A 71,581-nucleotide genomic window follows, 5' to 3' on the forward strand; every position below is an offset into this window, starting at 1 on the left:
CCAGGCCTCCCTAAGACGCACGAGGAGGTCCGCCCGATTGTTGATTAATTTCTTATAAATCAAGGAAATCGTACTATTGGGCAGATGACCATCAAGTATACGGTCCTCGAGTGGTGAAGATGCAGGGACTGTGGTACCAGCCTCGAAGACCGACAGCAAAGCGTGGCGGACCTGTGCATATCTGAAGAACTCCCTCTCACTCAACTCATACTCACTCTGAAGCACCGCAAAGGATTTGACCGCACCTTTCACCCAGAGATCACCCACTCTGTTAATGCCAATCATATCCCAGTTATCACAACCTTTCGTTGTCCAGAGGCATCCCAATCTGTCCGATGCAAACAAGGGGGTCGCTCATGTCAGGCGATCATTCCATCCCACAGCCACATTGGCATCCTTCCACACACGTACTGCAATCTTAGTGGGTCCCGTTAGGTTCCTCCCCGCCGTCCGAGAGTAGAGCGCTCTGTTGAAGTTGCCACCAGGCAGCTGATATTTATCCATCTCAAAAGCCGGATTCGGACCGGGTGCATACATAGCATGGTTGATGGCGGACAACTGGGAGGCCCAATAATACCTCCTGATGTCCGGGAGCGCGATGCCCCCGTCATACCAGGGGACAGTCAGTTTTGCCAGAGCGATACGTGCGCGACCGTCCCAAACAAGTCTCCTCTGTAAACCCTCCACCTCCCGAAAGTAGGCCGCCGGAATAATATCAAAGGACTTCTGGAGCGCGTAGAGAAATCGGGGCAGGGACATCATTTTAAAAAGTGCCGCTCGACCGAGTGGCGACAATGGCAATCTACGCCACCGAGCCACGTCCAACTTCAATCGCCGGAGAGGGGGAAGGAGATTATGCTCGTGGCGGACCGCCGGGTCCAGCGATACGTAGACCCCCAAGTACTTGAAACCGGATTGTGAAATTTGAATGGGAAACCTATTCGGTAAGGGGGGGAGGCCACCGGAGATGACATACACCCACGATTTAGACCAATTAATGATCAAACCGGAGTTTTTACCGAAAGAAGTGAGGACGTCAAATAGGACGTTAAGGGATTCATGCGGGGAGGTGAGGTACAAAAGAATATCGTCGGCATGCAACGAAACCCGGTCTTCAAAGTCAGGGGCCCACTGAATGCCCTTTATCGATGGTTCCCATCAGAGCCAGGCTGCAAGCGGTTCGAGAGCAAGAGCAAAGAGCAGGGGGGACAACGGACACCCCTGCCTAGTACCCCTCCCGAGAGCGAAGGGCTGGGACACCCTACCATTGACAACAACCTGAGCTAGCAGATCCGTATATAGAAGTCTCACCCAACTAATAAACCCCGCACCGAAACCGAACTTCGCCAGAGTGGCCCAAAGATATGGCCATTCTATCGTATCAAAGGCCATCGTGGCGTCCAAGGAAGCCAAGATGGCCGGCTCAGAAAGAAACTCCGCCCTGGCGAGAACGCCATGTAAGCGCCGCAAGTTGAGAGCAGTGTTCCGGTGCGGAATGAAACCAGATTGATCCGGATGAATCAGGTCACAGATGACAGCGAGTAAGCGATTAGCAAGGACCTTGGCGAGAATCTTAGGTTCAGCATTCAATAGGGAAATAGGCCTGTATGAGGCACAACGATCACGAGGCTTGCCCTCCTTAGGAATCACAACTATAGTGGACAGACGCTGGTCACAAGGGAGGGAACCAAGCTCACGCGACTCCAGAAACATATCACGGAGAAACGGTGCAACTTTATCCGGGCGCAATTTGTACAATTCAATAGGCAATCCATTGGGGCCCATAGCTTTGCCAGAACAAAGTGAACGAATCGCGGTAGCAATCTCATTGGCCGACAACGACGCCTCCATGCGCTCTCGATCCTCTTCAGACAAGCAGGGCAGCGCAATGTCCCTCAACAAGAAACGAGAGTCATCCTCATCTCTATCGGACACCGGGGAGTAGACCACACGGAAATAGTCAGCAAAACACTCCACAATCTCGCCAGGGTCAGTCACATGCACACCGTCAGAATTCTGAAGCACAGGGACCACACGGTTCACTCTCTCCTTCTTATCAAGCCATGCAATCAATTTACCCGCCTTATCCCTGACATCATACAGTCTACCTTGCTGTTCCCTGTACATTGTCTTGGCAGCATCCGTAACAAGGGATTTATATTCAAACTGCTTCAAGCTAAGAGCGTGGAGCTTATCCTGGGTGACACCTAAGTCGAGATCAGCCTCCAACTCCAGTATTCCGGCCTCCAGCTTCACGACCTCCGCGTTCCTAGCTTTCTTGGTCTCGACTATTAGGGCCTGTCCACGAATAACAGTTTTGAAGGCTTCCCACAGGGACACTGAAGACAAGACAGACCCCTCGTTCTCCAGGAAGTAGTGGTCAAGCGAATTAATGAGGCTGTTACGAGTCTTGGGGTTGCGCAGATGCCAAGGGTTAATAGGGGCGATCCGCCCCGCGGCTTGCGTCCCCGTGTCGAAAAGAAGCCACACAGGGGAGTGATCCGAAATGCCCCGGGCCAAGTGTCTTACCTCCCCAACATGGGGGGCCTGGGCCGCGGGCATGAGGAAGTAATCAAGCGTAGAAAGACTCCCATGAGCCCCGGAGTGGAAGGTGTATTGACATTGCGTCGGATGCATTAACCTCCAGCAATCCACCAAACCAAAGGTGTCCAAAAACCCACCAAGCCATGATTGGGAAACGGGAAGGGCCCGGGGGGGGTGGCGATCCAGATCGCCGGATAGCACGGAGTTGAAGTCCCCACCCATGAGTAGAAGACTATCGGGGAGTTCCAGCAACATCTGACCAACATCAGAGAAAGTGGAGGTCTGGAGGCCTGGGGGAACATATATCGTGGCTAAAGAAAGAGTCTTACCCTCCCACCTACCGGTTAGGGCGGCATAACGCCCTCTGTCGTCAATGATGACATTATCAATCTCTAGTGGGAGGGAAGACCGGACCAGAATACCAACCCCTCTGGAACCAGTGGTAAACCCGGAGTGTGCGACCAATCGGTACCCCCACCTATTCATAGCATGACACACATTGCCGACCAAATGCGTTTCCTGCAGGAGTACCACATCAGGGGTCAAACGACGCAAATATTGCAATACAACACCCCGTTTAATACGATCCCCCAATCCATTAACGTTCCAAGATATCAACCTCAACCCACTACCCCCCATCCCCACAAGAGTTGCATGAGTCCCCCCACAGAGAGCAGGACACCTGAAGCAGAGAAAGAACCAATATGCCGCCTTGAGAAAAGAAAACACGAACACAAACACCCTCTCCCACCCCCAACCAAAGCCCGTTACAACTTCCCCCTCCCTGCACCCCTGCAGACTAAAAAGCCACCCCAAAATGCAGTGTGCCTGTCGCCCTAACACTCCCATTCTACAAAAAGACCCCGGAGGAGGAGAGAGGCCCGTCTCCACCCGCCACCAGGACGCGAACTACTATAAGGCAAAATATACAGAAAAAGTAGAACCCAACTGAGCAATGTCCGATTGTCAGGGTTAGAGACCAAAAAGTCACTTCTGTGTAGGCTCACCACCCTCGGCACCGCCAGGGTGCCCCGTTCGATCGCCCCGACCGGGCAGGGAATCCAACCAGTCACTCACATTGTCCGGTCGCTCAAAGAAGAAGGTCCGTTCCTCGTATTCCACTCGTAGCCTGGTAGGGAAAAGCATAGCATACTTCAATCCCAGGTCCTGGAGACGTCGCTTAACCCCCTGAAAGCCCATCCTCTGTCTCTGGACAAGTTGAGTGAAGTGCGGGAAAAAATTGACAGAGGAGTTTTCAAATTTCACCGGGCCGTGCACTCTCGAAGCCTGCAAAATCGCATCACAGTCTCTGAAATGAAAAAGTTTTGCGATGATAGGCCGCGGAGGCGCGCCAGGCTTGGGCTTACCGCCCGGAACACGATGTGCACGCTCCACAGCGAAAAACTTGCTCAGTCCAGAAGGGGCAAGATGGGTGAGAATAAGATCTTCGACCAGGAGGTCAACCGAACGAGTCTCGGGATTCTCTGGAACCCCTGTGACGCGAATGTTGTTGCGTCTTGCCCTGTTCTCAAAATCCTCCAGCCAATGGGACATCAGGTCGTTGGCCGATTTCAGAGTGCCAAGGTCTGTGTGAAGTTCCGACACATCAGCCGTGAGGCTGGAAGTCTTCAAATCCAATGACTTCACCTTCTCGTTAGTCTTAGACAGGTTGGCCCTGATTAGAGTGACATCAATGGCGACCGTGTCAATTTTACGAGCTAGAGCCTCATACTGCTGGCCGATGGTCTCCTTCATGCCGGCGATGGCGCCCATAACGTCCTGCAGGGACAAGTCAACAGGGGCAGAAGGGTCGTCTCTGGCGTGCTCCGGGGTACTACTGGAGAGCCTGGGGGATCCTTTGGCTTGAGTGTAACGGTCCATAACATTTGTCTGGAACGGTCCCCCACGAAGAGACGCCTTGGTCTTCCGCTTCTCGGGTTCACCCCTGCCCGTCATGTTGGAAGATGCACCCCGGAGGGGCCCGCAAGACCTGGTGAAAATGGCCGTCGGCCGGTCTGGCACAAAACAGGCCAAGAAGCTGGCTCGCACGGTCCGGAGAAAGTCGCGACTTGACCCAAGAAGCTATCATGAGGAGGCAGCGATGACACTAAATGGAGGCTGGATTGGTCCCCGGCCGAGCGAAACAGTCCCTCAATCAGGCCATGTCAGGATCCGGAAACGAAACCGAAAGTGGGGGTACGGCCACCGATGAGGTCCCACTGCCGTTGTTGTTCAACTACGGCCCGGCTCCACAAGTCACCAAGTCCCCGGCACGGCCTCAAGGTGGGCCTCAAAAGTTCAAAGTGCTGTAATTGTGGTCGCCCAAGTCCGATTCAAATTCTGAAAAGAGTTATGGACTCAGTCGGGGTTCGCCTTCGAGAGTCCGTCCAAGAAATCAGGATGTCATCAGGATAAATTGCGAGGAGTGGCGAGGGTCCGGGGAGCCCTGTGCTCACGCGACCATCTTAGATGCGCGCTAAGCTCCTCCTCATATATATCATTCTTAAACTTTTTAGAAACACTCACAGGATGATATCATCAGTGATGTTATTTGAGATATCATCAGTGATGTCACTGACCATGTCATGAGTGATGTAATATGTGACGTCATCAGCAGTGCACTGCGGGCGCACAAGTTATAGTTAGCTCAGCTAACTATAACGACTTAGGGGCCTATGCATCAACAATGCCATTTGCGATTCCTTATTAGCGAAAAATAAGGAATCGCTAATAAGGAATAGCAAAAGGCTATGCATGTAGGAATCGCTATTCAAATAGCGATTCCTTAATATTCCTTATTACCGAATCGGTAATACCGATTCGGTAATAAGGAATACCTACCCATTCATTCCTATGGGCTTGGAGGCCCATAGGAATGAATGTAAAGCCAGTCTGTATTAGCGATTCGGTATTACCGAATCGCTAATAGCGGGAGCACTTTCAAGGGTGTCAGGGTGTCAAAAGGACACCCTGTTGCACCCCTGAAAATGATATGTGCACATATGTTGCACACACACATGCTCTAAGGCAGGGGTCTTCAAACTGTGGGGCGCGACCCCCAGGGGGGCCGTGGAGTGATGCAAAGGGGGTCGCGCCTCCCAGTCACACTTCTGCCCAGGCCCAAGGGCTTCAGCATCCCCCCACACTTCCCCCCCCCCCCTCCCGTCCTGTGTCTGAGCCCGGGCTGCTGCAGTGAAACTTGAGTTGCTGGGGGCTCAGCTGGGCAGTGTCTGGATTCCTATCTCCGGCACCCCCGTGTTTTTTCACAGGTCTTTAAAGACCATTTAACATGCCTTTGTAAACTGCTTACAGAGGCTTAGGTTTTTTTGCTGGTTCCAGTACCCCCTGGGTCCCCACTGTGCCTATTCCTTACATTTGGATTTTACATTCACTGCCGTAGTGTGAGAATGCATTTCATGGAAAGGAATACAAAGTTGGCTTCCTGGGGGCGCCGTGAAAGTTTATTGTGCTTTTGAAGCACCTGCTGCAGCGTTTCTTTCCCCAGCAATTACCAGGCCTCACATAAATGTCAAGATAACTTGTGTGATTAATTATCTTCCTGGAGAGAGATCAGTGTTTTGTATGCTTGAGGTTTTGACTTAGGTGAAGTTAGTGCAGAGGGTTAATATGCCTGCTGCAAAGAACGTGTACCAAGTAGATTACAGAGTGGTATGATGTGAAGAGATCAGCAGGTTACTGCTTTCAAAAGAGGCATCCTTTTGTTACTTGCAATTTATAACTTAAAGTCCTAATATAGAATAGTGAGCTATTAACTTTCATCCTAGAACAGCATGCACACTACAAAGAGTACATTATTAGACCATTGATTAATGTTGCAAAAAGGGTTAATTTGGCTAGAAATCAATTCTTATTATTAAAGGAAACTCCCAACTATGCTGTTTCTTTTTCGACTCCGAGTTAGTGCTTCTCCACACCAAGCACTCTTGAACTATACTGCCTACCAGTATGGATGACATGTGACTCCTATACTTTTAGTCCTTTGGCTTATGTAACATTTCCTATACACTGATTTACACACTTATGATTGATTGTCTCTGTGTAATGTGTGTGTGATGCAAAGTGCTCGGACACCCTACACTGGTATGAGTGGCACTATATAACTAATTCAATGCATCTGAGAGTGTGGGGTTATGTAGACTTGGTCACTGTTAAAGGGTGCTAGTGAGAGAATCCGTGGTGGGGTGGTTATTGGGGGGGCACCAACAAACATTGTCGCACAGGGCACCACCAGCACTAAAGCCGGCCCTGGGAAATATGCACAGATAAGCGCTGAAAATACCGCTTTAGGTGACTGCTTTTTTTTGTACCGACTGGGCCATCAAAATAATCTGCTGGTAACCCTAACCATAGGACTGGAAGTTTGTTGCAGGATCAGCACATTATTTATTTCCTTCACCCTCGATCCCCGATTAATGCCGCAATAGTTTAACTTAGATCTTAAAGTCTACGCCCCCGTCAATAACATGCTGAGTTACTTCATGGGTCTGGGAATGCACCCTGCATTCAGACAACTCATTCCTCATTCTCGCCCTTTATTGTCACGCTCACCTTGCACTCACAGTGATCACAATGCACTCACACTGATCACCATGCACTTTCACCATTCACCCTCTCACCTTGCACTCACAGTGATCACTCTGCACTCAAAATGCACTTGTCCTGCTCACACTATACCTCAACCTGCAGTCACACGAGTACACTACTCATCCTGCACTCATGTGACACTTCACTCACCTGTCCCCCTCACTACTCAATATGCAACTCACTCAAACAAGCCCATCAGTAATCATACATTCATTCATCCCATTCTGAACTTGCATCCGCACCCAAAATGAGAGAGGACAGCAAGGGAGTGAGAGAATTTGATTGAAGAGGTCAGGGATGAGGAGAAATGTGAATTGCCGAAGAGAAGTGTGGACACGCAAGAAGTGAGTGTGATCCAAAGGTGAGGGCTTCTGTTAGAACAAAGGGGAGATGTGAAAGAGGAATGGGGGGACTGGAGAGGTGTAAGATACAAATAGACAAAAATTTGAATGAAGAGACGAGGTGAATGAGAAGTGCTGAGGGGCACGGGAGGTGACAGGGCCAGAGAGGCCATGAGATAAATGTGAGAGACTGTTAGAGATGAGGGCAGTGAAAGGACAGAATGGCAAGAGGTGATTAAAGGTGAAGTGAGAGGTTGAATGGGGAGAGTTCAGAAGTTGTAAAAAGGGGTGAAACAAAATGACCTGCAAAGTGAGAGAGGGATCCGGGGTTAGGAGAGGAGAGAGGGATGGAAGGGAGGGGGTGAGAGGAAAGCTGCATGGGTAAACGGCTTAACTCTACACAAAACCGCCAGGGTTTTAAGGGACCCCTGCTTCTTCCGGTCAGGGCCAGGTGAGCTTCTAATGTGGCAGCACGTATTGCTGCAGAGTGGAAGGCCCTTCACAAAGGTTGACTTGAAATCTTTCTGATGATAATTGCTGTATTTTGGTTATAAATGGGTACTGATTGGGTGAAATCTTTCCTCAGCGTTACTGTGTGTAACAAATATCAAAATAATGAAGCAATGCTATCCCAAAATACGCGGCATCACATAACCTCATTTACATTTTCATCCCACGCAATTTAGTCAACAGGTTTAGACATTTTTGTCAGGAGGGGGTCCTTACGCCTCAAAATGTTGACAGGGGGGTCTCGGCATCCAAAAGTTTGAAGACCTCTGCTCTAAGGGCATGTGTGTGCGCAACATGAAACTTTGAAAAATGCACAAAAGTGCATTTTTCAAAGTTTTTGCAAATTACCATGCAGTTCATCTTCATGGTAATTTGCTCCCCCTATTAGCGAAATCGCTAATTTTTTTACTTTGATGCATTGCATTTAAGGAATCTCACTTTGGGATTCCTTAAATGCAATCGCTATTTAAGGAATCGGTATTTAAGGAATCCCTATTTCAAGAATCGCTATTTAAGGATTCCTTAAATAGCGATTTCTGCTTTTGGGTTGATGCATTGGGATTGGGTATTTTTTCCTTAATACCGGGAGCTATTACCGAATCGGTATTTTACCGACTGGATTTTGGGTTGATGCATGAGGCTGTTAATTTCTCTTGTTTTGTACAAGTGAAATGTCAGCCTACCTATAATGTCCCTGAAAGCTGGTTTTTTTTCAGTGAATATCTAAGGTTTTTTAAATGCTAATTCCTAACTATACCATCCCTGAAACCTGTGTTTTTTCAGTGTTTTTTTTAAAGGTTTTTAAAATGTTAATACTAACTATAATGTCCCACAAACCTGTGTGTTTTTCCAGTGAAAATATATATATACATTCATATGCACACACACACTCTCTTTCCTCCCTCTCTGACCTTTAGGGGTCAGTATTGCACAAATTGGGCATTTGTTTGCAATCATGCATTTAAAAAAGTAAAAAAAACACAACGGGGGTGTATGTCCATAGGTTAGTAGGTAGTTCTACAGGGTGTAGCTACTGCATTCCAACAATTTATTAGGACCAATGAAAAATACTGAGGATAGTGTATACGCTAAAGTTGTTGGGGACTAGTCCTTAAATAAGCCTTACGAAGCAACCTAGGGCTGCATTCAGTGTGGTATAAGCCATTATTAAATATAACATGACTCATGCCTCATTCCTAGACATTGGTAGGGTTCCTTTAGATTTAGCAGTTGGTTCCTGTGTATTGCTACTGTGAGCACAAACTGTGGTGATCAATATGGAGGAGTTTAGGTGCTTTATAAGCGTTCACGTGTGCTTTTGTTGCACAGGTGGAAAACTCTACGTAATAATGGGACCTTTTTTCTCTCTTGGGGCTCGAGTTGCGTCGGGGTTTGTAGTTAAAACAGGCCTTTACCATTTGTAAATAAACAGGACTTGATAGATCCTAACATCTTACCTTTGGTAAGGGTCTGGGTTTGTGCTCCAAAGTTTGCACACCCCAACCCTGAGCTTGCTTTGAAAACACTGAAGATTGAGCTAAACCCAATACAGACCTGGAATTTTGTGCCTGTGACTCGGCCCATCTGATACCGTATCTGTCTGTTTCCATAAGGTTTGACCATTGTTGGAGACTCTGCAATACTCAGCTTACTTGTGGGTGAGAAAGGTGGCAACATGGTTCCTGTAGGGACTGAATATGCAGGGTCTTCAATCATCCAGGAATCATTTTGTAGGACTAGGCATTTTGGCTTAGGGGTTTTGGAGTCATGCAAGTCAATTTTTTTCATGGTGGAGGGCATGTACAGGGGACAATAAATGTTGGATACATCCATAGGATTTGCTACCTAGGACCCACTGGAACAATAAAAGCAATGAGAATCACATTTACAGCCCCGTGACGGCTCACACCTAACTGCATTTCACAATGTAAGGTCCTGTAGTGCTCAGTCATCTCTATGATCTTTATTTTTTTTAATATCCTGTGTTTTTGACCTGTTACTTCAAATCCAGAAAACTACCATTTGACAAGCTCTTGATTTTCTCTACAACATAGTTCTAATTTCTGTTGAATTTGGAGAACAGCTGAGGTAGGTAATTTGAAAAGGGTATCTTCCGTCCTGGCCTAGCTATACATTGACTTTCATTTGGTTTCTACAATTCACATAATTGAAACATTCTTTTTATCCCCGTGTGAAATATACAGTGTAAGAAATTGGGTTACTGGTTGATTGTGGTGTGATCCCTGGTCAAGCAGCAACCACAATCCTGGTCAGGATAAGGCACAAGCAAACCCCAAATTAACCTGTGCTCAACTCCCTGGTAGCTTGCACAGAGCAGTCAGGTTTAACATAAAGGCAATGTGTAAAGTATTTGTGAAACAATTCAAACAGTGAAAACACTGCACAAAAGATCCCACACCATATTAGAAACATAGAGCTGAATTTAACAAAACAAGCCCAAAATGACAAAAATCTGAAGAACCAGAGTTATGAATTTTTAAAGGATACATTGTAAAATAGAGCCTAAAAGCCGAAGGCACAACATTACGAGACTTGATCAGGAATAAAGAGTAGATTATAGTGGCCCTAGCCAAGCTACAACACCCCTCTGATAGAGGAGGCCTGGGGGCCCTGATATTTGGGCACAGCTCCAATGGCCAACTTGTTGGCTATCCGGCCGCAACCTAGTGGAGGTGTCCAGAAATTGTTCCTTCTGAAATTGGTCTTATCTGTGGCCCCTAATAATTTGCTTCGTGTAGCCCATGGCAGTTACCAAATGGCACTGCGAGCCTCTCTGGATAATTTACGATATGCACCAGAGCTCTATATGAACCTTTAGAATGGCCACAGACTGTGAGATGGTGGAGACCTGGGAGTCCCCAGGAGTGGGCACACTTGTCGAACCTGTTTCAGGAGGACACCCCGGTCCCATTCAATCTACTGTCTGAGCAGACCGGCCTCCTGGTGGGACAGTTCTTGAGGCACAGGCACCTAGTTGCTGAGTTGGAGCGCCTATGGAGGATAGTTGTCTCTGACGTCCCTGCACATCCTTTAACACAAGTTATGTTTACAATGGGAACTGGAAAGAGACTCGTCTCCTGGATTGCTTAAGCTATAGCAGACAGGACTGCGGACCCTTTAGCTATTCTCCGACCGAAGAGGGAACTAGATATAGGACACCTCCTGACCTCAGGGAATGGGATAAGGCACTTTCAGAACCATGTTAGGTCTCTGCAATGCGGAATTCCAATACATAAAGCACATCATCCTACACAGAGCCTATTTAACCCTCTCTAGACTCCACAACATCTACCCCACAGCATTGCCAGATTACCCCCACTGCCATGCTTCCCTGGCGGACGTGCTTCACATGTTTTGGGGCTGCACGATCATGCACACCTTCTGGGACGAAGTCTGCACGATCGTCACGCGGACCACAGGTCGTCAGGACCTGAACCGTGCCGACAGCTGCATACTGGGGTTTCATAAGCACTGTGGGTGGGGACCAACCGCTTAATTGTCTTGGTCCTGCTAATAGGTGCCTAAATGCGATGAAATGGAAAGCCCCATCATTGCCAAAAGCTACACAATGGCACAGCATGGTAGTCCACTGGGCTGTAACAGAGTCTGTGACATTGTATCAAGAGGAAACACTTGGTCTCGAAAGGTGCCCTTTTGCAGCTGCCTGGGATGGTCTGCTTCATACATTCCAAAGTAAAGCTGATGACGACAGCAGGCCTGAGGCTGACTTTTAAAAAAAGTCCCAGTAGACAAAAAAAAGCCCCAGTAGGCTGAAATAAGTGCCGGACCCTACCTGCAACCACAAGATACAAGGATACAAATTAACCACTGCAATCATCCACCATTGTTCTGCCACAGCTGCAAATGTTTACAAGGACGGCAAAACTAATACAGCAGAATGGTGGGGTGGACATCATCATGGCAGCAATTGCAAATACTGCCATTCTAATGTCTCCATTCCTCCTGACAGCACTGCAGAGATACAAGGCAGAACCAAAATTTGGAGGAAACGTGCCAAGCACTGGGGTTTTTACCACCCCAGGAGGCTCCAGGGGTCATAGTAATCCTTATCATTACCTTTATTGGGGTGAGCAATCACCCCAGTGACAAAAGGAAAAGTCCTGGTAATCACTTTTAAGGTTTCGCCTAGACAACACATGAGCTGTCTCTATGAGACACATTGTTTATATACAGCGGGCTTACATCCCACTCATAGCTTACCATTTGTTAGCTTCAGTGTCACTTTCATTTCCTTAGTGTCTGTTTGTCACGGCATGTGCTTCATGTCCTCTTTTTGTGTTTGGCCCTTCCCTGGAGCATGGACCAAGTACTTGTGTCAATTCACTGCTCCGGTTTTTTGGAGCTACTTTTTTCTTTGGGTTCTAACTCTCCATACAAGTGCTTGTGTTTTCAGTTCGTCTCCCGTTTCCCCGTAGCTTCTATTCACTCCCTCCCATCGCCCTTCCATGTTGCTTCCTTTCCCTTTCCCTCACCCAGTACCTCTTTTCTCCATGCCAATTCACTATACACCACTCTATTGTACTCTGCACCCCTGTATGGCACTTTGCTCTTCTCTGCCCCACTCTACGCCACTGCACTTTAGGCCACTACACTCTACTCTGCACCACTCTACTCTACATCACTGTATTATACACTCCACCTCTCTACTCTATGCCACTGGACTTTGACACACTACTCTGCGCCACTCTACTATGCACCACTCTACTATGCGCCACTTTACTATGCGCCACTTTACTCTGTGCCACTGCACTTTACTCCATACCACTAAACTCTAGGCCACTGCCGTCTACGCCACTGCGCTCTGCACCGCCCCACTCTGCGCTACTGCACTCCACACCGCTCTACACTATGCCACTTCTTTCTAGGCAACTGCACCTTACTCTGCAGCACTCTCTGCCATTCTTCTGTACACCACAGGCCTCTACTCTGGACCAACACACTCTACTCTAGAATGCCCCACTGCACTCTGCCTCTCCACTCTACTCTGCACCACTCTACTCTACTGCATTCTACGCCACTCTACCCTACACCACTCATATCCATGCCACTCAAATCTATGCCACTCCACACAGTGCCACTCTACCCAACTCCATTCCACAAAATGCACTCTACTCCATGCCACTCTACATCACCCTATGCCATGCCCATCCACTCTACGCCTCTCTAGTCTACCCCATCCACTCTACTCTATGCCAATTCACTATACTCTATGCCACTCCACTGTATTCCACTCTACTCTACAGCACTCCACATCATGCCACTCCACTCTGCTGTACAACATGGCTAAAAGACATTGACAAAAACAATGGCTTTTGCGTAGGCAAAACATATCAGCTTTGCCAATGCTTGTTGTGAGACCTTACCACCCGGTCAGACCTATGTCGTCTACGTAGTGGGTCGCGACACTGCTCGTCATACTAGCAAATAGCCCCAAAGAATTCTGGATAATGTCGTCTGTTGGAAATTACCATGCTTTGCGTGGTATTCTCCCAGATATTTGCTTTGCCCTATTTTTTTGCTGAAGCCATTTTTTTTGGGCATTAGTACTCTGCTCATTTTACTCTTGCTAACTATTGGTAAAGTGATTCTGCTTTCTCTTCCAAACATGGTAAAATTGGTGTACACCTAATTGGCACATTTAATTTACATATAGCTGTCTAGTAAATTGTACTACATGTACCCAAGGCCTGTAAGTTAAATGCTGCAACACTCATTGTACCACCCACTAATTATCACTGTAAAACATATCTCAAGCCTGCCACTTCAGCCTGTACTGTCATTCTGACCTGGCAAAATAAATCTTTTGCCAGGTCTAAATCTTGCTTTATTTTACTAATAAGTCACCTGTGAGGTAGGTCCTAAAAGCTCAAAGGGCAGGGTGCATGGTATTTACAAATTAGGACATGTGAAATTATGTTTTACATGTTGAGCCAGTGAAAAACCCCAAAGTCTATTTTCACAGCAGCAAACTAGCTCCCCATTCGACTAACACTGGGTTACCTTATAACTTGTAATCAGTGATAACTTCAGCTTGGGAGTAGATAGAGAAATATGTATTCTACTCATTCGAATTGTACTTTCAAATCCTCCTTAATGGTAAAGTTTGATTTTAAATTACTATTCTGAAAATGCCAGTTTTAGAAAGTTATACCAAACAAAGGGGTTGGGCTCTTATAGTCAGTGAGGCCGAGCCAACTAAAAGTTGCACAAACAAACCATGCCAAAACTGACTGATCCTTTTCAACTTCGATTGATTTGTGACCTCTATACACAATAAAAGAGATCACCATTTACTTTTTAAATCATCATACAAATGCTTTTGTTTTTTGTCACACACAGTAAACCAATGCAAAACAAATCATGAATGTTTCTCCCTTCCACCTATATAAAATATACGACAATGGATACATACAAAAAAATTGAACAAACAAATATTTACAACAATGCACAAAAGACAATGATAAAATAAATAGCAGTCTGTGTCTTGAGAACCCCATAAAAGAAGTTGTAGTGTGTTCGGAATGTGTTGACAAGCATCTATACGCCTACCGAACCAAAAAAGATCCAACACTGAAAACCAGGGAATTAACAATTGTTAAAGTTAAAAAAGAATAATAATCAACCTGGCTACAGTCGTCTTGGTTTGTTAGCGGGGCATCAATGAAAAAAGAGTTTATGAATTCATTGAAGTGTCATGCATATTATACTTCTTTTCAGCTCTTGTTCATTGAAAAATAGGAACTGATTTATTATTGTATTTTACCATTATCTTTTGTGCATTGTTGAAAATATTTGTTTGTTCACTTTTTTGTTTGTATCCATTGTTGTGTATTCATTTATCTGAATGGGAGGGAAGAACATTCATGATTTGTTTTGCATTGGTCTTCTGTGTGTGACAAAAAAAGCATTTGTAGGATGATTTAAAAAATAAATGGTGATCACTTTTATTGAGTATAGTGGTCATGAATAAACCAAAATTGAACAGAATCAGTCAGTTTTGGCATTGTGTGTTAGTGCAGTTTTAGAAAGTTTGCATTTTCCTGCCCAAACCAAATGTGCCTTTCTGCCAGTGTTGAGGGTCACAGGACCGTTAATGGCTCTCCTGTGGTGTGATGTTTATTCCTTCAACACAGGGGACAAAAGGGGCTTGGATGTGGGAAGGGGTGTTCCTCGCCTGAGCATGATAGCCTGGGGGTTCAACTCACCCTTTCCTGAACTTCAAAGGGTAGTCTGAGGGCTGTACCCAGCCCCTTCCTGACTTCTGAAGATGCCTACCCTGTCAGTAGCAAATGCAGCCAACACCTGGTCCTGCCTGCCCTGTGCTACTCTAGACAGATAGGAACCAAACCCCAGGAAAAGACTAGGCTGCCCGTGTTGCAATTATCAAATGCAAACTAATAAAATCTGTCCCAAAAAACAAAACCCCAGGAAAAGTGGAAAACTGATAAGAACCTGTTTAGGGGTAGATAGATGGGGATGCCATACACACAGGTTGGCACTGGGTATAAAAGTGGCACCCTCAGAATCTCTCATCAGACCACGCCTGGACCTGTGGAGACTCAAAAGAAGGACTGTCCTGCAGTCTGAAGCGTGAAGGAAGACTGGATCTGCTTGCCATGAGCCCAGGGCCCCATAAGTGACTCCAAGGGTAATTTGGATTACCTCCTGTTTGAGCTACAGAGGCCCTTCCCTTCAACTGCTCCACTGACCAGTACCAACTGGTCCTGCCTGAACCCTGTTGCTGGCCTCTGCTGGAGTGAGTCCTAACCCCCAAGAGGTACGCCTCTATATCCTCGGCCCTTGGCTGGTGTTAGTAGTATTCTCTTCCAATGCCAAATCTGCTAGAACTGGACTCAGGTAAAAGAGTGAAAGTTCTGGGCTCTTAGCGTCGAAAAGAAGTCCCCGGTCTCCTTGCAAAAGAGAGCAGGCTTCAAAGAGGCTAAAGTGAGACCTGAGTCCGACTGTTAACGCTGCCTTCCCGAACACAGTCACCAGACTTCACCACCAAGAGCGCTTCCCTCTGACAACAACTGTAATGCCAATGCGAAGTGTTGATCAAGACTTCTTGCGTAGAACAGGGCTAAGTTGAAGGTAATCTTTTCACTGGAATGAACTTGGTCTCTGTGTCCGACCCATACTCCATGTCGGTCAGCCTGAATGTATTACTTTGCCCTATCCCAGTGGAACTAAATAATTGCGATTGGCGCTTTGTGCTTCTTAGTGCTCTTTTTTTGCTCAAAAATAACTCTGGTTCTACTTACTGCTTTTTTTGTCATTTAGGATCATTTTATTTATTATAATGTACTTTGTTTCCTAAATTGTTTTGGGATTTTTCTGCTATTAAGTTTTCACTTTATTACTCTTTGAGTGCTGCATAAATGTTTTGCATATTGGCTCAAAGTCAACCATGGCTGATTTTGTGCCAAACTACCAGAGGGCAGAGCACAGGTTTATTCAGTGACTTGTGTTTCTCACCCTGACAAGGATTGTGTTTATTACTTGAGTGGAGCTCCCCCCCCTCAACTAATAACACAGTTTCAAAGATGGTCCTGCCACTATAATTTCTCCCAACCAGGCCATGGAAAAAGTATACAGCCACCCAATGTAAACATGACAGGTGTTTGGCTGGCAACTAGTAGGAGTACCGCCAACTGTTGACCATACCCCCACTCTCCCTTTTAACTGGCAAAAGGAGGAAAGAAAATAGGGGGCTTACCTTCAGGAATGATCTCCTATGTCAATGAACAATCTGTATATAGTGAAGCTCTCTAATTTGAATGAGCCAAAAACAGAGCTCACACAAGTCATTCAGGCCCCGTTACAGTGAAGTTCCACCCACCTACTGTATCTGCTTTGCAATAATACCATGTGTTCCCACCTGGCATTATCCCACCCAGAGGCCAGCTAGGTACTCAGCTGAGATTGAGGGTGTGACTGCTGTGGCTCTCTACCAAATGCTGGGTGGGGTTCTTTGGAAATCCACTCCATCATTGCCTCATACATAGTGCTGATTCAGTACTAGTTGTTGGATGGAGCAAGGTCTTATAGTCTTGGATACCTTTGATGAAATATTTTGTTATTTCATAAAGATCTGTATAGCGTGTATTCTTTCATTATTGTGGGCTTGCATCGCTTTTAGCATTCAAGTGCATTCAGGCCCTTGTCTTGAGGATTCATTATAGACCTCAGTTGTTTTTTAGTTGTTTCAAATGGTAGTGGATAATATTCAGCTTTTGTGTGTATCTTTGGCTGAACGTTACAGTGCATTGTAGCGCTTGGCATGTGCTACCTAACTAAAAGAAATATAGCTTCTGATGTGTGTGTGGTCAGTGCTTCATGTTGTGTGTTTTCTAGCTGAAGGCACGGGGCACTAGAAGCAGCTAATAACCAGATGCAAAATAAGGATTTGACTCCCAATGGTGATCAGGGGAGGATCCAGCAGATAGGAATCTATGTCCATCTCCACCAGGCTTTCTTAAATGCTATTGCGTACTGCACGGTGATATACAGACCAACTGTTGAGTATAACAAAGACACCAGAACATTTCAAAAAGATTTATTTTTGAGTGGAAATTACTAAAAAAAAAAAAAGAAAAAAAGTCCAATCAGTACCAGCAAGAAATAAAATATTAAATCACCCAGTTGCAAATAAAACATCAGACCTAACAAAAAAAACACAGCTTAGCACGAACACAGGAAACTTTTTTTTTTTTTTTTACAGGCATCACTTAGAAAATCATTGACAAACGAGTGACACTATTATTCACGAGCCAAGTTCCATTCTCTTCAGCCTTCCAATACCAATTTAACCAAAATCAAAAGTTTACCAATCACACCAGTATTGAAGAGTTCACCGAGTTACCATAGGCAGTGAATGATCAGCATTGATTAACATTAACTAGTCTTTATTATTTGAATGAGCGTCCCATGATATGTTAAGTGCCATTCTGAAGTCTCCCAAGTTAACGTTTCTGAATGGGAAACCGTTTATCTTCCAGTGATATTACACTTCCTTGAATCATGAACCAGAAGCAAAAGTTGTAGGAGGTCTTCAAGTGTAGTCATGTTCCTTCTTTGGGATGTGTACTGCTTCTATGGCACTCATTGGTGAAGTGAAGCGAAGTTCAATTTGAAAAACTTCAGTTTCCTTGAGAACTCACATTGACAGCGTTTATTCACAAAATAAGCACTATTAACCTGGGTAACTCCTTTTACAGAATTAACCAAAGTAATATCAATAATACTGTCAAGTTTAAGAGAAAGTGGCTCTAAAAACTACAAGCCACTCCATAAATATGCCTAAATGTGCATATTGTCGTGGCCATGCGTTCAAAACATGGATAAAGGCAGACAGATTTAAGTACCCGTAATTCTCTGGCTGATGGTGTGTCTAGACAAAGTGGCAATATTTAAATAATATTTTTTTACCCTTAACTTGTATCCACACTTCCCCCCAACTCAGATTTGGAACTAAATGTTCACAATATACATTTGCTGACAATCCTTCAGAAGCTGCCACATAAGCTTTGGTGCCAGGTTCAGTTCAGGTTCAGTAATGGAAAGATTGAAAATGGAGCTAAGCTCTAGAAAGATGGGCAAATCTCTAATGGTTTCTACTTCTTCTACACCAACAAGTACTTGTGACAAGTAAAATGTTAAGACTGATTTATCAGATATCTTCAAATCCCCAGGTGTGCTAACAATACTTTTGATCCTGTTTGATAAGCAACAATACCCTGATATTTAGGAGTTAGGGAGCAAAATTTGAACACTGAGAAACCTACTACTATCACATTTTGTAAACAAAAACTAAATAGTACAGTCTGTAAAGCAACAAAAAAGTCATGTTTTTTCAAAGACGGGTGCCTGGAATGTCCTCTGCCGTTGCAAATGGAAAACTAGGAGACTTTCATCTTCCCTTTTTCAGATCCACCCTTCTGTGGAATTTGATCCTCCTTCTCAGGTGTGATACTTTTCTTCTTGGGTCGCTCATCGGGCTGACGAGCAATTAGTAGTCGACAGGTAAGCAAGATGCCAAACACTAAGGCATGGGCATAGCGCTTGAGGGGGTCACCAACCAGCTGGTGGAAGAATAGTACTGCCAGTACAAGGAGGAGGAGGATGAAATTAGCCACATCCTTTGGGCGACCAGGAACGAGAGTCATGACAATGCCACAAGCCACCTCCAGTGAGCCAATGATCTTTCTGAGGAGAATAGAGTTGATTCCCATCTTCTTCAGCATGGGAAGGGCTTTAACATAGGTCTTGTAGGCACGTTTCTGAAACGAAACAGAAGAAAAGAAATTCAGTTGAGGAGTCGTATTCAGAGAGAAAATGGACTGTGGCCATACTGCTCTTTACCAAAGCTCGTGAGGCACACAAGTGATACACTGTGGGAAAGACAATTTATAAATTGCTCGTTGGACCATAAACTAGCTTTTGTCCAATCATGGCCATATAATGGTACAAATGTTTCACACCACCCAGTCCCCTGTGTTGGAGCATTCATTGATATTTTCCAACTCTATGTTCCCATTTTAAGAAAACCCATATCAAGCACTCAAGAACTTAAGAGTGTGTAACGCTGGAAGCAATGGATATCACGTATCTTTACTCAGCAAATACATTGTATTAAGTAGATGGTGATATGGCAAAACGAGTACCACACTCGTCTCTCCGTCACACCCGATCAATGTCATATCTGAAAGAGTGAGCTGCGTGGGTTGCGAAAGTTCATGTACTATGTGATCTGCTCTTATGTTGATCATTCCTGCTGAGAGTGTCATCACCCACTACAAGACACTAAGGCCCGGATTATGAATGGGTCAGTGTTTTCTGACGCCTGTGTAAACTCCTTAATTACGAGTTGGGTAGTATTTACAGCATCAGATAATTGCCTGGCACATTAAATACGTCACGCTTTGTTAAAATGGAGCATGACAGAATTTAACAGGGGAAAAGTGTACAGTAATTAACATACCATGCAGATTCTGGTGCGGTAAGCACTAAAATCTGCATTTTATTCCTCAGAAGCCTGCTTTAAGTGCTATTTATCTCACTCGATAAATAATATACCATTGTTCATCTGGTGCAATAAAGAGCACCTGGAGTCTAACAAACTCTGAATCTTGGCCCAAATCTTTTGTAGCCTGAAATAGACAATCTTTTTGCCAAAATGATATACAACACATATATGCAGAAGTTGCAGAGATAAAGTGAATGCAAGAAAGATGGCCAATAATGAAGGAATTATATTATTTGTATATTTGGACGCATACAGATTCCATAAAGACTATGTTGCCTGGTATGCTAATATTATATTAACACAAGGCTCATACCTGTTGCGTAACTGACAGAGGTTTCCAGATGTATAACTCACTTAACCGACTACATCCCCATCAGGCCAAACTTCAGAATATGATGTTGAAACGAGTATGTCTAAGTGCAATTCCGGTCTGTGATAATCGCAAACTACATTCGACACTTACACAAATCGCATTGTAATACGTCTCCTGCAGGAAGCCATTATCATAAGCAAAGGTTTCGAAACCTGGTTATTCACTCGTCTGAGGTAACAGCAATGGGAAACAGGTTATGTTTTTTCACTGGTTCACTTGCGACAGCAACCGCCAGCTTCCTGTGGAGCATGACAAATGCAGGCAGTGCAGCGAGTGGCTATCATAGACCCTTTGTTAGTGCAGCACTGAATCACTGCTTTTATTTATTTTATTCGGAGTTCTATATAGCGCAAACTTGACCCGAAGGTATCTGGTATCAGGGCGCTTTACATGAGCACCAGTTGCGTTACATAAGGGCACATTAATGTTTTTGTTGGTTACGGGGAGATTAAGTGATGTGTCCAGTATCAGAGGATGTTGCGCGTCCTTGCCGAGACTCGAACCTTGTTCCCTAGGTTTGAGGTCGACCGCCCTAGCCGTTAGGCCAACTCCTCTCCCCAAATGGTAATTGGTCGTTTACATGGTAAGAACTGTTTCAGGCAGGGAGGGAATGTTAGATGGTGGTGTGGGTGGTTGGCAGCACAACATGTACTCTGCAGGGAGAGAGGAGGAGTTATTGGGGTTGGTGCCAAAAGGATTCATTGCAATAGATATGATTTCTAGGTAATGAGGTGGGAAAGAGTGTTTTGAAGGATAGTGGTGAGGGAGATTTGTGGTTCAGTGTTTGGTGCAGTGTTGGCCATAAGGTGGTGGGGGGTTTGGCAGGACAACATGACATACGTTCCCCACTGGGCACACTGTCCTCCCAAAGACGCTCACAATTATACTGTCCACATCTCTGTGCTGAGGAGAGCACATCAGTGAACAAATGAGTCGAGTTTAAAACTGCAGATTTGTCTCTGCCAGCCTCCCATTTAATAGAGGTCGGGATACCCTCACAGGAGACTCCATTGTATAATTGCACCCACCTGAGGATGGACAGCTTGCAAAGGTCCCTTAGACCCCCATGCTCCCCTCCAAAGAAAAGCACTTAGGGGTGAGCTGACGGTGTGCCACCTCAATTGTGACTCCTGATGGCTTCTTTATCACTGCCCCCTTGTCTATCACATGCTGTGAGCAAAAGAATTCCCTCATTTGCATGGGGCCATGTGCTCGCGCAGGGCCGGACTAAGAATGCAAACCAGCCCTGGCAATAAAGTTGGATCGGCCTAGAGGGAAGGGGGGAGAGTTATGGGGGTGCTGGTGGGAAGCACTGCTGCTACTTTTGATACAGGAGGCCGATATTGCAACACTGCTGCAAAACCGGTCCAAAGTTACAAAACCGGCCCCCAACCTTCCAGTCCACCGGGTAAACGCTTGGTGCCCACCACAGCCAGTGCCCTCTGCTCATACAAACAAGGACATATACCCACATGATTGCACTGGTGCAGATTTAAGAGCCTGTGTAGCTCATATTAAAGATGGTGATGCACAAACACCTGCAACCCTTTCTGTAATACCAAAATGCCTTGGGGCCGCAAAAAGCAGATGCAAACGTCTGTTGTGCCCCTGGGCCGCTTTGTATAATACAACCCCAGGTATATTTTTTTCCTCAGCTAGTGGAAGGGGGCTTGAGAGAAGTGAAGCAATGTTGTGCATGACTCCACTATGCTTGTTGAGCTGATCCTGGGGATCAGCTGAGCAGTGGAGGATTGGGGAGAGGGGAGACATATATAACATACAAATGTAAAGGAGAAACGTGCAATAACGTAAAGTTTACCAAATTACATCGTAGGCAAGTTATCCTTTGCCAGACCTGCCCAGGACAGCACATCAGAGGTAGACTAACACATTTTTGTGCTGGTGTCCTTCTCACTGCACTAGACGGCATTAGCCATGCTTTTTATAGCTCCTGGGATCAACACTGTAAAGTGTGCTTCATTGATATAAGGCAGACAGTGCACTTCAGCTCTCCCAGCCACAATTATCATTAGCAGATGCTCACTGACTAAGCCGGCCACAAGGGCCGAGGTCTTCCAGGCTAGCAACTGTGTGTCAATAGTAAAATGCTTCAGATGGTTTTTGCAGTAAATACACTATTGGCCCGGCCTCGCTGTGGTACGTGGATCTGGCATCAGTCTATGTGAAAAGAACAGGATCCGGAACAGAGCCCCACGTGTACGGTGCCTTGGTGTTTTCCAGTACGCGCTCCTCATTATTGGCCCAGGCAGGCAGTTTGAGGGTTGCAGCTCTCCCAGCTGCGCCTAGGTCACCTGCCGTGATGTTCACGGACTGTCCATCTACTAACTCTAGTTTTAGTTGCCCGTGTTGGAGATTTCAACATATGCCATTTGTCTGTAATTGTAGCCTTAGTGCTAAAAGACCAATGTTACATTTTAAATGGAAGGTCTCTCGTGCCGTGATTCTGAGGGAGGGGTAGACACAAACAAGAAACAAGCCTTCTCACCAGGATGCCCGCTGCCTGAAAAGAAATGTAGATCTGTGCAGTTCGTTAATCTGTAAATATAAAGGCTGCTTGGGAGCCGGTTGATGTGGCGTTAATTGATAGAGACGTTTTAAGCTTCCCGAAAGACTAAGATTTATTCTTTTTGAGAGGTATTGTAGGGGTATTCCAAGATTAGCTGTGGACTGCGTGCTTCTAATGGACTGTTGTAAAACTGTTTCCATTCAGCATAATCTCCATATTGCTATAATCTATACACTGCGAAAAAAAAATGTTGTCTTTAACCTAAATGTATGCCCCCATTTAGTGGCAGCCTATCTTATATTGTGTGTAATGCAAATTTAAACAAGCATTGGCATAGCCAATAGGTCTCGCCTTTGGGAGCTTATAAGTATTTAGTCATGCAGCACAAAATCCTTACTGCAACAGCATTAACTGTTGCATGGGTAAACACTTATAAGGTCCCAAAGGTGAGACCTATTGGCTATGCCAATGCTTGTTTAACAATGCATTAGAACAATTATTGCATGTATTTCAATGTGGAACCATTTGCATCTTTGTATATTTGTATCAATGAATTTTTTGTGGTTTCATAATTATGTTTTTTTGCCTTTGAATAATCAGATAAATTGTGAAAATATGAATAAATAAAAAAATATAATAAAATGACAAAAAATAATATGATTACGTGCATGATTCGATCATTCTAGTAATGGGCAGCTCATAGAGCTCAAGTGAGCCAATAGAGAAAAAAATACAGGTCGCGTTGGAGTTTTTTTGCTTATTTTTTGTGTTTTTTGCCCCCTTGCTCCTTGACCTACAAATTAATTCCAGGGGGTACCTTTTCATCTATAGTGCAAAGCCAGAGGAATGGCAGCCCGCCAAAGTGACAATTGCTAAGAGAGCAGTCAAGTCAGAGCTAGAAAGAGAGCGAGAAAAGACTGAAAGAGAAGGGGGGAGAGAACGTTGACAAAGAGAGGAAGAGATAAACAGAGAGAGAGGGTTTTTGATAGAAAGACAGAGACAAACGTCATGCCCAAGGGAGTTAAGACAACCGACTTTATATTGGGAGCCACGTCCTACAGCAAATAACTGAGACTGTGGAGAAATGTGCACCTCATAACAGGGTAAACCCTCACAAGGACAGTATGCAATAATCAATACTTATGAAATTCGGTATGATTGATTGTAAAGCTGGATCCGGTTAGAGGAGCGACAGGGAACAGGGGGGGGGTTATCATTTGTGCAATGATCGCCCTCCCCCCCCATAGGAATATTTCCCCGCCAAAGTCTCCTGTCACAGCTTGCAGTGCGCTGCTTTTCCCTGCTTTGCCTGTTGAAAACTGCCAGCTGCCTGCCTGCTTGTTTGCACTTACAGTCATATCACCTGACCTGGCTGTACAAGGGGACACGGAAGCAGTGTGCAGTGTGCTAGGCCCGAGGGAGGCAGAAAGAATCTGCGGGCGCCGTGCACTCTCCGGTTGGGGACTGAGTGGAGCGGCGAGGGGTGGGGAGGGGTGGCTGTTGCCCAAGCAGAGCTACTTCCCCCTCACTCTGGCTGGGCTCAGAATCCATAAGGGTAGTGGGGTTGTCTGGGTATTTATAGACCCTGAAAAGGAAGGCCCGCAATTCCTCGCACAGCTGCACTATAACACAAGCATTGGCAAAGCCAATAGGTCTCGTTTTAGTCACCTACTCGCTTTGCAATTTGTTTTTACCCGCACTACACAGCATCCCGATGGCTAAAGTTAGATTTTTTATAAAATCCTTGGACTTGGATGCCCACGTCATTTTGCATCATGCATGCGCGAGCCTACAAAATGAAACTAGACCTTTTTAGTTATCAATCCGAGTGAATTGGTAACTAAAAAGAAAAGAAAACATGCATCAACGTTATTTTTTATAAAGGAACTGAGTTGGCAAAAGCAACAGAGATGAAAGCAACACGGGGGAACACATAAGCAACATGGGTCATTGCAAGTGGGAGGCATAAGCCAGACAGGGAGGGAGAGATGGGGAAGCATCACCAGGGTGGGATGAAACACTGAGGGTGGGGGAAACTAAGACGAGGGACGAGAAGCATACGGGTAGAGGAAAACAAGAAAAACAAAGATGGCGCTGGAAGGCAATGAGAAGAAGCACACAGGCAAGCACAACATGGAAGGGGCAAGGAGAAGCACTCTGGCAACGAGTAACATGAGTGCAGGTGAAGAGAAGCGCACAAGGGAGACGGCTCAAAGAAGCATGCAGTCTCATGGCTTGCTTAAAATGAAAGACAAGACGTCAAAAGTGAAAGCAGGGGTTTGTGCGCCAAAAGTGAAAGTAATCACGCTCCAGATGGCGCCTCGGGCGCTGAAAGCTAGCAGCTGCGCACGCTCGCGTGAACGCAAGCTTTAGGCCAGCAAAAGCTGGTGGGTAGCACTTTGAAAACCCACTTACTACATGTCTCGCCTGAGGCAGCGCATGCGTTGACTCAGGCGAGACCTAAAAATGACTTACACATTCACAGTGCTTTCTGTGATGGGCAGGGACCTCCTAGCCCTAAAAATACATAAGCCACTATTCCCTACTGAACCAAAGAGAATTCAGTTCTATGGGATTCTGGTTGCACACACATACATCTGCAGTATTCACATTAACCAACAGAGGTTTCTTAACATGTAATAGTGAATTTCCCACTGAATTATTTTACAGCTTGCATTTATTTTTAATTTAAGATATGCGTTATTTTATATGCAGTTAACTGATGGTGAAAGATCAAAAAATAGTCACAGAATATTTTTTTATTTTTACCCACCCCTTTGATTCCACCTCCACACTCACTGACTCCGCCCCATGCTCACTGACTCCATCCCCATTGCACTCAGGATCACAGTATGCATACATTTCAGTGCTCTTTGACCCCTAAGAAAGCCAGAAGTTAGCATATGGTGTCCCACAGTCTCTCACCTTCACTATGTACCTTATGTTTTTTTACATTGTGCCATATTTACCTGTAATCTGTATTTACTTAACCCCTTCTGTGCCACGCCCTTTCCCCCTCCTGTGCCGGGCGTTACATTAGTGGGTGGGGTTCATGACGAGATAGTCTCGTCATGGGCACAGCGCGACCGTGCTCCATGACGAGACTATCTCGTCATGGGCACTGAAGAGGTTAATACAGTGTACTATTTATCTGATAGAATTGTACAAAAACACTGTCCTTTGGTGCTAAAGGGGATTGAGAAAAATAATCTAGTCAGTTGCTTAATTGCACTATGTGTGAATAGGAAACCTGGGTTCAAATCCTGGCTTACCCGCATGACTAAACTGTATGATTTAAGTCAAATCAAATGACTACATGTATCTAGTTTACTTGATAGTGGCATTTGAGATCACATTCAAGTAATTCAGTTTAAGATGGATCCTATGCAAAAATCTCACTTGTATATACTTATCTGCTTGTATTATTCCACCATCCATAAAAATAACATTGGCCATGACATAAGTGACACCTGACAATGCGTACACTTTGTTGACTCATGGCTTTGTTAGGAGGGAGGGCTATTAAATGTTTTAAAGTTCATGTTTAGAAACTTCTAATTCAAATAAATGTCAATGCAATGTTGTGAGCTAATATATTACACTGAAACACTTCCATGTGTTAAAGACTTTAAATTTTAGAAAGTGTTTCTTTATCATGTACTTAGATTTTTTTTGTTTTGTAATTTGCATCACAAATCTTTTGAAGGTTCTGCATGCTCTGTGGCACTTAGAGATGAGCCAGACCACTAGCTCAGACTTGGCTCAACCGCAGAGCCATTTTAACACATGTACAGAGTGGGCCATTTCCCAGGGCCCAACACTCCAAGGGGCCCAGGCCCCTACCTGCCCTCTACAAGGACTACCAATGGACCATTGCACCAGCAGAGTTTGCCGTGGCGAGAGAGTTTTGTTTATTCAACCACTTAACAGTGCCTCTTCTGTTTCTGGCCTCTCTGCTGAGGATACTCTCTGGGTACACAATACTTTCCAGTACTCATTGAGAGCTTATCTAATTTTTAGGAATTTTCCCGCCTTTTTCTCCTCTCTCTTATTTATCCGTCTCTTAGCAATGACCCTTTGAATCAGTTGCTTTGGAAGTCCCATCTGATCTTGACTTCATCCTGCTCTTTAATTCTCTGTCTGGTGGTCATGTTCACAGTTCTGAGATCAGTCACTGACACACACTCTAATGTAGAAGTTGGGCGCTCTTGGTGCTGTGCGACTACAGACAAGTTGTGGGTACCGCACATCCAGACATTTGGTGTGAAACTGTCACCTACACCATTTGCTCTGTCTCATTATTGTTTAGGTTTGACGTCTAGTGGAGGGTTAGGTGAGCCAGATGTGTTTGTTCAACATGTCTAAACTAGCAGAAGGTGAAAAAGTCACTTACCTTCCTAAATTTTTCCGAAACTGTTTGACATGGGTCTTAAAATATTAAGAAACACAATGAAAATGTTGCAGTTGCTTTCTCTCCAAGAAAGACTGGGTATATCTTGGTTGGAGTGATGCCCTTGACACCGTGCTCAAGGGCATCACTTTACTATAACACAAGGACATAATGTACCATCTAGATATAATGTAGCATACCTAGAGGCAATCTCATACACAGCATAGTGAATACATTGTGCAATATAAAAAATAGTACATAAACACATTGATAAACGAGTAGGGTATGGCCGCTTCTCCTTTTGTCCAGAATTGTAACCCTTTGTCCTGATTTTTTTTTATTTTTACAGTCCTGTCCTGAATTTGCCGCCATGCTCGGTCATCACCCAAGCTGCGCCCATCCGACATGGTGGCACCCTGTGCTCTGTGTGGCAGTCGTGCAGGGCGGTACAAGATGTTTATTTCAACACTGCCAAATAGGTTTCTTTTCTCTGCTATGAGTCTCTCTAAGGCCCTGAGCAAACAGCCCGGGCCGCTGGATGCTGCTGACTTCTTAAACAAGCGTTGGCATAGCCAATAGGTCTCGCCTTTGGGACCTTATAAGTGTTTAGCCATGCAACAGTTGCATAACTAAATACTTATAAGGTCCCAAAAGCGAGACCTATTGGCTATGCCAAGCGGCCGCGAAAGTGATCGCGATCAAACATCAAAGCGGCCGCGAAAGTAAGCTCGGTCAAGCGCGGCGCGCATGCCCACGCACATGCACTGTAGCTCTAGGCTGGCCTGGTAGCACTTTTTGGAGCCCTCACAAAATGTCTTGCCAGACCAGCGCATGCGCTGGGTCAGGCAAGACATTAAAAAGTCAACAAGTTGTAGCCTAATCTTCCAACCAGCCCCAGCCATGTGGGTGGCCTCACCTGTCAACCGGTTTGATGCCGGCGGCAGAGCGCACACTTTAAAAGCGCTGGCCAACCTGTCCTCAGCTGTCACAAGTCCACGCTCCGAGCGGTACCAATGGCAGTGACTGCGATTCCACCAGAGCATGTCAGCCGTGCGTGAAAACTGCCGGCAGTGCTGCACTTAGGCAGCACAACCATCAAGGGCATCACACAGCCAGCATGCCGGTGGTCCCCCCCCAGCTCCAAGACGCTTTCTGCTACTCTGGCTCAGCCTGCCCCGGCAATCACTTCTGGTTAGCATAGGTGAGTCCAGCAGTAGAGCACTAAACTGAATCCAATGGAACAGTGTCAGAGCGTGGAGGCAGGCGCGGCAAAAACGTGGTTAAAAAAGATAAAATTCTGTCTGTGTGTTTGTTGCTCTTTCACCTTCAGGTAATTACACATAAAATAACACACACACCTTAAATGAACAATGAATTCAAGTTCAAGTAATGAGTGGGAAATGCACCTTTTTACATGTGAAACCTCAATTGGTTATTGTAATATCTCTGCAGATGTTTGTGTTTTGGTAACCAGAGATAAACAGAATGGAATCCTGGCTGGAGCATTAGGGAATAGGGACTTGACTATTTATAGTACTACGAGGTTCCATCATGGAATTGAGAAAGCACTTTAACTAGGCAAGGCATTAATTGTATTACAGACAGTATAAGATAAGTGTAACTCAATGGGTCACATATTAGGCTGTAGAATGTCACCCCTAAGTACACTGAAACCATGGAAATGTCACACAGATGCAAACCGAAACTTTGGCAACCATCGATTCCCCCTGTTGTCTACCTGGTGTCACTAGGAACCCTCGCAATGAACAACAACTCTGTTATTTTCCGCTAAACAGTTATAATTCTATATGAAGCAGAAAAGTTCATGTTCGCCACAATCTGTACCACTGATCCTTGCATGCTTCCAGTTCTTATTTTGTCATTTATCTTTTACTTATCTCTTTTTATTGCTGTTATGTTGTCATTGATTAAAGTGGAACTTTCAATCAGACGGCGTAGAAAACAAAATTATAGATCAAATTATGATTACTTTTACTTCAGGAAATATTCAGAAAAATCAAAGACGTAAGGAAGACACTTTTAAAAAAAAAGAAAAGGCTATGATCCCAGCGATTTGTACGAAAATACATAATCAGACTGTGGTAACGAAGACGTTCTTTGGAATTGCTACTCCGCCTTCTTGTGGGGTTGTGATTTTTCAGAACACTTATGGCGATGCACAGGTAAGCCCAGAACACCAGCATGTAACTATGATATGGATTAATATTAACATACACATAACATACATTTGTGCTTCCATGTATATTCTAACACCAGTATTGAGATGAAGCCATGCGCCTTCCGGTAGGGAATTAAGCTACGTCAAAGAATTGCGAATCTCTGCAGGACAAATGAGGCTAATTGAAGAAATGATGTTGTCGTGTATACAAGCAGAAACATGCTTAAGACCTGCATTAAGGCGATTTAAGCTTTGAGTAACCTTAAGCCTTCTCAAGCGGCTGGCTTAATCCCAGCCGTGTCATCTGTGTGCACAGCACATTGGCAGCCGCTGCTCCTGTGTGTCTTTTGATGTACAGCGCCTCTGAAACCAGGCCGGGGAGTCCACACAGGGTTAATGCTAACACGGCCAGTGCTGTGCCTGCTTCAACAACAAGGAGTGCAACCAGTCCGTAGTTTCCCTGGTCTGTGGTCGCTTTTCTTAATATGGGGGTGTAAAAGGAAGCCTTTTCATGAGTTTGGGACAAGTGCTGTTTGAAATGTTGCCCTGAGCGAAGGCATAAGCCACGGTACCCAGTAAGATATGTCTGCCTTAAACAGGGAACACAATAAGGGCTTGGAGCTTGCCCTCTTTCTAATAATCTCCGCGTTTATAAAAGTGGATTTGATGTGTGAGACCAATGTGAACGATAGCTGATGCAGGATCACCGAGGTCCACAATGGCTTCAGAAGTAAACCTAATATATGTCAACAACATATGGATGGGAACGGAAATTCCCTGGGCTCTAATAATTACTTCATCAACTATTGATTTTATTTTACTTTCAAGTGGTTTCAACTTTTTAGTAGATGAATTTAAAACCTCCCCCAATTGTGCCAGTGGCCATAAACCATTGGCAGGTTCCTCAAAATAGACCATGTGCTAGCAGAACCAAGGCAGGCAGTGGCCTCTCTTACTTTTTGCTCCAATAATGGACTCAGATTGAAATAGGAGCAGATTGACCCAGTACTTTTTTTTTTTAGGACAATGTTGTTTCTAAAAACTTTGCCACAATATATACGTGTTTGACAAACGAATGCCACCCGACATGCAACAATAGAGTACTTTGCCAGCGTTTGCTCCGTTATTTCGTAGACTTTAACTATAAACCGCAACACTTCTACTCCCTCCCTCCATCAGTGGTTCAATGCGGCTTGCTCGAAAGCTCACAGGCCATTGAAGGCGGCCTTTAAACATGTTCTAAAAAAGAGGATCAATCTCTACTGCACGTAAAGAGTATACAGCCACTTTGATGGCAAGGAAGACTGAATTGAGAAATTAAGCCTAGTCTGAGTTAGTGGCTGGCAGGAGTGGGATCATTCCCCGCGTGCTTGGATTGCCAAATCTCGAGGACATCCAGGAGCGTCAGAGGGCACTGCAGAGGTCTGGTGGAATTTTGAGACCCCGTTCCATGTTTCGATGCAGATGATGCTGGATCTCAATGTTCGGGAGATGAGGACTCCAGCACATGAGATCTAATCCCCCCCGAGCTCGGAAGTGATGCCCACGGTGACTACTCAGACATCAGATGATATCCATTAAATTGACAGTTAATTTAGTTTAAGCATACAATATTAGTATATCAGCTTTTATTTTTACTGTATACACAGAGGTGTTGTTTTACAACTACGTGGCTATCACCTGGTCAGGAGGGCTGGGGTATCCATTTAACACCTGTGGTTTAAGACACAGTTAAAGTCCATGAGCCTCTCACAACCCACTGCAATGGGAGTCACCACTGACCCAACACCCACTTAGAGGTCACAGGTGTCAACATTGGAAGACCCTCCGTTTCGAGCTTCTAGTTACGCTAAACATGCGCCGCCACCTTAGCAAAGATATCACTCATCTGGAAGGACTCCTGCTGAGCCTTGAGGAATTGACGAGGTCCTCGGATGATGCCCGGGTGCGATTGCACAAAACCAAAAACGATCACATATCGTTGCTGGAAAGACTGTGTTGCCTTAATTATGCTGCTCATATGTGTCACTCACAGTGTCACTGTATTCAAGCTAGCCTGGCTGATGGGGGCGATTTCCCGAACCCGGTACCAGGATGCATGTTTCCAGTCGAGGGAGGACCTGGCTTGGCAGTTCGAGCTGGATTGTTCCCATGAGGCACAGGGTCAAGACTGATTTGCATATGGCTAAAACTGGGGTGGCATGGTTAGCAAAAGAGCGATGGATTTAACCGAGATCTGTTGACTGGGGTTGAATGTTTGATTTTCTCTGTATTCCGTCCATCATCTGTGTGTCTTTTGCTTCCTTATTTCATCGGCCAAACCGGGGAGGGACGAGTAGGAGATGAAATCATCCTATAGGCCCCTTGCTTTGTTAAATACAGACAACAAATTTTGGGTGAAGATACTGGCAAACCGACTGGCTCCAGTGGTGCCACAGCTGGTACATCCCGACCAAAATGGTTCTGTTCCAGCCAGGAACCCCCCTCTAAATCTACGCCAATACTTCCGGGTATTGACACATGCCCCACAGACACAACCACTTTCGTGTTGCCTAGTTCTGGACTTACATAAGGAGTTTGATTCCCTCGAATGGCCTTACTTATTTGCAGTCCTTGCACAATATGGTCTGGGGCCCCGCTTCCTCGGATTGGTTAAATTACTACATACCAACCCCACGGCAAGGATTAAAATAGGATGCCATATATCAGAGCCCATTGGGATACAGAGGGACACCCGACAATGTTGCCCACTGTTCCCTCTCCTGCTTTCTTTAGCACTGGAGCCGCAAGCACATATTCTGTGCCCAGAGCAAGCAATGGGGTATTCCCCTTGGAGACAGTACACATTCTATCTCACTTTACGCAAGAGATATGTAACTCTATCTTAACAATATCCAGTCCATACCACCCACCATTGAATGACTATTAGCCAAATTTGCCGCTGTGTCCACATTCCAGTATCTGGGAATGAAGGTTTATCACAACATAGTTTACGAAGTCACTGCACAGATATAATTCTGGCAAATTCTGCTCTAATCAGTTGCAGGCGAGTGGCCCTCACCAAGAAGTGGTACTACCAAGACTACTGTAGTACTTTTGTCAATCTTCCACCTATACATACATAGACCCTTCTTTTGTTTCCGAGAAAGCTTGATGTGCGATTTTATATAGCACCATACATGCCATACAGTAGCAGAGCGGCAGACTCAGTGTACCTAACTTAGACCAGTACTACTTGGCCTCGCAGCTGGAGAGAGTGGCATGATAGTTTGCAAGCTGCAATCTGGAGGAAACAGCAATAGTCGTCCCTCAATGGGTTCTGTTACAGCTGCTTAATATTTTTAACGGCTTTACCAAAGCGGAGCTGCCGGATGCACTTTTCCTTCGGGTTGCATATCGCTCCTTTCGTGGGACATTATTTACCATCTGTTCAGTTACACCTTACGCACCCACACTTCCACTGCTCGGTATGCCGTGGGGCTCCATGTCAACTTCCCTTAGGGGCTCTGGCACAAAGTGGGACTGCACAGTACAGGCGACTTATATCGGGATGGGACCCTCCTACCCATAGGTTAAGTACTGACTGACACTGAGCTTCTGCCGTGTCAATTCCTGTTACATGCTTCCTTTATACGAGTGTTAAGGCAATCCTGGAGAAACATGACAACATGAGTCCCCACAGCATCTTACTTTGCAAAACTTGCACGTACAGGGAACAAGCAGCAACTGACCAAATGGATGACTAGTTCTCTGCACACCCACGGCTACCCCTCTCACTGCATTGCGCAGACACTTGGCAGCTGCACGGACAGAGAGTGGCAGACGATCCTGGCTTAGCCTACTCAAGTGTCTCACAACCGTTACTTTAAGCGAATCCAATTTTTCATATTCCATAGAGCCTATTTAACCACCTATAAAATTAAACGATATTTTAACCATACCAACGCTACCTGCTTCCGCTGCCTTGCCCCTGACGTGAAACTCCTGCATACACTTTGGGCCTACCCACTACTGACAGAAAATTGAAGTGGGGTTACTACACACCTGACATGCTGCATGGGTACCACTGTGTAATACACCTGGGAGGTATGTCTGCTAGGCTGCTGTTGCGCTAAGAAAAACATGAGCAGCAACACAATTTAGGGACCTGGTCCATATCTTGGTGAGGAGACTGACCACCTGTAAATGTTAGGCGGCAACACCTTCTGTCACAACTGCGTGAGTGCTATCCATGTTGGCCTGGTCACAGGCACAGAGTGTGGAGCTATATAGGGAGTTTTATGTTCCATATAGGTACCCTAATATAGGCCCGGGTAATATCATATACCTTCACCTACATTATCTCCCTTATACTACACAGTAACAAGCCTTTAGGATTGAAAATTTACCTAGTTCTAGTCCTGGGCGCAGAAGGCAGGTTTTTTCCCTTGAACAATAGCGTCGTATAACTTCATCAATGGACTCCTACACTATGAATGAATATTCATAAGGGTTCTTGGAAACCAGGCAGAGGCATAATTTCTGCATACAAGGTCCATCCCATACGTCATCCTCAAATCCAACAATTGCTATTACAAGGGACAAAGAAACCCTAGATACTTTTTGTATAAATACAGCACATCTTACTAGGGTTAGACAGAGGAGACTGAGACTTCCCGGCCGACACACTGACCAGAGACGCTGAGGCTCCTGCATGCAGACGTTCCAGCTGACAATGGCCTAACATATCCCTTGCGGGGTGTCCAACTCGAGACCAGGACGGGGTCCCACACTCTCTCACTTCAAGTAATAGGGTTAGACTAAATCCTAGAGGGATTCTTGACTTCACACCTACTCGCATGCTAGGGACACTTAGGTACATCTAGACAGGCATCGTAGGAGTACGCGCTCTTTTTATCATGCATTTTATATTCATGTATGTATTCACGATTATTGCAAGATGGTAGAACTGTACTATCCTTTTATTTTCACTGTACTGCTAATCATATATATCTGCTACTGTCCAACGGTTGTTGCAGCACATCTATTTTACACTAGAAGAACAACTGTGCAATAAATTCTTATTGTAACACACCCAACTGTTTCTTCTGTGTAACTCTCTGAGACCGAATAAGTGAGTACGAGTGACTGAGTGAAAGGTTGTACATTGTTTCCACGATTCTGAGGGATTAGGGTTGTCATGTTCTAAGGTTGCCAAGAACTAGCCTCTCCTCGATAAGAGGGGATTCTAGTGACACTGTGAGCTAGCTGATACAGACAGACTAACATTCTCGGTGGGGTTGCTCAGAGTCAGTCTGCCACCAATCCTACAGTTTATATTATCCAAACGTGCAGATCCTGTATGGGTAATATAGGAACTATACAACAGGAGGTCGTGAAAGGTCTCCGCAAATACCTAATTTCTGATGACTGGGACACACTCTTGGAGAAACTGCCAGTGATGGGCAGGGCGCAAACCAATCCCCTCCATTCCCTCTGTGAACCCCACTCCCCATAGTGTGACTTATGCCCCTGTCAAAGGTTGAGACCCTATCATTGTGTACAGATGAGCAATAGGTCCCAGGCAACGCCCCTCCCGCAGATATAACCCACATACCACTACCTCTGTCACACTGAGTGAGCGTAGGAACTTACTCTTGGAGTTTTGTAAACTGCAGTTGTCAGTAGTCTTAATATATGACACTTTTTTATGCAACGGATTGTCATTGTCTGTATACAGTCATATTTTCTGTTGTATTCCCCACTGCTGTCAGTGAAATTCTGTTAATCATTCTGCTGTATACACCAGATCTGTACAGTTCGTTATTGCATATTAAGATGTACTGTATTCCTGCTGTCCAAGATCAGCAAAATCGCTTGTAACTTACATACGTTACGTTTTGAAACCAAAAAAGAAAAGAAAAATGCCAATAAAAATCATTTGTTTTTTAAAACAAAATGGGACAAATTCCCCTATATTTCAGTGCATCAAACTGGGGCTTCATCAGTTGACTTCCTATGGTTAGAAGTCCTGCCCAAGCTAATCCTGAAGGATGTAGGTGTAAAGGTCCAGAAACATCTACATGGGTGAGTAAAGGTGCTAGTATCGGCCCCTGGGAGAAAATGGCAAACAGCCTCAAAATGCTGTGAGTTAAGAGAAGGATCACCATAAATGGTGGCCATCTTGAGACAGTGCTTAGCGATACAGAAGAGGAAAGCTTGAGTTTGCTTCACCACTAGACAACGAGGTACAGACCTCACCACAGTTGAGTTTCTTGAAATGTAAAGGTCAGAGAATATGATGAAAAGGTTGTCAAATCTGGGACAAGGGATGCAAAGTCCCTTCCGGACACTTCTAGATATAAACGCAGCTAAGGACCTACTTGTTACAGAGATATGGTATAGATAATACAAGAAATAAGTGGCCTTGTATGGATACTCTTTGTGTGACTGACTCAAGAGATAGAATGTTGACATTTGTCAAAAAGAAAGGCACCCTGGTGTATAGCAACAAAGGATAGACTGCTACTCCCCCCCCCCCCTAACTGGGCCCCAGAGGGATCAAGAAGGATACAAAGATTGAACAAGTGTAAAATAAAATGGGTAAAGAATGGCCTACTTCAGCCAAAATAAATTAAGGTGTCTTGGATACTGAAGAACTACCTCTTTATGAACTGAAAAGAGGTGAAAGCATTGTGACGTAGAACCTGACAAGGCTTGTATGTAATAAGTGTGCACAAATGTCAACTTTCCTGACCAAGTGTACTGCAAAGAGGGATCCGATATGAAATAGCATGCTTGGTGACTTTTTGCAATACTCCAGTGCAGTGAAACCAACGAAAATCTTGTCATTGACTTTCATTCAACATAATAGTAGGCACCTTGCCCAAGCTCCAGTCTTTGTAACTGCTTCTCCTCACTGCAAGGATGAGGAGGCAGAAAGGAAGATGGAAAAGTGAGAGTTGTCCAAGTGGAAGGCAGTCACTAGCTTAAGAAGAAAATAGGGGCAAATGCACAAGGCTAGTTTGTCTGGGTAAAATACAGTAAATTGCAGTTGGACGGACAGGGCCTGCAACTCTCCAACCCAAAGTAATCACCACATGAAAAGGCAGTCTTGAGATGCAAAAGACAGATCAAACATTTGTGTTAAATTGCACACACTGATATCCTGATGTAGGTACGAACCTAAGTTCAAGTGCCACTCCAGAACAACAAAAGCTGTGGGTAGGAACATGTCAATAAAACCTTTCAATAAATGAGCCACAAGGGTCAAGTTGAACAAGGATTGATTTGGGGGGTGGGGGGAGATGCATAAAAAAACTAAAAGGTGTGGCCAAGTGTCCTTTCATGGTTGAAACTGCCCAACCCTGTTGAGTGTGGGAAATCTTAAAGCACTCCCAAACAGACAATGCCAAAAGGGTTTAAGCCCGAATCCTGGCACTAGGGCCAGATATAGACTTGTTCCAGACTCAGGTTTAAACAGACTTGGTGTTGGGTTTTCGGGCAGCTAAGATGACATCAGTTACCTCTGATAGTAAATCAAAAGTCTCAAACCGGGACCACTCAATCTCCACATGTGCAGACGAAGAGTCAAAGGATTGTAGAGGAGGACCTGGCCATCCTACTATGAAAAGAGATCTGCTCGATCCACAATGGGAAGGAGAGGCCACATACTGAGTCCTAATAGATTGGCAGACCACATCCTCTCACTGGGTCACGGATGATGAGAATCAGCTGCAAGCTGTCCTTCCTTGAGATTAGCGGAATAGGAGGGAACTCGTTATGCAGGACCTTTGACCAGCTAAAATGGCAGACGTCCAGCAGAGACCCTTGTGGTGGGAAGTATGGGTGCAGAACAAAGAGCATTTCCTATTTCGAGCTGGAGTAAAGAGACGAGTGCATGGAATACCCAACCTGGCAGCTCACATTGGGATGGGACACCCATTCATGATCTTTCACAAATAGGCGACTCAAGGCTGCCTTCATAATAAGGGTGTCTACCAAATAAGAGGTCACTGGGAAAATTCGAGTTTCGGAGCTCACTGCCACAAACCTAGGAAATACCACATGTGCAGGGAAAGCTACTAACGCCCCCCTCCCTCCCAACCTGCCCTCAAGAGGTAGTGTACGGCTGTAGTGTTGGCCAAAAGAACCGGCACATGACCGGATTGGGAGGAAAGAAATTTCTTCAGTGCTAGACAGCCAACTCTCAGCTCCAACAAGCTGATGTGAATTCATTGTTCTGATGGAGACCAAAGGCATCACATTGTCATCGCCCTCAGATGAGATTCCCAGCCCAATCAGGAGGTACCCATATCAAAAGTAGCCAGCATCTGTATGTATAAGATAGAAAGGCAAAACCCACTGTAAAGCTGGAGGGGCACATCCACCAATAAAGGTCTGGAAGGATTGAGAGGAACATCTCCTCACAAGCAGAGAGGCAGCCATGATACTGAAACCACTGCTGTCTGAGGCACCACTTGATCGACTTTATCCATCACTGGGCATGTGAAAGATACAAAAAGCTATCACACCCAAAAGAACCTTCAGAATTGGAGCTTAAGTGTAAAACACTGTATTCAGATTCTGATTGTCCGAGATCCTTTGAGGTGGAGGAAATGCACTCATGCAAAAAATATCCTGATCGCTCCAATAAAGGCCAAGCTCTGAGTTGCACGGAGGTGGGACCTCTGTTTACCAATGAAGAAGCTCAACCAATAAAGGAGAGTCAGGGAGCCCGTCAGATAATCTGAAGTCGGAGGGGAGGGGAGAGCTGCTGTGAAGTCCTTTGAGACAAGTCATTCGGGAAACCAACACAATGGGGTCTTTCCACTTCACTAAACTTCAAATTCCACTTCAGTAAACTTCAAAAAACATTTAACCCCTATTCTTGTGTAATGAATGCATAAGTCTGGACCACAAGATCCAGAGTTCCTTGGGTGGCTCCCGCTATAAAGGACAACCACATCCGAGGAATCAGTGCTAACAGTCAGCGCAAGAGGAGTCTTGGTGAGAGAATCCCGTTTCAAAGAATGGGAGGTGAGCCTGGAACATTTCCAAGGTCTGAGGAACTTTATGGCGTTTCTAAAACGAATCTGGTAGGAGTGTGATTGCGCACATTTGAAATATTCCTCTTTCAAAAGATACTTTCTTTTTGCCCACAAGGCTTAGCTGAATACAGGCCTGGTAAAGACATTACAGTTTATAGGACGAAGTTGAGTCAACCCCCATTTATAATAAGTCAGCACAGAGGAAACCGACAAGTGTGTGGAACTTGGTATTTTTTTTTAATAGTCACACAACATAAATCTAGAAGGCAGTGCTGCAAACAAAGGTGTTAGTAAAAGACTTTTCCAGGTGCTAACATTTGTGAAGTAATAATAAGGAAAAGATATGTCTTGTTAATCAAAGTCAATGAGTGTACAAGTGCTACGAACCGATAGACTCTAGAAGGATCATTGTGTCTCCCGTTATTGAATGATATGTTATGCTGAGAAGTGGGAGCTAATAACTATTTGAGAAAATAATGATATGATAGAACTGTGTTGCATGTGTGCTAGTCTAACCACTGTTTTCAAATCCTGTATCTATAGCACTGAACATTTATGGGAGAGCGTCTAAGGATCCTATTTGAAAAAACTCATTATGGAAGAATCCAGAATCCAAAAGTTGGTATAATCAACCCTACGCAACATAGTTGTTGACTGATCTTAAGTAGTCCCTCAACTTGGAATCACCGAGTAATCTAGTCATCCTGTTGCATGTCTTTTTCCGCAGTTTCTTTCCCATCAAAAAACCCTTCCTCTCACCTGGCCACAATGGTCCTCTGCATACGTTTAGAGCACAACTGGTGCTACCAGGAGGTGGGCCATTTCTGAGCACTGTGCCACTCATAACGAAAACTTTGGATCCTGACACCTGCCATCACCAGCCAACTGGCCAAGAACAAGAAATACATGGACTCTGGGCATTCTGAGGGAGGCTGCGACCACAACAAGTCCCATGGTGGTCTTTTGTGCAGTCATAAAACCAAAAGGCTGTACTGTGAACTGGCATCGTTGAGACCCCACCATAACGTAGAGTTAACACATGTGAGCTTGGAGGATCGGCAAAGGGAAACAGGCATCCTGGAGAGCCAGCAAGACCATCCAACCCTGCATGTTCATGATCAGGTGAGCCTGAATCAGGTACAGCATCTTGAATTTGTCCTGACGGACAAAAGCCCAAGTCCAAAATGATCCTGAGGCCCATCTTTCTAGGGAACAAAAAGTAAAGGGAAAAAATTCCTGTGCCCTGCTCCTCTATGGTACCAACTCTTTAGCTTTTTTTTTTTTAGCAATGCCATTACTTATGCCTCCAACACCAAGGAGTGGACTGGTGTGCACACTTCCTAATGGATGCTGGATTTTCTATGGGTGGGAGAAAAAAAATGGAGGGCATAACCACTGCAGACCAAATGGAACACCCACCGATCCATAGTGTTGGATTCCCTCTGGCTCAGAAAATGGCAATGCCCAATCAGAAGCTGGTGGTAAATAAAAGAAACTTTAAGGTTGCAGAAACAGCAAAGGGAACACTGGAGCTGCTGCTGCTGGAGTTCTTCAGATCCACCTTGCCCATTAAAGAGCAAAAGTACTGCTGAAGGGTCTGGCACAGCTGGGAGGGTAGAGACAAAAGCGGGAATGTGGAAAAATCATAAAAAGCGATGGCACTGCTGGTGGAATTGTTTTGCAGGGGACGTCATTGCTAGGCAGCCTGCTATTGTACGGCTGTTCTTGGCGTACTGCAAGAGGCATCTGCTTTCCTGCTGAAGACTTCAGTAGGAGACAGAGCTGCCGAAATCCCTGGGGCTGAAGGGTCTGGCCCATCCATGGAGTCCAGAAGTTGCACAAGAGCAGGGTAGTCCTGAAAAAATTCCAACATGGTAAACCAAAGAGCCTCCACCTGAGACAGATCAACATATGGAGCCGGAAACCCAAGAAGCTTCTTGAGAATCAGAATTGTGCTGCCAGATTTCCAAAAACAGACATCAGCAAGACTTTTTCTTCAAAGAAGAAGCAGAGGACTGGTCTTTTCTCTGCTATTTCTTTATATTTTTTGGCTAGAAAATCTTGCAAGATCGCATACTGTCAGGAGATTTACCTGAAGAAAGGGAGAGAGAACTTTTAAGGGTCCCTTACAAGCCCAAGCAAAGAACAACTTAACTTCATACTCCTTGATAACATTCGCGTGCAGGGAGGAAAGAAGGCGCCACATGCAGATTGTATGTAGATAGGACATGTACATTTGTTTGTGACAACATCAACAAATATTCCTCTGGAAGTGTCATTTGTTCTATTCTGCTGGATAAGCATTGTTGGAATTATAAAAGAAGACCGTGAAACTGAAGAGCACAGGATAAGCATCAGTAAAATATGAAAACAACAGGATCTGAAGCCAAAAAGCCAACCTATAAAGGAGAGTATCATCATTTCCTGGCAGGTGATGCTGCAAAGCGCAATGTGTGTCACCACCTTGTGGTGCAGGAGAGCTATTGTTAAAGAAAAAGTGTTCGGATACAATCTGGTGCCTGGAGCCATTAAGAAAATTATGAATCTGCAGGAAGAAGTATCAATTGAAATAGGCCAGTACTTGAAAAGTATTAGAAGATCAAACAACACTCTGACCATGCCAGTATTTACTGCTGCTGCCATGAGGGATTGCTCTTCATAATGGTTCCTGTTGGACTTGGCCTTTTTGGAAGGTTCCCCCCCTTAACGTTTTGCCTTAAGTTCTGACATAGTGTTGGTGGGTTTAGGCCTCTGGGCACTTTAGCACTGTGGTCCAGTGCAAAGTGGGTGCGCTCTCTGTACACATTTAGTGAAGTTTGGCCATAGGAATGCATTGGGGATAAGTGTGTCCGTGGTAATTCCTGGTATGAGAGGAGCACAGGGTCGAGTTTAGTATGTATGATCTCGTGAGAATTAATGCTGCCCAATGGTGTGCACAGATTTATGATGACTGGTGGAGAAATGCCACTTTTAGAAGTTGTCATTTCTGTGTGCTATTTGTCTGCCTGCCTGATGTGAATTGCATGTCTGGCTTGTGAGTGACAGGAGCTGAGAGGTGTGTGGCTCCAGGAGGGGCAGGATGAGTCAGCGCTGGGCTGAATAGGACATCTGGGCTGGGAGTAGTGGGAGGGATAATCGCCAGACTCTCAATAGGATGGTGCCTGCCCTGTACAATGCTGGCTCCGCCCTCCTGTGGTTTGTCTGATCACCTAGCCCCCACCTGACAAAGGGGAAGAGAAGCTTCAGGACTTTGTGCAGCTAGCGCCTCCTGAGCGCTATATTTAAATTATTCCCCAAAGGGAGAGAGTGTGGGCTGCGCAGTGTGGCGCTGCAGCCCTTGTAGAGGGAATCCCGGTGTGAAGGATTCCCCCATAATACCTGAAATGCGGGTGCCCACCCCGCCTATGCTGCATTTTTCACGGGTGCCTACCCCGCATTTTGCGACATTGAGCGGATGTCCACCCCGCTATATATCTTAAAATTAAGAGGGAGCCTACCCCTCATTGCCGCCACGAACAGGGAAGAAACCGCGATCCCCCTGGTTGTGGGCGGGCCTTGCGGACGGAAGCGGAAGAGTAGTGAGACCGGACATGACAGGGCTCCCGTGAGCTGAGGGAGCCCCGGGTGTTGCTGAAGCCAGGCGGGAGCCCACCCCGCACTGGCGAACCAAAGAAGAAAGTCTGGCGGGAGCCCACCCCGCCTTCGTGATATGCCGCGTTGGGCAGCCAGAGCAGGAATCCAGGCGGGGCACCTGTGATGAGGACGGAGCCCCGCGTGATACTGCGCCGGACAGCGAGACCGGTGCCCTAGAGCGGGACGGTGTCTTGCGGGTTCCCTCAGCAGCCAGGGAAGAGAACGGAGCCTTGCGGGCTCCCTGTGGTCAGCATGCGCCTCCCTGCAACGAACAGGCCCGGCGCTGATGGGAGAAGTGCCGGACGGAGGCGGAAGTTAGCCGATGCCGAGCGGGGCTCCCGTGAGAGGAGGGAAGCCCCGCGTATCCCCCGGTGAGTGAAGAGGGCGGGGGGGGGGGGGGCGGAGAGAGGAGATCGAGGCACAGAGGTGCCAGTACCTATTTGCCATGAGAGGACCCACCGTTGCGGGCCGCTCCAACAGTGGGGCATCTTTTGTTTTCAGAGCCCGTGTCGCTCAAACACTTGTGGGCAGTTCTTTGTGAATGGCGAGGGCCCAGAGGGGCCTGTGTTCCCCACAAGCCTACCGAGGCACATTGTCGGTGCCTGAGTGGTCTCGCAAGAAAGCGGGCCACTCCAACGTTGGGCATAATCTTTGCAAAGGGCCCAAGTGGGGGTCCATAGGCACCGTGGGGCCCGTATGTGTATGCTAATCCCAGCTGTTTTATCTTAGAGTCCCTGAGTGGGACAGGAGGCACAGTGGTGCCAGGGCCTTCACAATTCTTCACAGCTGCGCAGCACTTAGTGCCAGCTGCTACGTTTAGGCCACAGTTCGTCGGGGGCATATTTTTGGGAGTCAGTTGCACTCCTTGGCCCCAGCGCCATTGCGCACGTGCGAACTATGCTGCATTGGCAGCAGCCCTGACATTCTGGACGCAGGGCATTGGAGCCCCTTTGAGAAGGCCAGGGGAACTGTTAGGTTTGTAGGGCGCCAGGCCCTAATGTGATTTATGTGATGTTAGGAAATGTGATTCTCTACTATGATTCATGCCTCTAAATGCGTTTAGGGACGAGATTATGTGCATAATGTGTTTATGCTGGTGAGATTATTTCCTACTGTGAGTTTTACCCCAATGTGAGTTATGCTTAGGAGTTTAGGGTCTAATGTGTTTAAACTCATGAGATGATTGCATAATGTGCTTATGCTGGTGAGGTTGACGCAGAATGTAATTCACGCCTAAATGGGATACTGTGCATATTGTGGTTTATGTTACAGGATGATGCTGAGTACAGTGGTAACCAGTGATTATTGGTTGTATGTTGTATGTGATGTCCTACTTTTACTAAGTTCACTTGGTGATGGTTCTGACAGTGGTCCAGTTGGCCCTGTCAGGTGTATATAATCCCTTGTAGATATGACCTAGTACTAGGTGGCCCAATGTATATTATGTGATTACTATTCTAATGTGTTATGAGAATACAAAGGCTATTTTTGATATAACCTTGTGTGGAGTTCCTTTTGTGGTGTGCCTGGTATGTTGTTGCTGTGTGCGTGCACAAACGCTTTACACATTGCCTCCGGGGTAAGCCTGACTGCTCGTGCCAAGCTACCAAGAGGGTGAGCAGGGGTTAACTTTGGCGGGTAACTCCCTTGCCCTGACTAGAGTGGTGGCCTCTGCCTGGCTTTGGCGCAAGCCTTAGCCAACCAGAGATCCCATTTCTAACAGTTCCCCATCCCATTTCCAACAGTTCCCCAAAGAAAACTTTATAAAATGGTGCTGTGTTAGTTAACAAGTCATGCCGACGAGTATTTTGTTGCACGTTGTGGATGTGGAACATTTTGCATCTGCATATCGAAGTATTCAGGGTTTTCAACATATGTTATAAATAAATTCTACTTAAACCATAAATAAGATGGCAGACCAAGTGTTGCACTGCAGAATGTCCAAGGTGATTTTTATAGCTCGGTAAACCACTTCTAATCTTCTCTGTTAGCGCTCTCGCTCAAAGACAACCAGATTTAGAAGATTTGGGGCCCAATTCACAAACATAACTTACACTTCTGAGTAAGTTAATTCACAAAATCCGAGTGTAGGTTACAACTAAAAAAGAAAACAGTAGTAAGTCCAGCACCACACTTGGCCATCCACTGGTACTGTAAAACTCTCCCATCGAAAATAATGGAGGTAGGGAATTACAATAAAACCCCATAGGAAATAATGTTAAATTAATACAATTATTTAAAATAGTTAAAATATAAATAAATATCATTAAAAATATCTAAAATAGTTCTTATTTGTTATTTAATTATAAAATAAAAACCTTGCATACCACTTTCCTTTCTCTAAACAGACAGCTAACTTTTGAACTTTGCCAAACATATTTGCTGCATATCAGCCAATCCACTTTATCAAAATCACTTAAGATCTGCAATTTCTTGTGCCTTTCATTGCAGCCGATAATGAAACTAGATGTTTTTTCTTTTCACACATATTCCAGTCTGCACCTTAAACCTAGTGCCTGATTTATTTACAGTCAATCGGGGTGGCAGGGTATATTACCTCCACCACCCTGAAGGTCTACCTTCTATCAAATTTGGAGATGACCGCCTCCCCTTTGGTCATTACTGTACATTGAAAGGAACCTCTGTCACAGAGTTTGGTGGACGCCCGCCATTAGTTTTGACGGCCATTCACCAAACTTGTAACTTTTTTTTCTTTCTCAAAACTATAGTTCCAAAGCAGGAGTTTATTTTTGAAAAACAAAAAACCAATGACCGCACAGACTCTAGCAGTTTTCGCCCAGGATGTGGGAGTCATTATAGCTTTTTTCGCCTCCATCACTGCCAGGTTTTTCCTGTCGGTGATGAGCAGAAAAAAAGCATAACACCTTCCACCCTAAACAGGGCAGACTGTATAATGTCCTTCCTCCTATGGTCCATACTCCATAGGCCAAAGGCGGCTCCATCGACTATATACTTAAGGGCTGCCGTCTTAAAATTACCTGGGTGGACGGAGGGTTTGGCGAACAGAGTATGCTGTACCCTGCCTGCCAAACTCTAAATCGAGCGCTGGGTGCCTAATCATGAATGGGGCAAGCCCCGTAACTCACCTCCCTAAATGCAAACAATGGGACTTTTAAGCTTTGTAGACTGTCTTGAGTAGACATAAGTATGTGTCAGTTTCCCAACCCATAGCAAATGTCTTCACCTCTCAAGCTAGCTACATATGCTTGCATTTCTTGTAACAACATAGCATATAGTAGCATGACCCGTGACACTTTGGAAGGCAAGGTGCATTACACAAGATATTTTTGAAATGGGAAACCCTCCATCAATGCGCCAGCAAGGTGAATTATGCAAGTGATGGCGGCTTTCTTGAGCTTCACTCCGAAACAAACGCTCTACTGTACTCTTGTGCTGTGGTAACATAGTATGCAGCTACTTTGTACAGGGCACTCAGTCAACCCTCAGTTAAGACAAAAAACACCTAATAAAATAGGTCACTCCTCACTCCAGCATTATGGCAACCGTGTACCTGGGCCAAGCCTACTTGCTAGTCCTCTAAAGCTGTGACCAACTCCCTTTCCCAGTACACCTGCATACGGTAATCACAGGTACATAGTAACATGGTCCACAACACACTACAGACCATCACAAACAACATGTGACTGTTTATTTTAGGTCTCACCCGACCCAACACCCATGCAGTTATACATCCTCTGCATGGTGTATCGGAGCTGTTGATGGGAAAGAGGAATGCCACCAGGCCTACAAAGCAATATTTGCCATTCCAATGGCAGCTTGAGTGTTGAACAGTGGCAGTAACATAATATGACCTGAGATGCATTGAAGCATGGCTGTTGTGTAACAGCATATTAAATTTATTATACTCAAAGCATGGTCATTTAATGTGGCCATCCCAGGCAATACAGTTTTGCATATTCACACTGGAAATAAAGGACAAGCTTGATTTTGAAGCTATACCACATGCACCAACCTATTATATTGGTTAATAACATTCAAAACCATCCATGAGAATTTGGGATTAGGCAGGTCGGTCACATATAGTATGTTGTGTCAACTTTTATTAAAAGGGCAAGTCATATGAAACTTCGGTCAATCTTCACTTGTGCACCAATTTAAAAAAACACAAATAGAACAATAGAAAACCTACTCAATCCTTTGCTTGCAATTCTCTTGAGAATTTTGGCTAGATTACCGATTGGAGTTAAGAAATTTCCCATCATCACTACTCTTAGTCTTACTCCTACCATCACAATCAACAGGCTAGAGGTGATGACACCTCGAGACAACAAGAAACTCAGAAGCATGCAAGAATGCAAAGTGCCGCCCACCCAAGCTGAGTGCTATAATATGGTAGCATTCCCAAAATTCTTCTTGACATACTGAAGCCCCGTTGAAGGTTACTTGGTTGAGGGCCGGTGGATCACAATGAGGGTGACAAGGACGAATAGGACTAAAACTAAGTAAAATGGACATTACCGCCCCGTCCCTCAGCCTAGTCCCAGTGATTACTCACCAGGAGTAGCATGGTCAAAATCAGCCATTACAGACTTAAGAAAACACAACAAGTGGTTTATGCTACAACGGCCAATGATTTTATTAGTGACAAAAACAAGATCAAGAAAGAATGGAACTGAGTACCCCCTGTTCAATTGAAAAATGTTCCAGGTCCACACCTTAAATCTGTTAATGGTGTACAACGGTAAGAGAGGATCCCAAATTGCTACCCTACACATTTCAGCTTAAGGGGCTCCCTAAAGTTCTGCCCACTGTGCGGTCCAACCACGAAAGGCTTACCGGATTCCCATGAATCAGGACTTATCTTGAGTTCCAGTCAAGAAATATGCAAGTGCAATAGTGGAGTGGATCCAACTACTTATTATTGAAGCAGTAGCTTTAAAATCCAGCCAAACTAATCCAAAAGCAACAAACAGATAGTTAGAAGTATCAAATGGCTGAAAACTGTCCAGGCAAATCAGGTTCCCCTGTACACATCCAAAGAATGTAACAAATCTTCATAAGGGGGAGAAGGGAAAACACTTTCCAGAAGATGAATGATAGGACATCAGAAGCAGGCAGCTCATCATTACCAAGACTGCCACAACGCTCAGGGAAAGTCTTAATTTCCACCCGCTGGTCCACAATGTGGAAACTAAGAGTTTCATCTCAAAACCCTGCCAAATGAAACTGCAGAACAGGTGGAAGACCACATTCCATGGAAGGCAGAAAATGGCATGGCAAGGCCTTCCAGGTGAAAGGGCGCTGGGATTTCAGAACGATCTGAGCAAGGTGCCAATGGAGTCCTTGATTCTGCAACCCCATCCTCTCAACCTCCGTACCTAGAGAAAGTGAACCCCACCAGTAGACATCCTAAGGACCAGAGAAACAACTAGAAAAAACTTCCAAGCTTGCTGTAGAACCATGGACTGAATGAGGCGAAACAAAGGCTTCAGTGGCCAGACGGGCACTACTATCAGGTAGGCTGACTCATCCTGAATCCATAGTAGTAAGTGAGAGGTCAGGAGAAAGAAGAAAGACATAAGCTGACGTGGCCAGGACAGGGTCAGTGAATGTACACTCAAGCCCTGTGAACTGGGAAGCAGGGAGCTAGAACATTCTCTGGGGAGGTAAAAAAAGACTGCACTTGAAAAATAGGTCTTGGAGATGGCTGGACAAAGGGACAGATCTTTGGAGAATCGAAAGCCCATGCTTAGCCTGTTCACCTGCATGTTGTTCTCCCATCTGATTTGGAAAGTACACAAGGACAACAGACTTTGCTTAAGTCTTGAAGTAAGACCTGGGCCAAGTCCCCCCTGCTGACTGACATATGCCACAGTCATTGTGCTGTCCATTTGCATCAGCACATGGTGTAATATTAGCTGATCCTGAAAGGGCATCATGTGTAAAGTATATGCTCTTCTGATCTGCCATGGCAACTTCCACACCCCCGTCTTCTGAATCGGAGAACCCACAAGACAAGCTCCACTGATGATCTGCCCTATGGGAAGGAGGGGGAAGCAGTAATATGGAGAGCCACAACTGCCTCTGCAACAATGAGATGTAGCTTGGAGTCAAGGACCACAGCATTATGCATACTGACCTAACCTCCATCCATATTTATAGGGAGGAGAAAGGGAATGAGGGACCACAGAGGAAGAATCCTCTAAATCGCATCTTTTACATGAATGTTTATTGATTGAAGCAACCTCAGGAGCAATGTGCCATCAGAAACCAACAGCCATCACAGAACTTTAAGCGAAAAAATTGCCTTCTTTAAAAGATGTTCCTGTTCTCCTTCACCACCAGGACCCGAAACTGAAAGGCTGTGAATGTGCAGACAACAACAGAATCAGGCTCTCCACCCATGAGAGAAATGGAGCTGCCGCTCCCCAGACTGAAAAGTAATGACCAGGAAGATACCAGGACAGCTCCACGGCAAACAATTTAGGAGGACATATGTTAGGACGGGGAAGTTCACAGTGTGGTATACAGGTGTTCCCCTGCCACGAGTGACCCAGCTGGATGTAAAACTGACATCCTTTTCTGTTGGCCCCCGCTAGCATGTGCACGAAAGTCTACGCCTATCAATGGTAAAGCCAAAGTAACCTGGACTGCGCACCAAGCGTGCCCTCTTAGGATGCCATAGGACTATTGTCTATCCCCGAGGTTGGGGACATAAAGTAGTAGTGTACTGCTTGCATTCCTGTGTTTGGAGAGTGGAGATCCAGACACTCAAGTGAGGAAGGATGGAGACAGGGATGTACTTAGAAATGTTATGAGGGCATTTAGGCAAGGGATTACTGAGAGCACAGCCGTTTGGTGGATGCTAGGGGAGAGGGATGAGTCAGCAGATTCAGCTATTAATGGCAGGGACGTTTCTAGGTAGGGCCTATTATTTTATCTTTACCTGATTGCTATTTCGAAAAGGCTGAAGGCAGCCTGGTGCAGAGTCTTCACTCTACATTGTGCCCATGTTTTGGATACTCCTAATTGGAGCCAGCATCATCACTACCTGCTGTGAGAGCAATCATCTTGCTCAAAGGCTCTGTCTGAATTTCAGCTAGAAAATGACATTTGACGGGTAGCTACCTCAAACCGGTTCCAGTACCCTAGACAGTAGATCTACAGCCCCTATCTGAAATATGAGTATAAGAGTGGGAACCAAACCAACCACTTTGTTACAGTACCAAGCTGCCTCACTGACCATCAAAGGGAGTGCTCTGCAGAATCCTGGAAAAAATACTGTATGACCAGGGCTAGTGTCCGCCAGTCAGCTAATCTCACAGAGGTTAGGGGAGATCAAATGGAGTCTGGGCAACTTGTTTGAGAAGCTGAGGATCTGCCTAGCACCGACAATCCTGCCTGTCTACTCAGAGAAGAAAGGAATGTGCCTAGCCCAGAAAGAGGAGAGACTGCATAGGACGAGAAGACCAGACATGTTTCAGGTGTTTGCAAACAAGCAGAAAAGGACGACAACTGGGAGTGCTACCATACCGCCCAAGGTGTGAGAGATCCCCCTGTATCTCTGCTGGTTCAGGAGCTGAACTGCAGGAAGACAACTTGCAACTCAAGAACACTGTGTGCTCTCCAGCCGAACTGCTGTGTACCAAGATGAAGAAGTGCTGCCACTGATCACCATGTGAATTGCTGAAGAGGATTGCCATCACCACTGAAGCAGGAAGCCTACCCTCTAGACTCAAAGGTCGCAGCTGCCTAGGACATAGCACCTAACAACCAGGCCAGGTGCCTTGTGCACACAACTGATGCGAGAAAGGAGTGAGACCATCATCTGTCCAGTACATATTCTGAGGCTTCCACTGTCGTGAAACAATTTGCGCCAAACAGAACTACTATAGCTTTTCACCCCCAACCCACCAAAACAGGTAACAAGGACCTGAAAGAGATTGAAACTGTACCTTGAACTATAAACACCTGCTTGCCTTACAGGCATAGCAATAGCAACAGTAACTCTTTTTAGCTTTAAATAACACCAATTGTCCAATGGGTGGTCACTGCATGATAATTGCCTAGAAAACGCATACCTGTGCTATTACTGCCTAGACCCTGTCATTCTCTGGAGATATTTCAGACCCGGGGGAACCCCATATGACATGGGGAGGAAACACTATAGATGGTGCGTAATCTAGTGATTACCTGTAGGCAGGAGTACTGAACCCTGTATGTATCCCATTAATATGTGTAGTATTTTGTTTTGATGTGACATTAAAGAAATGCACTGGGCTAGACAATGAACTGTAGCTGTTGGTTGATTGTTGGGCTCTGAGTCGTTGCCCCTACACTAGCTCCCTGTTAAACCTTGGACTGCTAGCAATCTCTACTCTGAGAGTTAATGCATGAAAGGGGTATACTTGACCAGTTTGCAGAGCCATAGTAGGATAGATAGCAAATCACCAGAGGCAAAAGTCTTCAACCACCACAGCTGAGGTTTATTAGCCCTTGTCTGCCCTATGGCTCCTAAACAGGGTCTGGCAATTGGTAGCAAGCAGTGTAATATCTGCAAATTCAAATTACTAAATCTTGACCAGAACAAGACGTTCAGCTTAAAGACAGCATTACCTTCATACTGTAATAAAAGACACATGGTTGGTGGGAGTAGTCCTTGACATCCTGTCCTTAGAACCGTTAAGGGACCTATGCATAGAGAGAGGGTAGAAGGTTCCCAGGACCAAGGATAGGGAGATCCTTGTGGGTTTTGTTAATGACCAGTTAGAGTAACTGGGTGTTAGGGATGAGACTATGATGGACTCTGGGAGGGTACCAAGATAGGAATTCAAGTAGAGATTGCTGTTGCATCTGACTTTCTCAGCACATTAGCACAGCTTTTCCCCAGACAAACTCCAAGAGCGTTTGCAAATTTGCTGTCCATTCTTTCTCCAAGACAACCAACCAACGCCATGATTTCGAAGGTACCGCTGTGTCCGACTTTAGAGCTAACACCCTTAACTTGCAGATGGTGCTAGAGAAAACTAAAGCTGAGGAAGAGAAGTCCAGAGAGATTGATAGGGAGAAGTTGAAGACAGCTTGCCAGTAACAAGAGGAAAGGAGTGGTGAGAGTAGATTGAATGGAGCAAAAATAAAGAATAAGGGACAGCGAGGGAAGGAAGAAAGAAAGGCTTGAATATAAAAGACAAAGAATTGGCAAGAGAAAGGATAGCTATAGAAAATGAGAACCTCAGAACAGTAACAGACACAGCTACACTAGGAAAGGTTATTCCTCCTCCAAGTGCAGGAGAACCTGCAAAGATTTCAAAATACCCGGTGTACCTGCATGTAAAAAGCCAGGATATTTTGGAATGGTTTGTGAGTTTTGAGACAACTTGTAGAGTGCATGCTTTGAATAATTTGAGAGTGCATGCTTTGAATAATTTGTCAGAGGCAGCAACTTTAATGAATTGCTTTCCCAAAAATGGTTAAGCAGTCACTGGGAGGATGGCTATAGCTGACCAGATAAACTATGAGTGAATGAAGGAAGCTCTGATTAGAGGGCATGTAGGAAGGCCAGCTCAATACCTTCAGACACTGAAAGAAAGCAGGAAAGAAGATGATGTATTTGAAATTTGTGTTCATGGTGTGTAGCGAGTGTGTAAGAGGGATGAAGACAAAGGTTTTCAAGTCCTTAACCAGTTGATGGTAACAGAGAGACTCAAAGAGAAGTGCACTGCTGGCTGATAAGTGGTCAGACAAATTAATAACAAAGGGATGGGGCGGGATGGAGCAGCATGGTTTTAAGCCAAAGGGAGAGAGGATTTCTTAACATACTTGTTCCGAGTGGTGAATAAGTGCAAGTTCAAATCCAAACAGCCTAGGGGAGGACACTGGCAAAAAGGGGAACTTGGGGGGCGTGGCCGGGCAAGATGGCCGAGCGGACGTAGCTCGCTTCGGCTCCCCGGTCCACGCGCTACTCTGGCACGGCTTTGAGCGGCTGCAGTGCTACTTTTTGGGAGAGAATGCTCCCTACCTGAAGCGGAGTGCTGGGAGCGCCGGCGGAGAGATCCTGCTCATCCCTGATCCTCGGACGCGGCCATCCTTCCCGGCGGCGAGGAGCAGCAGCGGTGATGCGCAAGTTAGCGGCCGGCGCGCTGCCGATTGGGGTCGCCTCCGGGAGGTATGACTACTGCTGGCACTCTATCGCTCGACCTCACCTCCCGCTGTCTCCTTTTGGGCCGGGGTGGCGTGCTGCTCGGCTCCACTCTGGCAGCGGCTCTGCCCCGGGACTCCCCGCCTGACCCTAAAATGGCGGCCGTCAGCGCCCTACAGATGAGGATCAAGGCCTTCCCTGGATCCCTTTAAGCCTTGCACCGGCTCCTTGTCCAGCCTGCGATCTCCTCCCACGTCATTAGCCTTCTTCTGCACAGCCAGGGGAGAGGGGGTCCTGATAACACCGGGTTGATCTCACGCCACCAGCCTGCTTCTGACATAGCCAGGGGAGAGAGGATCTTGCTGACGCCGGGTTGCTCCAGGGCCTTACGGAGCAGCCTCAACCTGCCTCTGGGCCCGATCTGACCCAGACTTTGTGATAGTGGCCGCGCCCTGGGGGATCTTGGCCTCCTCGCGTCGTGCCAACTAACGCCGGCGTCCCGCAGTGTGCTCCCACTACACACCATCACGACCAGCGGGTCTGCGTATTGCACCACCTCTCGTCGGTCCCTGCCTGCCGACCACTGCCTACCTCGTTTCCTGGTATCGGCTGGCCACGATCAGTTTCCAGTGGGACATGCCTCCATAGGGGGACATACATTCCTCGCGGACCTCGCATTTGGGAATCAGACAGCTCTATCTGTGCCTTCACCCCTTCCCCGTTTGGTGGCCTGCGGCGGGGAACGCTACAGCCTTATCCCCGCAGGTGGCTACTCAGGGGCCAGCTCGGTCCGCACCATATGCCACCAAAAGAGACGACGAGCAGGCAGGAGGCTAGGGTCTCGGATTTCTTGCTTCCCTCAGACAAACACCCGACGCTGCGGGGTGACACAGGAGCCACTGCAATGGCAATCACGAAAGCGGACTTGGCGGCAATTTTTAAAGATTTCAAATCGGAACTCCGCAAGGATCTCAGCCAGGACATTCAGACCTCCATAGATCAACTACAGGCGGACCATACGGGCCGCATGACCTCCCTCCAGCAAGATATAGACTCCGTGGGCACTAGGGTCCTTGACTTGGAGACGCATTCCCAAGAGCAGGAGCGACTGAACACAGAACTGCGGGAGGATGTCCATCAGCTTCAGGAACAGCTCCACCTATCTCTCCTCAAGGCGGAGGACCTTGAAAATCGGTTACAGAGGGAGAATGTACGTATTTGAGACCTTGAGGAGGGTGCGGAGGGGCCCGACCTGGCGGCCTTCGTGGAGGGCTTGTTTGCGGAGATACTGGCCCCCAAAACGCTTAAAATCAAACTGGACAGAGTACACTGCGTGGGCTCCGCACATCCTGGTGAGAAGAAAAGACCGCGCGATATCCTGGCTAAATTTCATTCTTTCCAAGTGAAGGAGGCGGTCCTCCAGGCAGCCAGATCAAAGGGCTCTATTTCATTTCAAACCCATTCATGCTCCATCTATCAAGACCTAGCGCCGGCAACTCTGGCACGGAGACAGCAGTTTCGAGGCATTACTACCAAACTTCGAGAGGACCACACCCGGTACAGATGGACGTATCCTTTTGGTTTAAGTTTCGACTTCAATAACAAGCGCCACCACATCACAGATCTGAAAGAAGGCCTGGAGCTCCTGGGCGTTGCAGCAGACGACTCGGACGCCGCACCAGACAAACATGGAGACTGACCGCGGAGAGCTCCGACGACCTCGGGCTGGTCGGGGGACACACGCAGGGGCCGACGATGACTAGTGGCGCTTCCCCCCTGGGAAGATGACCTAATGTTTCCCTGAACCTGGTGGGGGTTCTGGCTTTCTGTGGTTTCTATCTCAATGGTTGCTGCGCTTGCCCCCGATGATGGCCGGGGGTTGGGGCAGCCCCCGTCTACCAATGAAGCCCTTAGACCACAATTGGGGACTGTCCTCCCCATGAACTGCATGAGTCCGAACTTTTGGAACTGCGCTTACCCAGGGAGGGACAGAAGCACTCACGACCTGTCCCCTTCTCGCAGTAAGAACGGTGGCTTTAATTTGGGTGGTTGGTCATTGTTTTGCATACTTGGTCAGAGTACTATGTTGATGTTACCCAGATGTGTTTTCTCTTGCAAGCCTCGGGGTTGGTGACGTCGAGGTTGGCGGCGGGCGCTGACGTGCCTAGTCCTCCTTTATTGCCAATATACATAAACTGTTTTTGTCTTTTATGTATATTTTATTGTATTGTATCGTGTCATTTATTGTTCGGTTGAGTTTTCTTTGTTACCTATTCTTGTGGCTCTTCTCATGTTTTGACTTGGATGAGTAATTACATTTTTGTTGATTGGCTCTCTTATCAACCTGCTTGCTGGGCTTAGGACATGCTTCTCTCTAAATGTTTGTGTCACATTTTGTGTATTACGAATGAAAATTAACAATAATGGATATATAACTATTAAGAAAAATAATATATTTTTGATAAATAAATGAAACAAAAAAATATTTTATACATTTACTCTTGGTCTGTGGGTGTACTTAATCTAATGGACTAGTTGCCTATAATTGATGTATTAGTGTGAGGGAAGTGTTTTTGTCATTTATATTTATGCATTCATTTGTAGCATGACTTTTCTGTCTTTGTTTCCTTTTGTTTAATTAAACTTAAACTGTAAATATTAGTCATGGATCATTAATGCATCCCTAGAACACATTTAAAAGTGCTTTCTATTTGTATGTCCTGATTGAAGTGTGCACAGATGTGTGCTAAAAATACCGGCTTTAGGTGATTTTGCTTATTTTTGTACTGACTGTGACATCAAAATACCGGTGGTGCCGGTAGAAATCCGATCAGCTGGCAACCCTAATCAGGAGACTGAAAGTCTGTTGCAGCAATAGCACATTATTTATTTTCTCTACCCCTGATTGATGCCATAATAGCAATAGTATACCATGTATCTGAAACCCTACGCCAGCCGTCACTACAATGCTGAGTGAACTTCAGGTGTCTGGGTATACATCCTGCATTCAGACAACTCACTCCTCATTCTCATCACCCACTCTTCACTTTCACACTCACCCTACACACAGCGATCGCACTGAACTCACACTGCCTACCATGCACTTAAGCGATTCACCCTCCTCCTACCCTGCACGCACATGAGCACACCGCTCACCCTTCACGCACATGACACTCCACTCGCTTGTCACTTTCACTGCTCACCCTACACTCACAGTGATCACATGACACTCACGCTGTTACCCTCCACTCACACCGTTCATACTCCTCTTACTCTGCATTCACACGAGCACACTGCTTATCTTGCACTCACAGCGACCACACTGCACTCACGTCCCTCGTCATGATCCTATGCCGTTCTCCCTCCACTTACCCTGCGGTCACATCAGCATAACACTCACCCTGCATTCTCAGTGATCACACTGCAATCACACCCCTCAAAAATGCACTCACGCTTTTCACCCGGCACTTATACAAGCACACTACTCACCCTGCACTTATGTGACACTTCACTTATCGGTCACCCTCACTGCTCACTTTGCAATCTCACTCAAACAAGCACATCACTCACCTCGCATTAATTCCTCAAACTCTGCACTTTCACCCACACCCAAACTCGTATGTAACATCACTCACCCTGCAGTCACTTCTCTGACCCAACTCTCACATCGCTCACTGTGCACTTACATAGGCACTCCTGTCACTCACACAGCTAACCCTTCACTCTTATCTTCACGCACATTTTCACTGACATGGGCACAGCACTCACACCATTCAAACAAGCACAGGACTCATCCTGCAGTCACGTCACTCACCCTGCACTTCCTCCTCTCACCCTGCACTCACACGGACTAACCTCTCAGCCTACATTCAAACAGGAACTCTGTTCATCCTGCCTGCCCACAGGGACAATAGTCTGCCGGAACTCATAGGCACACACCACTCACTCTGCACGCACTCCTTTCACCAGCCACTCTCACAGATCACCCTTCACTCTCGCCGCTCATGCTGCACCACACACAGGCACACCACTCACCCTGCACCCTGCTTTTACATGGCTCACACCACCCTGCACTCACTCTGCACTCACCCAACACTCACAGGGGCCCTCCTCTCACATTGCATCATGCAGCTTACCTGGCCCTCACATTGGCACATTTTCCATCCTACACTCGCATCACTCATACTGCACTCACTCACGCTATTCACCATCACCCAGCACTTACATGAGCACCCCTCTTACTCTGCACATATAAAAATTACACAAAGCTCATGAATAGACATATTTCAACAAAACCACCCACAGAATACCTGCTCTTTCCGTGGTACACTTACATAGATCTTTATGCCTACCACATTCCATCTTCAACAACGGAACTGCTGCAAAAGGGGAGAGTGGACTGAGAATGTGGGCTGGCACAAGGAGGGAGACTAGGGCCAAGGCTTTGGGGTATGGTGCTGGATGGAGGATCGTGTGACAGCTTCAGCCGTTCCAGGATTTTCCATTCACCACAATGCTTTATTACGGGACACACAGGTTTTTTTTTTTACATTGCAAGTGTTACTGGATTAAATCCATGGTTGCCAAAGCAGTCAAGCATTTCATAAGATCAGTTGGATGCTGTGATATTAAATGTTAGAACATGAATTAGTTCATTTCCAATACTATAACTACTTGATCCACACGTCAAACCAAATAGAAGCTCCATACAGCTATTTTAAGGAAGAGCACTTTTCATTCACATCATACTTGTAAGAAACATTGACATGGCAATACATTATTATTTTTGAATAGCGTTTTCCTAATTTGTTTTTATTAAGCTTCACTGAAAGGCAAGGCAGGTAAAGCAGAAGCAGCGGAGCAAGCTTTTCTAACACAATAAAAGCAGATTGACTAATGGAAGTGTGAGTGGCTGTGTGTGTGTGTCAGAGAACAAAGGTAAGTAAGAGTGCAAGAGATACAGTGAGAATGTGTGTGTGAGTGTATGTGTGTTAAGCGTGCAAGTGTGCTGCTGATCTGGCATACTGGAGGTTATTCTTGCCTTATGGACACTGGCACTATTAGCATATTAATGGGAGGTGTTACCTATGGCAAACTGCAGGCCCTGACACGCTCCTATGAAGACACCATCATTGGCTGTGGGGACTTGAACTATCTAATTGAGAAAGCCACTAACCCAGTCATTCCCAGTGGCAGGGACAGAACACGCGCCACCACACCCAGCTGAATGCCCGGACACGCTGCACATAATCCTTAACATATAGGGTAGATCCATTGCAAAATGTTGGAACTGATATTTGCGGCAACTCTTGTCATAATATTTCCTGTACTCATTTTACAGGGGGTGTCAATGGAAAAATGCTGACCCTTGTATACCAGAGGGAATTTTTAGAAATTGTGGCTGAAGTATCCATGGTAAATTGCTGCTATTAACTTCAACTAGGAATGTAATTTCAATGTTGACAGTGATGTGCAAAACCTATTTTTTGTATTATAGAGGCCCCTGACGAAGGGATTTGTTCCCAAAATGCATTGGGTTACTTTCAATAAATCGTGACATGTGGAACCTACCTCTGCTCCTGTGCTTGTGTGAACATCTACGCATAATATGGAATGAGTAAAGCGAATTGAAGGAATAATGAATAAGAAAGGAGTCAAAAGTATAAGCAAAACATGGATAAAATGAAAATTAAACAACATGAATTTAATTCATTTGATTCATTCAGCGATGTGGCTGTGCAGCTTGAATAGGAACCGAAGTGGTTCCTTTGTGTTTGGTTAAATTGCTGGCACTGTCATATTGAATGTACTCACTCAATTGAATAAGGGACTCACCCATGAAAACATTATGACCTTGGAATAGTGGAATTCATTTTTGACTTTAGACATTTAAAAAAAGACATGAGATCTACTCCTAGGAAAGGCCAGGCTTCCCTGGTGCACCATGAAAGTTCTGAAATATTTTATGAATGCCCTATAAGGGTCTGCGGCGTTTTAGAAATTTGATCCCAAATATTTCAAAAACTATTCTTCCTTAAATTTTCTACAACAAGTCTGTTCAATTGTTTTGCTTGCTGGAATTTGGGGACAGTAACACACTCCATCACTTATATAGATATTTTTCCTCATATAATGGCCATGAGGTTTGCTCGGACACCATTTATGGAAATGCTTCTACAGCCCCATTGATGGGTGCAGGTCTGGCTTTAGGGTGGTGCGACCGGTGCAGCAGCACCTGGCGTTTACTTTGGTGGGGGGCGGAGTGTTTAAAAATAATTTTGGGTTTAAAAGCACAAATTTCTTTGAGTATCAGGCAGTTTTCAGGCACCAATAAAAATGTTGAGATAACTCTGGTGATTAATGTTCCTACTAGTGAGAGTTCGGAATTGTATCTAGTGTCCGTTTTAACTCATCGTAAAGTAGCACAGAGGGTGAATGTGCCTACTGTAAAGAACGTGTACCATGCAGATCACAGAACTGAGTGTGAGTGAACTATGAGTAGCACTATAAAAAAATGAAATGTACCTCAGGGAGAGGCTGCAGAGAGATGAGGTGCACTGTTGGAGAGAGGTAATGAGGGAATTCATGGAGGAAGTTATGGGGGAGGAGAGCACTAAAAAAGGCTGTCGTAACGGCCCTGGCTGGGAGTCATAGACCCCCCCCCCCCCAAAGTGTGGGTCTAGTTGCGCTCCTGTCTGACAGTGGTGTAACAGAGCCCCCCCCCCCAACCCTGCAGTGGGGGAGGGGAGAAGGCCCGATCTCCAGGGGGCCCCCTCAGCACAGTACCTTGGTCTGAGAGCTCCTGGTTGAGCCCAGCAGGGGGTGGGGTGAGGACTTCATGCAACTTGCAGGGGGACCCCTTCAAGTTTCGTTACACCACTGCTGCGTGAAAGTACTTATGTTTTCGTGGCACCCTTTTCTGAAACAACATCATTGTACAATGGGAATACCGCCTCATGAAATTAGCATTACCTCGGTCTGTTATTTAAAAAGAACCCGAGTGACCGGTTGTGGACCCATTTCGGCTAATGAATTCAGTGTGTAATTCCCATTCCACTGTTCTTTTTCCCTTTCTGTAGAAACCTGTCACGTTTCGCCTTCCTCCCCTCGATTCATTATTAATGGAATATGTTCAGCACTGGCTTTAGAATGTATGCAAAGGCGTTATAGGCGGGGGAGGGGCGCGCATACATGCACTACAAGCAGATGTTGGGTAGGGGAAGCCTGAAGAGAAGCGCTGGAAACGAGCTCTATTGTTTTCCATGATGTGAGCGCGTCCTGGCTCTCTGCTTTCAACCAGCATTAATGCCACCTCTGTCTATCAGCGAGCTTCATTTTTTTTATTTTAAAATCCCAAGTGGTGGCATTTCTCAAGGTTTTCCCAGTGCCCTACTGAAATATACATTGCTTAAAAGCAATTTTAAACTGGAATTATCACAATATTTATCTTTCAGTTACCTCACTGATATTCCCAAACGCTGGGACATCTGACCTATGGGATAGAAAAGCATTTCCAAATGGCACGCTGCTGCCTTCCGTGTCGATACCCAGAAGCCATTTCCCGAAGCTTCCACAGCCCGGTAAGCGGCAGCCGGCCGGCTGGAAGACTTAACTAAGAGGTGTCACGCTGGGACACCCGTCTAGAGGATAAGCGCTCAGTGGACAGGCACTTACTGGGGGTCGCCATATGACCCCAGCACCGCCTAACCACCCCTCCCCCCACCCCATGGCACCTCCATCCACCATCATACAAGGGGCTTGCTTTTAGGTGTCGGAGAGTGGGGACCGTCCGATATTGCTGCACCGGCTGGTGAATAACCGGATAAATTAACGGCTTTTTGCCAACGTGCAAAATATGCATGCATTCATCAAGCTTCTAGTGTACTAGCACCAGTCTAAATGTTCACTTCTACTTTGAATGCGTCTTTTAAAATAACCACGGGTGCCAGCAGCACCTGAGCCACTGGAAAGGATCTCTGAAATGCACCAAACACGAAGGCATTCGCCCGGCTCATTTGCCACTTCCCAGGCCGTACCAAGGCACCCTGGCGGCATTGAGGCGCCAAGGAGGAGACAAAAGGCACTATAACACCCCAGCCCGCTCCCAGCGGCCGCAACACTCACCATCTCCCCGTACGCATCCTTGCTGAGCCGCGGGGTCAGCTTTATGGTCCCCATGAAGACGAAGAAGAGCCCGAGAGCCACGGACAGGGCCACGATGGTCACGGTCCGGGGGGAGGCCATGGGGAAGACGGGGTGAGCGGGCGTGCAGGTCTAACTCTGCTCCGTCAGGAGGTGGTGGGGAGCCTCACCATCGAACCAGAGCCCCACAGTACAGCGCGATGCCGAGGAGAGACTAGCGGGCACGGGCAGCTGCACGGCGCTAGCTAGAACCTCGGCAGGGCCGGGACAAGGAACCCACTGGGTCCTAGTGCCAACGGCTAGCAAGCCTAAGGTATTGCCCCGCCCTACTGCGAGGACCTCACTAATCAGCGAAATTATTTTTTGCAATAAAATTATTTTTTTCCATGCATCTGACTGGTGGTCTGATGTATAGCGCAGGATGATTTCTCCAACTTCTAAGTTAAAAACCTACTTTAGCGTTGATGGATATATAAATATAGTTTTACAACTGTTCATGTGGTGCATTACTACATGATTAACACATGATTTCTGCTACGATTCCATCAACTACACTTTTTTAGCGATTTGTCCGTCCCTTGATGTACAACTCGTATTTCCTGCCTAGCAGACAGCCGCCAAGAGGGCACATTTTGAATGCTATCCGTGATATTTACACAGCAGTTTGACACATCTTAGAAGAGTATTTGGGATGTGTCTGGTAGCCGTTTAAATTGTCAAGTATATGTTAAGCACCCGGTGTTGATAAATTAAGACTACACATTTTTCTACCTTTTAACGGATCATAGGATCAACAATGAATAACCACTACAAACACACGAGGCAGCCAGATACCTACAGTATTTAGCAATGCTTCTGGCAGCCACTGGAGTGTGTGCCATGAAGTAACACGTGCCAGTGGAACAAACAGTTCAGTGAAGATACGCAAGGTTGGACTAGAAATCCAAACCATCCAATTATTGTACAGTCCCTAAGGTTCGACTCGCCTGACCCCATTTTAAGCAGGCACCATCTCCATTTCAGACAAAAGATGTCACCATTTTAGAGAATGAATGTCACCTACTTTCTTAATATATGCAAAATCATTGTCATATCTGCCATTTGACGAAGATTTCGGCTGACCATATCTTTCTAGGAACCGTGATAGGTTTTTTTTTCCAAACGTTTTATATAGAGTGAACTAGACCCAAGAAATAGGGTATCAGAGCGCATTACACGAGTTCCAGTTTCGTTACCGACGGACACATTCATTTTTGTCAGGCACCGGGAGATTAAGTGATTTTGCCCAGAATCACAGGATGTTGAGCGTGGATGCCGAGACTCGAACCCAGTTCCTCAGCTTCAAGGTTGACCGCTCTAGCCGTAAGGCTACATCCTCTAGTTTTAGATCGTTTGACTAATGGCATAAATACACCACCTGGTGTAACCTCAGTCTGGGTCAAGTATCTAATTTTCACCAGGTCAAGGTCAAATAAGAGCAAGTACAGACATATAGCCAAGACAGTGTAGTCTGAATTGACGTCATCTTATGCCAGAAATTCCAATCTCTGATAAGATTTAGTATATAAGGATTGCCATTTGTTAGGAGAGTTCTTCCTTCGCACACATTATCGCACAAGATTCTGCCAGAAGATCATCTCACCTTCTGCCGGCTGTAGGAATGTGGTACAAAAGGTGGTGGTGATGGACGGAGCATCAGAACCAATCAAACACTCACACCCAGTCAACAGATCTGGGTTTGATCCATCACTGTTCTTTAGCCCACTCTGCCACCCCAGGTCAAACATGGCCATATGCAAATCAGTCTGACCCTGTGCCTCATGGGAACAGTCCAGCCCGAACTGCCAAGCCATGCCTTCCCTGGACCGGAAACAAGCTTCCTAGGACCGGTTTCTGGCATTTCAGCCATCTTCAGCCAGGCTCGCTTGAATCCAGTGGCAAAGTGAGCAAGGGACTCACGTCTGAGCATACCCCGCCAACTTATGGCGAACAAAGCGGTACAAAAGGGGGTGGTGATGGACGGAGCATCAGAACCAATCAAACACTCACACCCAGTCAACAGATCTGGGTTTGATCCATCACCGTTCTTTAGCCCACTCTGCCACCCCAGTTCAGACATGGCCATATGCAAATCAGTCTGACCCTGTGCCTCATGGGAACAGTCCAGCCCGAACTGCCAAGCCATGCCTTCCCTGGACCGGAAACAAGCTTCCTAGGACCGATTTCTGGCATTTCAGCCGTCTTCAGCCAGGCTTGCTTGAATCCAGTGGCAAAGTGAGCAAGGGACTCACGTCTGAGCAAACCCTGCCAACTTATGGCGAACAAAGCGGTACAAAAGGGGGTGGTGATGGACGATTGTCACCCTGAGTGGGACGGGTATGCTCAGACGTGAGTCCCGTGCTCTCCATGCCTCTGGAATCAAGCTATCCTGGCTGAAGAGGGGTGAAACCCCGAAACCGGTCCTAGGATGCTTGTTTCCAGTCCAGGGAGGACCTGGCTTGGCAGTTCAAGCTGGACTGTTCCCATGAGGCACAGGGTCAAGACTGATTTGCATATGGCTGGGTTCAAACTGGAATGGCATGGTGAGCAAAAAAACGATGGATTTAGGCCCAGATCTCTGTACTGGGGTAAATGTATGACATTGTTCTGCATTCTGTCCATCAATTGTTGTTTTTGCATTTGTCACCCTAAGTGGGACGGGTATGCTCAGACGTGAGTCCCGTGCTCTCCATGCCTCTGGAATCAAGCTATCCTGGCTGAAGAGGGATGAAAGCCCGAAACCGGTCCTAGGATGCTTGTTTCCAGTCCAGGGAGGACCTGGCTTGGCAGTTCGGGCTGGACTGTTCCCATGAGGCACAGGGTCAAGACTGATTGGCATATGGCTGGGTTCAAACTGGAATGGCATGGTGAGCAAAAAAACGATGGATTTAGGCCCAGATCTCTGTACTGGGGTGAATGTATGACATTGTTCTGCATTCTGTCCATCAATTGTTGTTTTTGCATGCGGCTGTAGGAATGTGGCATTTTTTGACATGGTCACCTCCTGCTTATTGCCTGGTATTTCATGTGATTTCGACTGGAAGTGCACTGGGTTCCTGCTAACCAGGTCCCCAGTGCCAGATCTCTTTCGCAAAACTGTACAATTGTTTCCCCAAAAAGCAATACCTTTAGCGCTCCCTGTAAGTCCTTAGTAAATGGTTTCCCTGGTACCCAGGGCAAGGAGGCGAAAGAGGCCCCTTAAGGGCTGCAGCACTAATTGTGCCACCCTAAAGACCCCTCACAAAACACATACAGACTGCCCCTGCAGGCTGCGTGTCTTGGTGCAGACAAAAGTGAAAACACGACATGACACACCGACTGTGTGCATGCCCACAGACATTGCATGCAGTATAGCTAAGTCAACCTACTGCAGGCCTTACAGCCCCAAGGCAGTGTACACTATACTACATGTGAGGGCATAACTGCATGAACATATATGCCCCTGTGCTGTAACCCATTGCTGCTAGTACAAGTGAACAGGGAAGCCATTTTAAGCAAATGTGCTGGACACTGGTGAAAATGAGTTCCTGAGCTACATGATGTCTTCACTGAAAATAGGAATGTTTGGTATGAAACATCTCATGTTGATAAACACACACTGATGCCAGTGTTTGATTTATAAATACATGCACATAGAGGACATCGTAGCAGTGCCCCTTGAAAAGCTACCAGCTGCTGGATTGCTGATTGACTAGTTTTAGCCAACCAGCTATCAGAGACAAGATTCTGACTCTTAAGGGTGAGGGTCTTTGTTCTCAGGAGGTCAGAACCAAAGCCTGTTCGAGCAGAGGGTGTTTGCACCCCCGCCCATAGGATGATATGCAGATTAGCATTCCAAGGCAGGGGAGCTTAAAAGAGCCCACTGCAAACCTGGCTTCTCTCACAGGAGAAGATGCCGCCCCTTTTGTCCAGAGCCCTTTGGCACCTGGACAGGTGGGAAAATTAGATAGTCAGATAGGCGTGTCCATCCTCAAGCTAGTACCACTCCTAAGGTGGGCTACCTGAAGTGGAGTCTACTTTTCAAAGTTGGCCATCTTTGTGATGGCAAACATAGGAACTCTAGGACAGGTTAATGCCCACTTCTGACAGTAAATGGTCAAAAAGAGGGTGTAATGACCCCAGGGGTAGGTAGCCCATTGGCTACTATTCTACCCTCCCCTAGCACCCATATCTTCAGTCTTTAGGGGAGCCTCAGGCACCAGAAAATCAGATCCGACCATTATCAATGAAGAAGACGGATGTGAAGAGTTGCAAACAGCAAGAACAGAAGACCCAGCAACTAACTTGGCACCAACCCTGCCAGCCTGCCTGCTGACTTCGACAATTGCACCAAAAGACGACTTGTCCTGCAGATGCTGTGTCTCTAAAGGCTGGGAGACCTGCCAGCACTTTACACGGGAACCAAGAACTCCTGTGGAACTGCGGAACTGCTCCCCTGCACCCTGCAAGTACCAAAGACTGAGCTGTGGAGCTCCAAGACTGCAAAAACCTGAAGCCGGAAAATACCACTGCACCCGAGCCACCTAGCCTGAGCTGAAGTGAGCCAACTGTGTCCATGTAGTCCCCAGACCCCCCAGACTCAAAGACCACCTTGGGTTCCCCGCTGTGGACTTCTCAAGGCTGCCTACAGCCTCTATTCGCAGGCCCCCTCAACCGCTCCTGGTGCTGCCTAAGGACACCTCTGTACACGCTGTCCTGGTCGGGGAGATGAGGACCAAAGGTGTCCCCACCTCCATGAGCAGCATGAGGCCTTAGCTCCCCTGTTGATGCCAATCCATCATTTTTCACCACCATACCACCACACGTTGGACCCATCAGTTCAACCCAAACTGCCAGGCAAGGTCCTCCCTGAACCAGAACACAAGCAAACCAAGACCAATTTCGACCTTATTAGGCCTCTTGAGCCAGGTATAGCTTGATTTCAGTAGCAAAGTGAGTCTGACACCCAGATCTGGGCCCAACTGGCCTCCCAGTCCAAACATGCACCTCTGTTCCTGCAGACCAGTCTCAATTGACTAACATTGGGCACCAACGCTGTTTTGCCCTTGGGCACCTTGGACCTTGCCCCATACTCAAATCAAGTCCAGGAGATTGGCCTCATAAGTCATTGTACTGTACCTGAGTGCCATACTTGTTTTTCCTCCTGTAGGATAACATTGCAGCCTCTGAAAAATGCACTGTCGACTTTGTAAAAGTTTTTCTCTTGCAAAACGTACTTACCTGCTCGTATCGATTCTGGTGCCTAAACATGTATAAAGATACATGTTATTTTTTATAAATTGGTGTGGATCTCTTTCTTGAGTCATGTGCATTTATTGACTATTTTGTATATTTTTAGATGTCTAACACTCCTCTCTGATAAGCCTAAGGCTGCTGTACCACACTACCCCATAGAAGAGCACCTTGGGATTGCTAAAGCAAGTCCCTGTTCACTTATAAGGATATACCTTGACTCTTTGCATATTATATCTCTTTTTGATATATAAAGAGCCAGCTTCCTACACCGGCACACTTTGAAGATTCTTCTTCTCGCTCAGTGCTGATAAAGCTAAGCCCCTGAGGAAGGCAGCTATCGCAGTGCCTGTTTGCCCTTCACAGGGAACTCTGCCTTCATGCCTCCGCCAATAACAACAGCCCTTGTTGTCAACAAGCTACGCGGTGTGTCTCTTCTCCCTAAAGCCCTTTAGACTGCAAGTTGCTCTGCTTCCATGCTATCTCTAAATGTAGCGCATATAAGTGGGTTTTAGGATGTTAGGTATTAGATGACATTTTGAACATGCCAGAAATGTTAATTTAATCCTCCTTGCTCACAATGTGCCTTCCTGCTGTTTTAATGATATCCTCTTTAGTTGCTTTAAACGTACTGAGAAACAGGTTATTCCTGTCATAATAAATGCTTTTATTCTAAAAGTGTCTATTCTTCTTAATGCAGTGTATGTGTGTTATGTTGTGAACAATGAAATAGGTTTGTTTCTGTTACCACGGTGTCCCTGATCCCTTTATAGGGATTGTTAGTAACTCAAAAGCAATAACTCTATTTTAACAATGTATTGGATAGATTTCTGCTGGGCTACAATAATTAGTCTTTCACATTTAGCGCTGATGCATTCACTAAGTTCACTTGTGTCACAAGTAGGTGGGAAAGCAAACCTTGTAGAACTACGCCAAAGTTGCAACACAACACTGCAGAAGGGAGCAACAAGAATCAAGCCATGGTTGAGTAATGGCAGCCCATCCTGGTCTGAAAGCAGCCCGCTAGGCCAGCAACCAATGGAGAAATATGAAGTAGCAGAATATCCCAGTTGAATGTTATCATGGCATGTACTGAGACAATAAAGGTGCTGCATGTAGGTACAAAAGTGTGCAACCAGTCCACAAACAGCAAACCAGCTGAATTTGTGAGGCTCCTAAGTACCATGGACTGTTAAAGTAGCAGATCTAGTGCTTGTCAGTGACACTATTGGTGCACCCTAAAGAAAAGGTACACTAACATGATCAAAAGATATGTCCCCACTTGTCATCTCCGTTCAGCTCACAAAAACCTTCTCTTGACCCCCTCTTTCAGACTCAAACGCACCGGCGGAGTCAGGTTCTCAACCTTGTCCCCTCGTTTTGGAACTCTCTCCCATCTGAAATCCGCCTCTCCACCAATCTTCTTGCCTTCAGAAGTCTTTTAAAGACTTGGCTTTTACGACAGGCCTTCTAACTTTTCCTCTGGACCGGACTCCTGCCAAACTAGCGCCATGAAACCTCCCCGGTGTACGTGCGCTCTATAAATTCCCATTTACATGACATGACATGACTAAAAAAGTCATAGATAGACTGCTTGAAATACTCTCAGCCACTGGCAATCACTCAGGCAGCATGCTAATCCATCGATTTTCCCCACCAGGCCACCATGCTTTGGACCCAGCCATTTGCAAATCAGTCTTGGGATCAGTTCAGCCCAAACTGCCGGACAAGGTCCACCCTGAATTGGAACACAAGCAAACGAGGAGCAGTTTCGGCCTTATTAGGGCTCTTGAGCCAGGTATAGCTTGGTTTCAGTAGCATAGGGAGCCTGGCACCCATATCTGGGCATACCTTGTGCACTTAGGGCGTCAAATACAAAAACAACAAGGTGATGGATGAAATGCTTGCATTAATCTCAGCCACAGGCAATCGCTCGGGTCGCATTCCAACCCATTGTTTTTGACCCACCATGCCATCTTAGTTTAGAGCCAGCCATATGCAAATCAGTCTTCACCCTGATCCTCAAGGGAACCGTCCAGCCCAAACTACCATGCAAGGTCCTCCCTGAACTGGAACCAGGCTATACCTGGTTGATGAGCCCTAAGTAAGGTGAAAATGGCCCTGGATTGCTTGTGTTTTGGTTCAGGGAGGACATTGCTTTGCAGTTCAGGCTGGAATTTCATCCATTGGAATTGGGTCAAAGCTCATTTGCATATGGCTGGGTCCAAACTGAGGTGACATGGTGTGCAAAATATAACAAATGAAAAGGAGTGTTCAATTCTCTACAAGATTATCTGTTCCAAAATCAACAGTTGGTTAAACTGTTCTCCAGCAATAGATCAAGTAGTCATGATGTGACGAATAAAAGTTATATAGGCGTTTTGCGAGTTGCTTTGAATCCATTTTTATTCAACAAATGCCAATTTGACAGAAGCAATCCATTTGGCCCAGCCAATGCCTTTTGTCCCAGTGGGACTTCATCAGGGCCTAAAATTTAAAACATGCATATCACCAATCATGTTTTATACATACAAATTGTGCTACACTACCTATTAACCTGTTAACCATTTTCCCACAAAAAAACATTAAAATACATCCCAGCAAGACTGCCTACCTACATACATGCTAATATAATCCATTCACTGGGTGTTTCCACCATCCCAGTGTAAGTCATAGTCCATAAACAATCATAATTAATACATTCTTAGAACCATTACATTCTTGAATTCATCACCAAAGTTAAACCAATGGCCTACCAATCCCCCAGGATCCATTATTCACAGACATTTGCCCTCTGTATGAAGATCAAGTAGCTATCTCGAAATAATTACATTCACAAAATCATTAGATAATTCCATCAGTAGCCTATTATTCTACAAAGTTCCCATCATTAGGAGACATTTGGCCTGTGTATGGAGATCAGGAGACAGTGGCCTTACATCTCATAAAGTTCCCATTTTTAGGAGACATTTGGCATGTATATGGAAACTGGGTAATATCATGATGTCCTTGCACACCCCTCTCTCCCAATTCCAGTACACACCATTTAAAAAAATTATTTTTGACAATAAACATAATCTAAATTGTCCTCCTTCTTCCCAGGTAAAAACCCTCGCCCGAAAATTGTATCACTCACTTGATCAATATTCTAATGTTGTCTCCATGCAGTGTTGTCTCCTGTTTTCTCATAAATCCTCCTAGATACAATTTTGTACCACTAGATGGCCTGTTGCTCTCCCATCTTATCTATAACAAAATGATTTAGTTCAGTATCCTATTTAAAACTCTCAATGACAAAATTCTCTTCATCTGTCACCTTTCGGTTTCTCCTGTCGAATCCTCGGGGTCGATTCGTAGCTCAAGTGGGTCCACCCCTTGATAGCCTCAATTCTGTTTGCTATAATAGCACAGAAGGTTAAGGTGATCAAGTGAGGGAAGAAAAGGAAGGGGACAGCAGGGAGGGAGATCTGAAACGAGAAACAACACCTTTGAGCATGGACAGCAATGACCAACACATATAATGCAGAAACTAGCGTTGCCTTATTACCTGCAAAGAAAACAACACAGTCTTGCGCAAGAGCACATTAGGAATGTCCTATTCCTACTTATCCAATGATGAAAAGGTAGCTGAAAGTACAGAACTAAGCAATGAGTTCCTGCACTAATGTTAGGCTCATCTCTCTACATCTGTGTAGTTATCATTTGAACACACACTCTCACGCAATACCCACCACAATAATAATGAAAACAGGCATCACAGGGGATGAATCCTAGTAAGACCTCATAGCCCCCTGTTAGGAAACAATAATAAACAATTTTACTTTGAGTGTTGCGAGTGTGAGGTATATTGGTTGCACCCTTGCTTTGCGGTGATCGATAATAAATCTTATCTGGTCACACAATTGTCATAATGCTTTCATGGCATAAATGCTTCCTCATCGTGAAAATAAATGCCGGGAAACATGTATCCCCAAACATGAATGGCAGTCCGTGGAATCTTTACAGTCACAAACAACAAGCTTCTCCATGAAGTTCAAGCCCAATCCTACTAGGTCAAGGTGAGCAGAGCCCAAGTTATAAACAGGGTATTTTCCCTTGAATCCACCACAGGTACCCCCGCCACCTTACCGCACCAGACACTGTTCCCTCGTAGCGCGTTGTTCCGTCTCCGAAGCAAAATAATCTGCTTCGTTCTCAACCCGGAAGCCTCTTTTGAGGGCTTCCGGGTTGACGTCCTCGCGCACGCGCATGCTCCTCCCGCTGCGTAGCGGAAGAGCGTCGGAGCCGCTTGCCTTCTGGACGCCGCACCACAGGTCCCGAAGCCTCTCCCCACATTGCAGGTAAGCGCGGACGGTAGCCCGAGCCACGCAAATGGCAGCGTTGCTCGCGGCACCCCCCGCTGTACCGAAGGGACTCGTGACATCATCAAAAAAATATATTGATTTAAGGACCCCCCATACCTTTCTAACCGACCCACAATTGTACAAAACAAAAGTTACAAAAAAGACATGTTTCCATTAGTCTATTACTTAAATTCCTATCCAAAAAGAGTAAGCTAGTGACCCCATTACAATTGGGTTTAAAAACACCACTAAAATATCCTCCCGTCAATAGTCTATGCTATCTACCCAGGGCGATATCCTTCCCAGTACTGACCTTTATCCTTTCTGTTTCCTGCTTCGAATGTCCTATGAGTTCACACCTAGCTTTCAGGTTATCTAAGCCACCTTATTTATACCTGTTTCTCAACCAATCACAACCTTCCAAGAAACCTGTTCCCTCTCTGGTCCATTTAATGGAAGAAAAAATCACATCACTTATTTCATCTAAGCCAAAATCCATGCATATATTAATGAGTGTTTCCCACCCATATTTATGCTGTGACCCTAATTCTGGCCAATCACTGCCACGCAAATCCTGTATTATACTAGGACTAGCTATCCTCCAATCTGATGCCGGCATTTACAATTTGAACCTCAAGTGTCTTTTTTTCTGTGCGTCATTAGGTTGCTTAAAAGCAGAGCCCTTCCTAGGATATCCTATCACTTGGTCGGAAACTGTTATCAGACCATTGTAACTCACTTCTGGTAATTCAGTAGTACTTCCAACCTCTCAGCTCTAGAAAACACTAACTCTTCTTCCAGCCAATCACAGGTCCGCCGAACCAGAGAACACCCTGTATTACACAAAGAACTAGCAATACTCCAAATCATTGCCGAGATGCCCTCATCAACAAAATAAAATATACCACTCCAGAGTCCACTCTTAAGATTATATATGTCAGCCAACTCTTTTAAAATACTTCCACATCACTTAAACTGCTGGTGTAGAGCACCAACCTTCCAATAAACTGTCGGTCCCTAGACCGGAAGCAAATGCATATCCATTCTCCGTAACTAATGCTGACAACCTCTCCAACCATATACTGTTAACCAGGTAACCTTTTTTCCCAGCCTTTCACCTCTCATCTTACTGGGATGGTCCACCCACTTGTGAATCCTCCATCCAAAAACAAAATACTAATGTTATAGGAAGTAATGCAACTCATTCTCTGTATTGATGCCAAATCGTACCCTCCTCAGTCAACTTATCCACCGAGCCCCCTCCTGTCTTAGTTCCATGTTACCACCTCTCCTATCCTTGTCAACTTTTTGTAATCCTATGGATTTCGAACCTGAGGTTATCCTAATGACAGACCTTCATGTGTTGCAGGATAGGAGATCTTACGTCATCATTAGCAATGGATCTAAGATGTTCGTGAATCTTCATTTTCAACGCTCTTTTCATGCTCCCAATGTACACTTTTCCACGATTGCATACAATGGCATATATCACGAAATAACTGTTACA

The 71,581-nt window shown here is 45.8% G+C and overlaps 1 protein-coding gene across 1 annotated transcript; it reads right to left on the bottom strand.

The window, feature by feature from the left end:
• Positions 1-17,582: 17,582 nt before the first annotated feature.
• TMEM35A (transmembrane protein 35A) lies at positions 17,583-60,718 on the bottom strand. Its single transcript, XM_085607723.1, has 2 exons — positions 60,443-60,718; positions 17,583-19,321 (listed from the first exon to the last, which is right to left on the bottom strand). The coding sequence occupies exons 1-2, from the start codon at positions 60,560-60,562 to the stop codon at positions 18,941-18,943; spliced, it is 501 nt and encodes a 166-aa protein (XP_085463849.1). The 5' UTR covers positions 60,563-60,718; the 3' UTR covers positions 17,583-18,940.
• Positions 60,719-71,581: the final 10,863 nt, after the last annotated feature.

The sequence above is a fragment of the Triturus cristatus genome, chromosome 5_2 (genome assembly GCF_964204655.1).
Source record: "Triturus cristatus chromosome 5_2, aTriCri1.1, whole genome shotgun sequence".
Taxonomy (NCBI): domain Eukaryota; kingdom Metazoa; phylum Chordata; class Amphibia; order Caudata; family Salamandridae; genus Triturus; species Triturus cristatus.

Excerpts from the sequence above, each read along its gene's own strand:
- TMEM35A (XM_085607723.1), bottom strand. The coding sequence starts at position 60,562 with ATGGCCTCCCCCCGGACCGTGACCATCGTGGCCCTGTCCGTGGCTCTC. Across the intron at positions 19,322-60,442 it reads AGGATGCGTACGGGGAGATG|AAACGTGCCTACAAGACCTA; the intron begins GTGAGTGTTGCG and ends GTTTCGTTTCAG.